The sequence below is a fragment of the Archocentrus centrarchus genome, unplaced genomic scaffold, assembly GCF_007364275.1.
Source record: "Archocentrus centrarchus isolate MPI-CPG fArcCen1 unplaced genomic scaffold, fArcCen1 scaffold_79_ctg1, whole genome shotgun sequence".
Lineage (NCBI taxonomy): Eukaryota > Metazoa > Chordata > Actinopteri > Cichliformes > Cichlidae > Archocentrus > Archocentrus centrarchus.
The window spans coordinates 317,254-389,342 of NW_022060290.1; the positions used below are offsets into that span (position 1 = coordinate 317,254).

Here is a 72,089-nt window from a genome sequence, read left to right on the forward strand (position 1 = left end):
CATTTTTCCTCAAGCTGTGTTTTTCCTCAAAAATTGTCTATAAAATATTTGTCCAAAAGAAACGCAACAATAACTTACAGGACATGTAATTGATGTACTTCACGCATCCACATTTTCAGGGCAAAATCCACAACGATATCAGATTTATTAATCTAATCAGGTCATTCACTTATTTAATCATTTGATTGTAATTTTACTCTGAAACATAATTTTGTTCATAAGGTAAAAAGAGTAAAAATAAAAGCCAACAGATGCATGATGATAAACTTGTCGTGCTGTTTTAATATTGCAGTTAAACACTCAAAAATACAAAACCCTGCATTCAGGCAGAAACAGAGCCCAGAATACAAAAACCCACATAACAAAAAGGGAAGCTCAGAGGTACACACAGCTCACAGGAAACAGACTGACACCACACCATCTTTATTTCTAAAGCACTTTAAAACAACCACAGCTGACACCAAGTGCTGTACATTAAAACACAAACAGTTTAAAACTAGATCCCACTGGAGGTGAAAGCCAAGGGAAAAAAAAAAAAAAAATAATGTTTAAAATGAACTTTAAAAGTGGACAGTGAAGGAGCCTCTGTAACCTGCAAAGGTGAGTCATTCCATAACTTAGGACCAACAATAGAGAAAGCCTGGTCCCCTCTGAGCCTCCTTCTTGATCTTGGTACCTCCAAGGGCAGCTGGACTGCTGACCTTAGAGACCAACAAGGTATGTAGGGGTGAAGAAGCTCAGAGGTAAGGTGGGGCAAGATTGTGCAAAGATTTAAAAACATACATAAGAATTTTAAAATGGCTCCTAAAATATACAGGCAACCAGTGAAGTGAGGCCAGGACATGGTCATGTGCTCTCTCATAAATTTGGCAGTCAGCATAACAATGAAATGAGATTCCATCCCTTCTGAGGACAGAGCCCAGAGGCAGTAAATACAGTGAGAACAGCAGTGGCCCAGAATTGAACCCTGTCACCAAACCACATGGCAGAGAAGCAGCAGACGATTCAGAACCAAGAATGCTCACAGAAAAGGTTCTATCTGCCAGGTAAGAACTGAACCATTTAAGTACAGTGCTACCAATGCCTACTAAGTGGTGTAATTGAGATATTAAAATGTTGTGGTCTACTGTATCAACGGCAGCAGTTCAGTCAAGTAAAACCAAAACACGGTTACCAGAATCACATTCAAGAAAACCCTTTATTATAGCAGATTCTGTGCTACGAAGGGTTTTAAAACCTCCAGGATGCTGTTCTCATCTAAAAACCATTTCAGCTGACAAAATACAATTTTCTCTAAAACCTTAGAAACAAAAGGCAGCTTGGAAATAGGCTGATAACTAGCCAGTACAGTATGATCAAGGCCAGGTTTCTTAAGCAGTGGCTGTACTACTGCATGCTTAAAAGTAGCAGGTTCAATACCAGGGGACAGACTATAATGGCAAGAACAGGCTACCCTCTACTAGATAAAATTTCTTTAAAAAAAAAAAAATTGTGGAGGGACAGGATCACGGGATGAGCCTGATGGTTTAATCTGGCCAAACTCATCCTCTAAGAGTCACAGACTCAAACTGAGTAAAAACAGCAGAGCAAGGGACTGAAACAGAGGGCTCAGAATCAGGAGCTGTGACAAGAGCCCCGGTACCAGCAACCTTTTCAATAAAAACACAGAAAATGATTGCACATGTCAGGAGAAGCTTCCAAACAGGCATTCTGTGTACTTCTTTAACTGTGCTGTGATAGTGGGGCCAGCAGTCTTTTAACATTTGAGGAGTCACCTGCAGTTTATCCTTTTTCCACCTGCGTTCAGCTCGGCGACAATCCCTCCTGACAGCACGAGTTCTGTCATTAAACCAAGGCTCAGGTTTAGTCTTTGGCTGCCTGGTTTTTAATGGAGCCACTGAGTCCAGGATGGTTTGACAGGAAAAGTAGAACCAAGGAATGAGCTCTTCTGTATCAGCACAACAGCACAAACAACAAACAGAACACCTGGGGGCTTAAATACAGACAGGATAAGAGGAGGATCAGGAACAGGTGGTGACACAGCTGGGGATAATTACAGAGACAAGAGGAAGCAAAACTAAACACAAGGTGCACAGGACTGTCAAAATAAACAAACTGAGAAGCTAAACTGTAAGAAAAACTAATAAACACAACCAGAGATATAACAAAAAACAGAACTTCACCAAAAGGAAGTCAGAACACCGACACAGGACCATGATAATACGTTTATACCCAACGTTCACACTGATGGTCAGTAACACCTTTATCAGCTTTGTCAGCTCGGGGGTGACAGAGTTTCTGATCCAAAGGAATGTGAGTTAAAGCCAAAGCCTAAACTGAGCAGCAGTTATGTGAGAGGAGACGGGGCATCGAGGAATTCTGTAGGAAAAACTCCACTAAATCCACAGTGAAACATTCCTTCCTCCTCTCATCTTTGTCCCATTAATCTGCTGGCTCAGAGCCTCGTGTTACTATTTTGTTAAACTTTATTTTATTGTGAAAAACGACACCAAACGTGATGAAGTGTGGAGGGAGTGGAAATATGGATTTAAATAAATAAATGCATAGGAGGAGTGAAAGATGATGTTCTAGTGGGTAGATATTAGTGACCTGACTTTCCTCCCCACTACACCTGCTCCTGAGGGTCCCAAGTGATGATGGTGATATTGTCTAAATTACCCAGCAACTGGAAAATCAAGGGCAGAGAGAGGAACAAAGGTGATATTATATACTATGAAATACACATAACTTATGACATATATATTATGCATATGATATAATTTAAACTGAAGTAGTAGCGATTGATACCATTATTAATTCTGACAATAGTAATAGTGATATAATAATAATAAAATATTTTAAACATGTTTGTGGAAATGCTCTCAGTCCCAGGAGTCTGTTCCAAACAGAGTTAAGCCAATTCCAGACATCATTAATTACAGATATATTACTTCTGTGGTGAGTATGTTCAAGTGAGGGAGAGGGACCCACAGACAAGTCACCATCATCCAGAAAGAGTGGACATGAAAATAATTGTCAGTGCTCCCTGAAGTGTGATCATTCAAACAGCTCTCCCACCCCCACAGAAGGACGACTTCCAAACCCCAGTCCAAGTATCACTGTGCCCAGTGTGATTTACCACGGTACCTCTGGAGCACTGTCTCCTGTTTGTAGGTTCCTGAAGTGTACAACAACTTTAAAATGTGGGATTTCTCTTTTCTTATTTTACTGCTTGTTGTTCAGCTGTCGCACATTATTTGCATTACAGTGAAACTTTTGTCACCTCTCAATTATCTGCTGTTCCTCCTGCAGATCAGAAGCAACCCCCATCTCTGCTGTGTGTAGATCTGTCTCAGTGAATGCCATCATGGTGTTTTGTCCTTTAATATAATTAAATAATGATTCTTAGATTACTGTTAAAATCCCATTTTTAAAAGTATGCAACCCAGAGTATATCAATAAAACTGCTGCTATGATAACAAACTTTGTGACATCATGATGAATTCATAATAAATTGTAACTTAAAATATTCAGCAGTCATTTGATGTAATAATCTGACAAGTTAGAAGATGTGTGTGTAGCTGTTTAGGTCAGAATATCACTCTTGTACCTTGGACAGTGAGACCATGGACGCTCAAGAGGGTTTCAGCAGTAAAGAAACAAACCAACAGAAGCTGAATATCGAGTTGGAAAACCTTAAATTTATGGAATTCACATAGTTTAGACATCATCTTATTGGTAGTCTTCTAATATCCTGTTTTCTGGAAGCCACCAGAAAACAGTGCTGCTCTCAGTCCTGTCGCAGACATAATCCCTGCCCCACAAAACTCAGATCAGAGTTACACACCACACCCACATCATCACTGGATAAATACACTTCACACAATATACTGTATGAATGCAACATTAACCCTTTATAGGGTGTCCACACACTTTATAGATGACGCTTGTCTCACTGTTTTTTATGTATATGCTTCTTCTTCTTCTTTTTTTTTTAACCACTTACAGGAAAAGAACCAAATTTGGTGTCTGCGTTCATAATTTCATCAAACTGACAGGATCCCCAACATAGAGCCCCAAACCCCCACAGAGCTTCCACTGTTGCACTTAATGACGTCCTCCATACGTACTGATGACACGTTGAATTTGGATTCATCACTGCATAAAACCCATTGTTTGTTTTTTTCAGTGATTCATAGATCTGTGTTAAAGCTGCCAGTCTATCCAAGAGTAGAATAAAGGACTTTGCTAATAGTTAATCATTCATGAAATATAATTGTATATAATTGTAATCAAGTATAAATCTAACCAGTATAAAGATTAGGATAATATTAAGAATGTGGGCTTATCTGTCTGTGTGTGAGATGAAAGGAGGAAGTGCAATAATCTTTTCAGAGAGTGTGTGTGAGATACAGGAAGTGCACTAAATGTGCCAAGAACATGAAAAGTGTATCTGTGTGTGCATCTGTGCATATGTCATCAGCTGATCCAAAATGCTGCAGCTAGAGTACTGGCAGGGACTAGAAAGAGAGAGCAGATTTCTCCCATATTGGCTTCTCTTCATTGTCTTCACAGCGTATGAAGGGACGCAGTACGAGCGCTGTATGTACACAAAATACAGTGACAGCGGAGTTTTCAGGTTTCCGGTGTTCTGTCAAAAAAAAGAAATTACCTTTTTTTAAAAATGTTTTTTCTTTGCTTATATTGATAAATATACTGGTACACAGGATTTATGAAGGGCTTATATATAAAATGAAGAAATGACTTGCTCTTACCCTCATTATAAAGAATATATTGTAGCGTCTGTTAAGATGTTGAAGAAGATGGCAACAGATTGCCAGCAAAAGTTGCTCTTTTATTAACAATTAAATGGTTGCTGTGTGCTGCAACTAAAACAAAACAGTAACAATGAGACTGACTCTGATAATGATGAGAGGGAACCCGGCATGCTTGATGCTGAAATCTCCCAACTGTTCAACTCAGACACTGAACATGAGGAATTTGATGGATTTGTGGAAGATGAATGATTTAAAATGTGAGGGTATTTTCTGTATTTGTTACAACTGAACAATATTCTGAGTTATTGTGAATGAGTTGAATAAAGTTTGGCTTACCTGACGCTTTTGTTTCGCTCTACATATGTTTTATCATGCGGCTTATGTATGAAAATAGACCCGTTCATTGATATTGAGCCTTATGGTCTGCAAAATACGGTAGTTAAAATCTATTCTATTGTCAAATAACGGTCTTGTCTTTCCAACAGGCCAAAACCAGAACATGTTCACCAAAAACAAACAAACAACCATCAAAACCTGACATAAAGATAGAAACATTTAAAGTTTGCAGTTGTTGATTAATAAAATGTATTTAGTTATGCAGATACAGTTTCCTCTTGCTTATAAGTAGTCAGTTTACTGTTGCAGGTCTAATTGAAACACCATTTCTCCTCTCCTAGGTCTCAGCACTAGCTAAGAAGCCAGCATGTGTGCCTGGGTTTGAGTCAGATCTGCTGATTTTCAGAGTGTCCAGGCAACACCTGAGGCCGGGCATGAGGCTGGGCAGAGGTAAGAACAGCACAGGAATCTAAAGTCCAGTATCATGTCACAGGAAGTATTTGCTTTGTTTTGGCCCAGATGGCCTTCGGCAGATCTCTCCAGTACAGGGTGAATCAAAGAGAATCATCAGATTTCTTTTTTATTCACCTTCTACCAGGGCTGGACTGGTAATCGGGCGTACCGGGCATTTGCCCGGTGGGCCCACAGTCCTCAGGGGATGATGCTGTTGGATTTTTTTTCTTCCCGTTTTTTTCTAAGAGACCGGCCCACAATTTAGAGGGGGCGGCCCACTGGCCCATCTTCAATATAGACAGTAGTCTGAACCAATCAGGATATACGATGAAAGTGGTCCCACCCTTTCTCTGCGTGGTGCCCCCTGAGTCCGGTAGTTTCAGTGTTGAGCGCATATGTTAACAGAGAGGCAACATGGAGAAACCAAAGCGGCAGAAAGAGGGTGCGGAGAAATCACGTGGGAAGAAATAGAAGAGTGTCACTGTAGATGCTACAAAATGCGTAAAGATCACAGACATGTTCGCTGCTGTAAACTCCACGTCCTCCGTTAACAGTAGGCAGAGCCGGTCCGAGGCTGCATAGGGTCCCCTGACCACCAGGGGGCCCCCAAGCTCACCCACATTTGTCATGAAACTTTTTGGTTTGTTTTAATTTTTTACAAATGCCAATTTCCTAAAATAAAGAAGAGACTATTCTAACTGTCCAGATTTGTACACTTGTAACAACACTAATTTAATGAGTAGGCTACACTCTAATATTTCTGTCTCAGAGTGATGCTGAAAAGCTAATTCGTGCATTTATTACTTCTAGGTTGGACTACTGTAATTTGTTATTATCAGGCTGTCCTAAAAGCTCCCTGAAAAGCCTTCAGCTGCAGCTGCATTGGCTCCCTGTTAAATCTAGAATAGAATTGAAAATGTATTTAAAACTTTCCTTTATGATCAGTGATGTCAGTAATGCGTTACTTAGTAACATGTTACTCTAATCTGATTACTTTTTTCAGTAAGGAGTAATCTAATGCATTACTATTTGCAATCCAATAATCAGATTAAAGTTACTTATGCGTTAATATTTTTGTCATTTTCCTGTAGCTCAGGAGGTAGAGCAGGTCACCGACTGATCTGAAGGTCAGCGGTTCAATTCCTGGCTATTCTATTTACCATTCTTGCCTCTCAGGGAATGACATCTGGCCGATGCGACAGTTAACTCCCATTTTCAGCATGACAAATGTAAACAGTGGAGGGAGGAGAAAGATGTGCGTTTTCTAGCTGAAATACAGGAACTATTGTGAACTACTGTGAGTGTGTGTCAGCTAAAGATGACAACATCAAGGTTAGTTGTGCACTCTGTGCTGGTGACAAAGTGCTACAGTATCTAGCTTCAAAAACACTACATCAGATTTGAAGAAACACCTGGAGTCACAGCACAGTCACACTTACAGAGAGTCCCACCAGGTGGTGAAGCAGAGCTGCAGCTAATGCAGGAGCCCCCCAGCACCCAAACAACAAAAGCTGGACTTCAGTACAAACCAGTAAGTGGGGGAGAGCTGAAGAAGCTGGTCGGACAGTATGTAGTAGAGGAAATGCTGCCCTTAAACACGGGCTGACTCGCCCTCGTTTCATGGTTGTCATTTTTATGTTCAGGCAGCAGGGGGGGTACTTGCCAGAATGTGATTGCCTGTATTTAAATGGCTGTAAATGACTGGTTGACCTATAATCTGTTAAACATGTGTCAAACATACCTCTCACGAATGAGATTTTGAGAGAGAAACAGCATTTCTATCACAAGGTAGAAGCTTGTGATAAAAATTCGTTTTTTCTGTCAAGTAAAAACTGTTGGACATTAAAAATGTCTTTTTAAACAGAAATCTGGCTCAGAAAGCTGCAGAAATCACAACAAATATAACATCGCAGATCTATAAAGATATTTGAAGTGGCCAAAAAGCTCTAGATTGATTATAATGTAGGAACAATAACACAGACTCCTAAAGATTGTTGAAAACAGGTTATTTCTGCATTTTATATATAAGCCCTTCATAAATCATGTTGACTGCACTCTATTTACGAATATAAGCAAAGACATTACACATAAAAACACACAGAAACATCAGAAATCACTTTATGACAGACGATCACTTTTTGCACAACACCGGCCGCTGTTAAAAGTAACTAATAAAGTAACTTGTAATCTAACTTAGTTACTTCTACAATTAAGTAATCATTAAAGGAACTAAGTTACTTTTTAAAGGAGTAGTCAGTAATCAGTAATCAGATTACTTTTTCAGGGTAACTATACCATCCCTGCCTATGGTCACGAGCTTTGGGTAGTGACCGAAAGAATAAGATCGCGAATACAAGCGGCAGAAATGAGTTTCCTTCGAAGGGTGGCTGGTCTCTCCCTTAGAGATAAGGTGAGGAGTGCGGCCATCCGGGAGGGGCTCAGAGTAGAGCCGCTGCTCCTCCACATCGAAAGGAGCCAGTTGAGGTGGCTCGGGCATCTGATTAGGATGCCTCCTGGCCGCCTCTTGGGTGAGGTGTTCCAGGCATGTCCCACTGGGCGGAGGCCCCGTGGTAGACCCAGGACTCACTGGAGAGATTATATCTCTCGGCTGGCCTGGGAATGCCTTGGGGTCCCTCCACATGAGCTGGAGGAGGTGGCTGGGGAGAGGGAAGCCTGGGCTTCTCTGCTTAGGCTCCTGCCCCCGCGACCCGGCCCCGGATAAGCAGAAGAGAATGGATGGATGGATGGATGGATGGATGGAGGCAGGGACAAGTTAGGAAAACAACCAATCAGATGCACAGTTGCACAAATTTGATCTAAACACGGGAAGGCCATGCTAGCCTGTGAATTTTTCAAGCAGAGCAGGCCTACTCATCAATTTTTTATTGTTATGCTCCATAAACAAGGCCAGGTAAACAAAGATGTTGTTTGTTCAATTTGTTTGTGTGTGTGTTGGTCTTTCAAGCATTAATAATATTCCATAACTCTGAAATGCTCCAGTGTGAGGCCCAGCTCGCTCCAGTTCCATCTACAGTAACTGTTTGTTCCTGGCAGTGTGAGCTAACATGTTGAAAGTAAAACTTACTGAGGAAGATATACATTGCTCTTTTCAACAATACGCATTAATAAAATCTATACAGATGCTGCAAGGCCCCAACTCTAAAGAAAGTGAGGAAAACAAATTCTTAACTTCATATTCACTGCTAACAGTTGATTTAACAAGGAGCTGTTTCTAGTTTAGCTCATAAGTTCATGAACATGTATGAAATTTAAAGGTCAGTGACATATTTTAAAAATGAAGACTTGATCTGACAAAGTAAAGTTATCTGATGAAAGGAACATTTTACAGATATGTCCTGAGACAACTGCAATGTCACTGAAGGGCCCAAACCTTTAGATGTTTTTACCATTTCATCAGTTAACTCTCCACCCCAGAAGAATTCAATGTTTCAGATTCTAAGAATTCTGAAAAAAATCTGACAAACATTCTAAACTCCTGAATACAGCTGAAAAACTGCTGCAAAGGCTCAGTTATAAACTACTTTTAATTAATGAGATCACAAGTAGCTCTTTTAAACTTAATAGAGTATCTATGATCATTTAAGAGTTTTACATTCACATCATCTGTTACTCGTTATCTCTGTCTTATTATTTTTTCCTCCTTCCTCATCTCCACCACATCCTCTTCCTCCTCACCTCAAGTCTCATCTCTTCAACAGTAGTCAGGATTCTAACACATGCAAACATACATTAAGATAACAACATAACAACTGCTGATTATAAGCTAACATTGTGCCAGGTAATATTAGGATCAAATGTCCTAAAAATCCCACTTTGCCTCTGATAAACATTTTGATTACATTCTCTCTCCGTGAGACTTAATGTTAGATCCACCTTGAAGAAAGTTTCAGTGATGCTGGTATTGTGCCAAAAAGGGATTGGCTGTATTTAAATGCCTGTAAATGACCTTTTGACCTGGAATCTGTGTCTCAAACATTTCTTTGGAGAGAAACAATATTAGTGTCACAAGGCAGAAGCTGCGATCACTTTTATATATTCTTTATTTCCATCCATCCATTTTCTTCTGCTTATCCGGGGCCGGGTCGCGGGGGCAGAAGCCTAAGCAGAGAAGCCCAGGCTTCCCTCTCCCCAGCCACCTCCTCCAGCTCATCCGGAGTGATCCCAAGGCGTTCCCAGGCCAGCCGAGATACATAATCTCTCCAGCGTGTCCTGGGTCTACCACGGGGCCTCTTCCCGGTGGGACAACCCAGGAGGCGGCCAGGAGGCATCCTAATCAGATGCCCGAGCCACCTCAACTGGCTCCTTTCGATGTGGAGGAGCAGCGGCTCTACTCTGAGCCCCTCCTGGATGGCCGCACTCCTCACCTTATCTCTAAGGGAGAGGCCAGCCACCCTTCGAAGGAAACTCATTTCTGCCGCTTGTATTCGCGATCTTATTCTTTCGGTCACTACCCAAAGCTCGTGACCATAGGTGAGGGTAGGAACGTAGATCGACCGGTAAATCGAGAGCTTCACTTTTACGCTAAGCTCCCTCTTCACCAGGACGGACCGGTGCAGCGTCCGCATCACTGCAGAAGCAGCCCCGATCCGCCTGTCGACCTCCCGTTCCCTTCTCCCATCACTCGTGAACAAGACCCCGAGATACTTGAACTCCTCCACTTGAGGCAAGAACTCGTTCCTGAGCCGGAGATGGCACTCCACCCTTTTCCGGCTGAGGACCATGGCCTCAGACTTAGAGGTGCTGATTCTCATGCCAGCCGCTTCACACTCGGCTGCGAACCGTTCCACTGCGAGCTGGAGGCCACCCCCTGATGAAGCCAACACAACCGCATCATCTGCAAAAAGCAGAGATGAGACTCTGAGGCCACCAAGGAAGAAGCCTTCCGCCACCTGGCTACGCCTAGAAATTCTGTCCATAAAAATTATGAACAGAATCGGTGACAAAGGGCAGCCCTAACGGAGTCCGACACCCACAGGAAACGAATCCGACTTATTACCGGCTATACGGACCAAGCTCTCACTGTGGTTGTACAAGGACTGAATGGCCCGCAACAATGGGCCAGACACCCCATACTCCCACAGAACCTCCCAAAGGACACCCTGAGGGACACGGTCGAATGCCTTCTCCAAGTCTACAAAGCACATGTAGACTGGTTGGGCAAACTCCCACGCACACTCGAATATCCTTGAGAGGATAAAGAGCTGGTCCAGCGTTCCACGACCAGGACGAAAACCGCATTGTTCCTTCTGAATCCGAGGTTCGACTAACTCCTTTCCAGCACCCTGGCATAGACCTTACCGGGGAGGCTGAGTAGTGTGATCCCCCGAAAGTTGGAGCACACCCTCCGGTCTCCCTTCTTAAAGATGGGGACCAACACCCCGGTCTGCCAATCCAATGGCACTGCCCCAGATCTCCACGCGATGTTGCAGAGGCGTGTCAACCAAGACAGCCCTACAACATCCAGAGCCTTCAGGAACTCAGGGCGAATCTCATCCACCCCAGGGGCTCTGCCACCAAGGAGTTGTTTAACTACCTCAGTGACCTCACCCCCAGTGATGGTCAAGTCATCCCCCTCATCCCCAGACTCTGCTTCCACTACAGAAGGCATGTCAATGGGATTCAGGAGGTCCTCGAAGTATTCCTTCCACCGTCCGACTATAGCCTCAGTTGAAGTCAGCAGCACCCCCCCCCCGCACTATAAACAGTGTGAGTGAAGCACTGCTTTCCCCTCCTGAGTCGCCTGACAGTTTGCCAGAATCGCTTCGATGCCGTCCGAAAGTCTTTTTCCATAGCCTCACCGAACTCCTCCCACACCCGAGTTTTTGCTTTGCCCACTACCCGAGCTGCATTCCACTTGGCCTGTCGAAACCTGTCAGCTGCCTCCGGAGTCCCACAGGCTAACCAAGCCCGATAGGACTCTTTCTTCAACTTGATGGCTCCCTTCACCTCCGATGACCATCATCTGGTTCGGGGGTTACCACCACGACAGGCACCAACCACCTTGCAGCCACAGCTCTGAGCAGCAGCCTCAACAATGGAGGTGCGGAACATGGTCCATTCGGACTCAATGTCCTCAGCCTCCCTCGGAATGCTGTCGAAGTTCTGCCGGAGGTGGGAGTTGAAGATCTCCCGGACTGGGGCTTCTGCCAGGCGTTCCCAGCGCACCCTCACAATACGTTTAGGTGTGCCAGGTCTGTCCAGCATTTTACCACACCACCTGGTCCAACTCACCACCAGGTGGTGGTCAGTTGACAGCTCAGCTCCTCTCTTCACCCGAGTGTCCAGAACATACGGCCGCAGATCTGATGATACGATTACAAAATCGATCATCGACCTGCGACCTAGGGTGTCCTGGTGCCATGTGCACTTATGGACATCCTTGTGTTCGAACACGGTATTTGTTATGGACAAACTGTGGTTTGCACAGAAGTCCAATAACAAAACACCATTCGGGTTCAGATCGGGCAGGCCGTTCCTCCCAATCACGCCCCTCCAGGTCTCACTGTCATTGCCCACGTGAGCGTTGAAGTCTCCCAGCAAGACTATGGAGTCCCCAGATGGAGCACTCTCCAGCACCCCGCCCAGCAACTCCAAAAAGGGTGGGTACCCTGCACTGTCATTCGGCGCATATGCGCAAACAACAGTCAGGACCCGTTCCCCAGCCCGAAGGCGCAGGGAAACTACCCTCTCGTCCACTGGTGAAAACTCCGACGTACAGTCAGCAAGCCGGGGGGATACAAGAATACCCAACCCAGCTCGCCGCCTCTAACCAAGGGCAACTCCAGACTGGAACAGAGTCCAGCCCTTCTCCAGGAGACTGGTTCCAGAGCCCAGGCCATGCGTTGAGGTGAGCCCAACTATATCTAGCTGGTATCTCTCAACCTCACGCACTAGCTCAGGCTCCTTCCCCACCAGAGAGGTGACATTCCATGTCCCAATAGCCAGTTTCGATAGCCGGGGATCAGTCCGCCAGGGCCTCTGCCCTCGGCCACCGCCCGACACACACTGCACCCGACCCCTACGACACCTCCTGCGGGTGGTGGGCCTGCAGGAGGGCGGGCCCATGTAACCTCTTCGGGCTGCGCCCGGCCAAGCACCACGGGCTAATGCCTGGCCACCAGACGCTCTCCCTCGAGCTCCCTCCCCAGGCCTGGCTCCAGGGTGGGGCCCCGGTAACCCTATCCCGGGCAGGGTAAACTGTTCCCTTGTTTTTTCACTCATAAGGGTCTTCTGAACCGCTCTTTGTCTGGACCCTCACCCAGGACCAGTTTGCCATGGGAGACCCTACCACTGGGACACACAAACCCCTCCACCACGATAAGGTGGCGATTCACGGAGGATGGCGATTCTTTATTTATCAGGATAAAACACTGACATTAAAATATCTTTTTAAAGAGACAGCTGGCAAAGAGGGCAGCAGAAAATGCAAAAATATAACATTATAGTTCTATAAAGATATTTTAAAAGGACCGGATTGATCATAATGTAGATACATTAATGCAGAGTCAGAAAGATCTTTGCAAAACTGGTGATTTCCTGTTGACTGCAGTCTATTTACCAACATAAGCAAATACATTACACATGAACACAGAATCATTGGCACACAAGTCATTGATTGATCACTTACTGTTTTCATGAAGGTGCTGCAGGTTTAATAAGTGTCCTTATTTTTCTGGAAGAGGCAGTAATGACTGACACACAGCAAAGCAACAAAGACTTGCCAGTTCTTTCTCTATATGCACCACATTTGTAATCTGTTTTTCTATCCTTTCCCAGTGCGCTTCACCGACTGCACAGACCACTCAGTATTTCCTTTCAGCAGTGATGACAGTCACTTTGGCTTAAAGGCAGACGGTGTGTTAATGGTGAGTAGTGTTAACAGACTGGACTGCAAAACTGGAGTTAGTTTAAAAAGTGCAGTAAAGTTTGTGAAGAGTTGCTCTGATGAAGGATGCAGTGCCTGCATGTTGTGTTCCTACTGAGGGTTGTTTTAATCTTCCAGGTAAAGCGACAGGTTGTTCTTCATAAAGGACACCGGACCTTCTTCATCCACTCCTGGGACTCTGAAGGTCACAAAGTAACAGTTCCAGTCAGTGTGGTTCACCCTGAGCATCACCATGGGCACCATCACCATGAAGACCACATAAACTACGACCATGAGCATCACAGTACTGAAGTGGACTCTGCTAACAGCAAAGAGGCAGGTTTAGAGACACTGTTGAATGAAACATGAAGGAAAAGTAGAAATACATTAAATCCCCCCCCCCCCATAGAATAGAATAGAATGTCTTTATTGTCATTATACAGGATGTACAATGAGATTGGAGGGCCATTCCTGTTCAGTGCCATGCAGTAGAAAGTCACATTTCCTGAAATATAAAATGGAATGTCTAAAAATATACAGAAAATAAAACAATGTATAAAAATATATACATTGTAAAAAGTATTTACATTTAATAATAAAGTATTACACTAGTGCTGTGGTTCTCAAATCCAGGCCTCATGGCCCGGTGTCCTGCAGGTTTTAGATGTGTCTCTGCTTCAACACACCTGAGTCAAATATAGAAGTCATTAGCAGGTTTCTGGAGAACCTGACTGCATACTGAGGAGGTAATTCAGCCATTTGATTCAGGTGTGTTGATCAGGGACACATCTAAAACCTGCAGGACACCGGCCCTCGAGGCCTGGATTTGAGAACCACTGCACTAGTGAATGAATATTGGTTATTACACATTATAGGGGCGATATATATTGATCAGTATGAATAATATAATATTGCACACAGATGTGGGTGTTGCACAGTTACAGTGGGTGAGTGTGTGAGTTCAGGGTGGTGATTGCTCTGGTGAAGAAACTGTTCCTGAGTTTGTTCTGGCTTTGATGCTCTTGTAGCGCCTGAAAGAGGGCAGCAGGACAAACAGGTCAAAGCCAGGGTGTGAGCTGTCCTTCATGATGTTCCTGGCTCTGCTGATGCAGTGGGAGGTGTAGATGTCCATCAGGGAGGGGAGAGGGCAGCCACTGATTCTTTGTGCTGTCTTGACTACCCTCTGAAGCCTCACCCTGTCTGCCTCAGTGCAGCTGCCGTTCCATACTGTGATACAGTACGTCAGCAGGCTCTCAATAGATGAGCGGTAGAAGGTCAGCAGCAGGTTTGAGTCCAAGTTGTTCTTCCTGAGGACCCTCAGTAAGTGAAGTCGCTGCTGAGCCTACTTGATAACAGCTGTTATGTTATCTGACCAAGAGAGATCAGCAGAGATGAGGACACCAAGAAACCTGAAGGTGTGGACCCTCTCCACACGCTCGCCGTTGAAAAGGCTCCTCATGCAAAATATCAGTTTCCCTTTAAAACAAGCTCTCTGTGGCTGTGCGTAAATGGGAAGCTGTCTCCAGGTTTAGTTATTTTCATAGCTGTGTTGTCCACGTTGCTTGTTTGGAGTATTTGTGGCTCAGGAGGTAGAGCAGATCATCTACTAATCGGAAGGTTGGTGGTTTGATTCTTGGCTGCTCCAGTCTGTGTGCAAAGGATTTTTGGGCAAGCTATTGAACACCCCCCCCCCCCCCCCCCCCCCCCCCCCAATTGCTCTTGATGTTAGTTAGAAAGCAGTTAAATGTAGAATAAAGTGCTCGTGTGAATGAGGTGAATGCAAACGTGTGACATAAAGTGCTTGAGTGGAAAAGCTCTATGTAAGAACTCGTCCATTTAAGCCATCTGGTGTTTTTTGTCAGCTGTTTAATTTCACAATTTAAATGCATAAAAGCAAAAATTACTGCCAGCCTTTGAAGCCTATGTGACATGATCTCTATAAAGTTCTTATAAGTATCATGAGTCAGAAGTTCAGTTGATTTGATGAAGCTCTGAAGTGAAGAGAGAAACAGATGTAATCTGAAGTTTCCACTGAAAATGTATTTGTGGTCCCACATAAATGGATCCTGCTGCTTTCAGTTTGATATCCATTGTGAGTGGGTTTAATATTCCACAAACTGTTCAACGTAGGAAACTGTTCATTTGAACTTGATTGCTAAAAGTGGTTCCTGTCATCAGGTGATCCATCCTGAACAGCTGTCATAGGTTCAAAGGTGGAGCAAACTGTGGACAGTCACAGAGCCGAGAAGCATTTAGAATTAATCAATCAATATACTTTATCCCTGCGGGGCAATTTGATTTACAGCCAACAGCAAAAAAAGAAAAAAATCAACAATCAAACATACAACCAGGGACACAGAATCTTCAAAAAGTTAATGGTGGGAATAAATGAGAAATTGAATCTGTTTGTTCTGCATTGCAGCAGAGTGTACCTCCTTCCCGAAGGCAATAGCTGATACTTTGAAGAGTGCTATCACTCTGAATCCTCTCTGCCTTCTGGGTGGCTTAAAGGCATCAATGAAGCCAGATGACACTTATCAATTAGTTAAACTGCAGGAATGTCTTAAAGACATTAAGGCCTGGATGACCTCTAATTTCCTGCTTCTAAATTCAGATAAAACTGAAGTTCTTGTACTCGGCCCCACAAATCTTACACTGATAAAAATGATTCTGGGGTGAAGTAAATTTATCATAACTGAATCTGTGAAATGAACAATAAAAAATCAAGTTAGTATCTTTACACAAATATACATAGTATTGAGGTCAAAAACATTTGTTCAAGATACAAGACATTGTACGTTTTGTCAGAAACTAAATTGTTTAAGTACTGAGAGCCAATCTTTTTAAGTTCATCCACACAACAAAAAATAATCTTGTTATCTTTGTTGCGTTTCATCTGCGTTGTTCATTTGGGATAGACCCTTTTCACATGACGTCACACAACTTCTGTTCAGCCTCGATGCTGGGGATCTTTACTTCTGGAAGATGGAGTTTACACAGTCTAATACATTTGCCACAAATACGGTATCAGGATATACTATGACATACAGACAAGTTTTCACTGACAACATGTTCAAAACTGGACAAAGGCTACAAATTCTTCATTGAACATTATGGAGGTACGTGTTTTTGTCTTTGTCTTCTAGCTGTTAATTAATAGGATAGCATTAGTCAGTTTGTTAGCTAGCTAACATTACATGACCTTTCTGCTTTGCAAATAGAACGTCTTTAGGCTCTAATTTTGATCAGGTCCTTATAGTATATCCAGGGTTGCAACCTGTCACCATAAATAAGCAATCGTTTGTTATTTGGCAGTTAAATGTGGTTTCCCGGTGCTGCCTGAGCATCCTGAAGTTTCGGTTGCCTACAGACACCAGTTATGCTAATACATTAACAGTAAATAAATAAATATTCTCAAAAAACTATATATATATATATATATATATATATATATATTAGGGGTGGGACTTTAACGCGTTAATTTCGATTAATTAATTATGGGAAAATTAATGCGTTAAAAATTTTAACGCGTTTTAATCGCACTTTGCACCGTGGAACGTTTCTCAGTGCGCGAGTTCCCGGCATACAGATTATATCGACGCACAATGTCCAAATTAGGGGCCGCATCCTGCGAAGGACCCGGCCCACGTCTTTCGCAGCCCACGAACACCACAAAGGCCGGAAGTGAGCAGCTAGCCTTCATATCAGCTGCCGTCACCTCTGCGTAGCTCATGTCGCCTAGCAACCGTGAGTGCGAAGCACAGCTGTGTAAAAACAGCTGGTTAAACGGAGAACGAACTTTTTCTCCTTTTTGTGGTTTAATTTTAAGTCTTTAATTAAAAATAAGCGGTTAAAACAAGCATAACACATTTCAACATCAAGGAATACAGCTGAGCGAATGATTAATTTCCAACTATAACAAGTGAGACATTAATGTTGAATAAAACTATCCAGTTATGATGCTTAACTTTAATTTCAGGAGTTTGCTTATCACATGAGCACTTCCACCTTTTATTGGTCTGTGTAGTAGACTGGTGGGAAAATAAACAAAATTTTGAAGTTTAAGCTTATGTATATTGATTCATTCATCAACTAAACTTAAATTAATATTTCTCATGTCAAATATTGAAATGCGATTAAAATGCGATTAATTTCGATTAATTAATTACAAAGCTTGTAATTAATTCGATTAATTTTTTTAATCGAGTCCCACCCCTAATATATATATATATATATATATATATATATATATATATATATATATATATATATATATATATATATATATATATATATATATATTATATTTTTTTTGCCATCAGGCAATGCCATCATTGCCTGCGCTCTCCTCACCCTCACCCACAACAGAGCCAGCCCCATCAACCACCCAAACCCAGCCTCACATCCACCTCACAGCTGATCAGGTGAGAAGTCAGCTCAGGAAGACGAAGATCAGGAAGGCAGCGGGTCCAGATGGAATCAGCCCCAGACTGCTCAGGGATTGTGCAGACCAGCTCTGTCAGGTGGTCCTGCACATCTTCAACCTGAGCCTGAATCTGGAGAGGGTTCCTGAACTGTGGAAGACTTCCTGCATAGTTCCAGTGCCAAAGATCGCACATCCCAGGGAGTCCAACCACTACAGACCTGTGGCCTTGACTTCTTACCTGATGAAGACCATGGAGAGGCTCATCCTGCACCACCTCCGCCCACTGGTGAGCTCAGCGCTGGACCCCCTGCAGTTCGCCTACCAGCCTGGCATCGGGGTGGACGATGCCGTCATCTACCTGCTGCACAGATCCCTCTCTCACCTAGAGCAGGCAGGAAACACTGTGAGGGTCATGTTCTTTGACTTCTCCAGTGCTTTCAACACCATCCAGCCTGCACTGTTGAGAGGGAAGATGGAGGGAGCCGGAGTGGACAAGCAGCTGACGGCATGGATCATCAACTACCTCACCAACAGACCACAGTATGTGAGGTGCCATGACTGTGTGTCTGATGTAGTAGTCTGCAGCACGGGGGCGCCACAGGGCACTGTCCTCTCACCCTTCCTGTTCAGTCTGTACACCTCAGATTTCAGGTACAATTCAGACCATTGCCACCTACAGAAGTTCTCAGATGATACGGCCATCATCGGATGCGTATCAGATGGGAACGACCAGGAATACAGGGGGGTCATCAGTGACTTTGTCGGCTGGTGTGAGAGCAACGCACTCCAAATCAACGCCAGCAAGACGAAGGAGATGATCATAGACTTCAGGAGGAAGCCACCCCCTACAGCACTGGTGAACATCCAGGGAAAGGACATTGAGACAGTGGTCTCCTACAAGTACCTGGGTGTTCATCTCAATAACAAGCTGGACTGGAGTACAAACACAGACGTCCTGTATAAGAAGGGCCAGAGTCGACTCCACCTGCTGAGGAGACTGAGGTCCTTTGGTGTCTGCAGGACTCTGTTAAAGACTTTTTATGACTCAGTGGTAGCATCTGCCCTTTTCTATGCAGTGGCCTGCTGGGGGGGTGGATGCACCGAAAGGGACAGGAGCAGGATCGACAAACTGGTGCGGAGGTCTAGCTCTGTGTTGGGATGTCCTCTGGAGTCTGTGATGGTGGTGGGTGAGAGGAGGATGTTAGCAAAGCTGACATCCATCATGGACAACCCCCATCACCCTCTTCATGAGACCGTGGGTGAACTGAGCAGCTCCTTCAGTCAGAGACTGAAACATCCTCGCTGCAGGAAGGAGCGCTTTCGCAGCTCATTCATCCCAACAGTAGTTAGACTGTATAACACATCATAATGTCTTGAGTCACTTGGACACTTTACCTACACTGCCATCACTTTATCCATACAGTCAGATACATTTTATTTATTACACTCACCCATATAATGCATACCGTGTATGCTGTGTACCTTACCGGCTACAAATGTATATAATATTTTGATATCTTTATATAGTGTTTGACGTGTGTGTATTTGTGTGTATATGTAAATGTGGGTATTGACACTGATATATATATTTATGTATATAGTGCTTATGTATATGTGTATAGTTTTTTGCTATTTTATTTTATTCTATTGAATTTTAGTTTTAGTTTTTAGTTTAGTTATTTGTTCTTACTCATCCTTTTCATTTTTTCTCTGTATTGAGCTGCTGTAATGCACAAATTTCCCCGTCGTGGGATCATTAAAGTTTTATCTTATCTTATCTTATCTTATCTTATCTTATCTTATCTTATATATATATATATATATAGCCCCCAGCTATTTAAAGATGGTAATACATTTCTAAGACAAACATAAGAGTGAATAGTATGCATTGCTTTTCATATATGCCCTGTATATTATCTTTGCCAATTTATAATAAAATTTTACTATTAAAATTTGCAGCAGCTTAAACTAACTATTAAAAGAGTTACAAACATGTACAGAGAGGTGATTAGTGTGACTGTCATAGTTTGAAAGGTCACATGACATAATGAAATCTATGTTAAAATTGACATATCTCACTTTGCAGGTCCTCTGCCAGATCCTCACATCATGGCCAGCAGGGAGAAGCTGAAAGACACACATCCACAAGCAGGGATATACAAGCTGCTGCGTGGACTTGAGGGGGATGAGGAGCTGATCCTCTCAATGAGACAGAGACTTGATCATTTCTATCATGACATCTGCATGGATGTCTTCTTAAGTTGTAAACCCTGAGGAATTTAGTTTAATGTTGTAATGCAATTGATATGCCTTTTGTAAATACATTTTCTCTACCAATGCAAAATGGACTTAAATTGTGTATGTACTTCACACACATACACACACATATATATTTTTTTTCAACAATCATTGCTCCATGTACAGTGTTTAATAGAATTATTAAATGTTTGCAAGAAACTGCCAGAAATTTTGTTGTATTTTATGTTTCCTCTGTTCTACCCGTGGAAACCAATTTAATCTCAGTGCTTGTATTTAGCTTGTATTTTGTATAATATCTTGAGCTAGCTGTTTGATTCATGGAGCTCATGTTGAAGCCAGGGAGCAGAACTGAACACATGAGTCAACAGTTCTTTACTCTGTTGCCTGTTTTACTTGTCAGATGTTTCTAGAAGATTCAAATGATTCGTTCTCCTTTGATAGGAGAAAGTTTGGGAAAAAGCATATTTTTTTTATACGTGCTGTTTTGATTTGCTGTAGTATGTGTTTCTAATCTGATATGGAAAAAGGATCCTGATGGCTTCAAAATAAATCAAGTGGCACAAAAAAGTGATGATTTCTGACATGAGAAATGCTTTTCCCCCCAATATCACTCCTTTGCTTATGAAGTTTTTGTCATTATCAGGCTAGCAATTCAGATAAGATTGAATACATGTTCAATATGAAATGCTACTTTAAATTAACAACTCTCATTTTATGTTAGAAATAATAAAATAATGAAAAGAATTGGTATTTGTGCGCAATCTGTTATAAATTCAGTAAATTTAACTTTCAGAAATAATTGTAGATATCTAAAAAAAAAAAAAAAAAAAAAAAAATATATATATATATATATATATATATATATATATATATATATAAATGCAAATGGGGTGGCTGTAGCTCAGGTGGTAGCGCAGGTCACCTACTGATCAGAAGGTCAGCGGTTCGATTCCCGGCTCCTCCAGGCTACATGTCAAAGAATCCACTGGAAAGATATTGAACCCCAAGTTGCTCTCTGACAAAAGCATTAGAGTATGAATGTGTTTGAATGTTAAACAATAAAAGCACTTAGCTTAGTTACTCGTGGAAGTGAATGGGTGAACGTGTTTTATGAGTGCTCACACAGAGTAGAAAAGCACTATATAAGAACTCTCAGACTGCTGGCTTACTTGTGGTTCCTCGGATACTTAAGAGTAGAATGGGAGGCAGAGCCTTCAGCTTTCAGGCCCCTCTTCTGTGGAACCAGCTCCCAGCTTGGATTCAGGAGACAGACACCCTCTCTATTTTTAAGATTAGTCTTAAAACTTTCCTTTATGATAAAGCTTATAGTTAGGGCTGGATCAGGTGACCCTGAACCCTCCCTTAGTTATGCTGCTATAGGCCTAGTCTGCTGGGGGGTTCCCATAATGCACTGTTTCTTTTCATTCATCTGATTTACTTTGTTTATACTCTACTCAGCATTTAATCATTGTTATTAATCTCTGGCTCTCTTCCACAGCATGTCTTTTGTCCTGTCTCTCTCCCCCCTCTCAGCAGATGACCCCCCCTCCTTGAGCCTGGTTCTGATGGAGGTTTCTTCCTGTTAAAGGGAGTTTTTCCTTCCCACTGTCACCAAGTGCTGATCATAGGGGGTCGTTTTTGATTGTTGGGTTTTCTCTGTATTATTGTAGGGTCTTTACCCATAATACAAAGTGCCTTGAGGCGACTGTTTGTTGTGATTTGGCGCTATATAAATAAAATTGAATTGAATTGAATTGGCTCTAACCCTGTACAGGAGGGCAGACTCATTAACCTCATACCTGCCACTGTGCTACAGTTTCACAATGTTCTCTAACTTCAGAAATCTGAACCAACAGATTAAAGAAAGTTAAAACAGGCTCACTAAAACATTTTCATAAAGTTTCTGATACAAATACATACACTGATGAGCCTTTGGCCAAATGGCATCTGTATTTGCATTAAAGTTCTGAGATGTACTGAGACGTCAGTTTCTGAGTGATCTCCACTCCAAGCTTTGGCTGATGAAATGTCTGCATGTTTTCCCAGACTGCAACTGATCCACAAGTGCCTGTTCTGCACTTCCCCAAGTCTGCTGAAGGGCTGAGGAGGAGGAAGAGAGACTGGGTTATTCCTCCACTCAGTGTTTCTGAGAATCACAGAGGACCCTATCCCCTAAAAGTAGCTCAGGTAAGAACTGAATTACCGTGTGATGAATTTGACACTGAATGATATTTAAAATTTTTTTTTTTTTTGCACAGGATGTGTCTGTTGTTTCTTCAGTGGTGGTCATTGTGCCCCCCCCCCCCCCCAGTCCTCCCATACAGTATAAAGTGGGAGGATATTCTCTGTCTGTGAGGTTTTACTTCCAGTCCATAGACTCCAAAACCAAACGGAGTCGAGTCATGAAATTTCCCATATGCATTCTTTACCCTTCAAAGATATGAAACAGGATATTCATATTCCTGGATGTTTAGTACCCTTTGTACACTTGGGCTCCATTTATCTCTAGTGGAGAGTAAACAGTGTCGAGGATTTCAGGCTGTTAATGCTATGATAATATATGCTAATTATATGCAGCCTCTTTCACATGCCTGATTGGCTAAGCCTAATCATGTGATCATATTGTGCTGTTATGGACTGAAATGGAGAAAGTGGAGATTCCCCAAATCTAGCAGCTGACCCCAGTCACTGAACAGCTGGTAGTTGGTACATGGTGAGAAACTGGGGAATCCCAAATATGTGAATACATTAGAAGTATGTTATATCAAGCTTATTGTTATATAAATAGACATTATGTAGTATACACCCTTGTACAAGAGTGCAGTAGGAATTTTCTGATTTACCATGGAAATACTTTGTTTTAGGATGCGGTTACCAAAACATATTTATAGAAATGTTAAAGATTATCACAGAATATCAATCTCTTACAGTATGCTTAAAATTGTTTTGATGTAATGGGAATTGTTAATATTGAAAAAATATTTTTGCTAGAGTATGGCTAATGTTTCTCACTGTCTATTTAATCTATATATAGATGTATAATTTAAGCTTTAAATAATAAAGGGGTGAGAATATAATCAAACTGTTTATCAGAGGAGGGTCACATGTCTGATCTGCTAAAAATCAGTAAATGGGAAAATATTGGGAATAAAGATGTTTTTGTGTGTTAGAGCTCTGACTACAGTTCAGAAGAGAAGGTCTGAGGTGAGAAGAACAGGATGATGTGGAGTTGAGGGAGGAGAGAGAGCAATGGTGGAGGAGGAGGATGCAGAAGAGGCAGCTACAGAAATGAGGAGGAAGGGATAGTGAGAAATAATATGTACAATTGTCAAATAGTTTAAAGAGCTACTTGTGATTTTTTTTTAAATGTAAAACTAATTAGTGACACTAAAGCTTATTTAAATATTTTCTATATTTAGGTGTTTATAATGTTTCTCAGGTTTCCCCTTTCTTTAGAACTCTGAGTTTTGCTACACTGTAGACAGTAAGAGTGGTTTAACTCAGTGCTGCTGTTTTTTGTTTTCTTTCTTCCCAGATCCGTTCCAATGAAGATAAAACCAAGAAGATCTATTACAGCATCACTGGACCAGGAGCTAATCTGCCTCCTGTTAATCGTTTCACCATGGACAGAAACACTGGCAATCTGTATGTCACACAGCCACTCGACAGAGAGGAAACAGCCAAGTACACAGTAAGTTTCCCTCTTTGTCCAGATGTTTTCTAAAGTTTATGTTATGTATGTAGAAAATGAACAGATGATGAAAGTTCCTCTGGTCATTATTCTTGGATGCTGAGATGTTTTTATTTTTGTGAGTTTTAAAAAAGAACACAATCATCTCACAGCATCTAAATGAACAAATATGCTGATAAGAAGTCTCTTCACTCTTGTTTCTACAGTTTTACAAGACACTCAACTTTTGCTTTGATTGAATTGTGTGTAGATTGAATCATTTACAGGTGAATCTGAAACTTTCTGTATTAAAACCTTCTGTGCAGTTTGAAGCACATGCTGTGGGAGACGGAGAAGGAGTCGCTGAGGAGCCCATGGAGATTATAGTCAATGTGATTGACCAAAACGACAACAAACCTCAGTTTAAGACTCAGTACAAAGGAGAGGTTCCTGAGGCCTCTGCCGTCGGTATGTATAGAGGATTTAGTTACATTTGTTGACATATTTAACATGCAAACTCATTTTGTTTTATTTTTGTTCCTGTTCTTAATTCTTATCCATATTGGAATTTTCCCCAAGTCCACTATATGTAATGAATTTTAAGATATTAAACTTACAGAAAGACAAAGTGACACCAAACTGCACCAGAGATTGTTAGGCTGCAAAGATATTAGCAGACCTTTTGCACTGAGTCCATTTTAATTTGGTAAATCTCTTAAATGAAACATTGTGAAGACCGTTAGAAACTTATGCTCCCATTTCTGAATCCCTCCTCCTCCAGGGTTTGAGCTGCTCACGGTTGAGGCCATAGATTTGGATGAGCCAAATACTGACAACTCAGATATCCGCTACCGTATTCTGAACCAGGATCCACAACTGCCCAGTGCCCACATGTTTGAAATCAACTCAATCAGTGGAACCATCAGAGTTGCTGCTGCTGGACTCGACAGAGAGGTGAGCCTTGTTAAACATATTTAACACACGAGTTTCCTTTTACACCCAAGTGCTGAAATGATTTCATAATGACTCAGAGCCAGTAGTAACATTTGTGGCTACAGAGATGGAAGGCAATACATTTGTGGTTTTTCAAGGAATAATCCCATCAGTAATAGTTTTATGCCAACCAACCTGAAACCATGAGCTGAGATTTTTTCTTCAGGGTGATGTTACTGTCAGGCCTCTGGAGAGACTAATTCAGTAGACTGTAAGTTTTTAGGTGTGAGCCACAGACCGGTTTAGTGTTTCCATGTAGTTTCCATGGACCAGCCTTCAAGATGTGGTGGACAAAAGTCAAAATAAAAGATACGACCATAATCAAGTGATATTTTCTAAGTATAATAATAAACATGAACGTATATTAGTATGCAACTCTATCAGCAGCGTCCTTGTAACATCGCGCCACAGCATGAACAACATCCCCTCTGCCCACAGTGCTCTCTGGTTGCCATGGTAACATTTAAACATGCCTTCAAAATAAGAGGCACAAATACAGTAGAAATCGCCTCAGTCAGATTCAAGCCGCCTGTGGAATTTCATCCGACTTGTAAAAAAATCCATCTGAATTGGAAGTCCGATTAAAATCAGATTCTTCCCACTATCCAACAGTTTGGGGTCTAATACCGAATTTCGCTGCAATTACTTCTGCTTCATCTCTGGATTTGCTTCCGCAAATTTTATAATCTCATACTTTTGCTCGTAAGTGCGAGTTTGTAGCTTAGCTTGCCTCCTGCGCTTGCAATGACTGTCTCCAGTGACTGATACTGATATAGACATTAAAGCGAACTCCAGGAGTTGTTGCGCATGAACGAGCCGATGCATGGAAGTGGGTGGACTGGAGCAGAGCAGGGCTGCTAAACTCATTCTGCTTATGGGTCACATTTAGTTGGGAATCATTTACAATGGGATCAGATTTTTCATCCAAGGTATGACGCTGAATCAGTGTGAGCCCTGAGCTTTTTTTCTGACTCATTTTTGCTAGCCTGTGGGTTAGCTGGGTTCGGCACATACATAAATACAAGCTTTGATTTCACATAGTGGCTGCAGAGCCGTGGTGTCGAGCACCTGAGAGTGTCAGCTTGGCTATGTCCGCCTCACTGCTATCCCCGGTGTTGCTAAATATAAATCGTGTGGACTAGTTCTTATATGGCGCTTTTCTACTCTAGGTGAGCACTCAAATATTTAAACAAGTGTTATGTAGGTCAACCAACTGATTTCATTATCCAGGCATGGGAACCAGTGAAGCTTGTGGAGTTTAACTTTAGTGGTGACATATCACATGACCGAGACAAGAGTCTTGACACATCAACAGGGAGTCGTAGACGGATTTAAGAGAGTATCCGCCCATTTTTCAAAATAAAACATATTTCAGACTCAGATAATAAATAAAATGGAAATAATTTAAGTTATTTTTTTTTAAGTGCGACCTGGTACCAAATGACCCACGGACCGGTACCGGTCCGCGGACCAGGAGTTGGGGACCTCTGCCATACAGTAAAGGTTCTCCGCACCCCTGACCACAAAGAGGGTGCTGCAACAAAAACAACCTTGTGATTTAATAGTTAAATTTAAAAAGGTGTGACACAAACTGGAAATAAATTACATTCTCTTTCAAAGTAAAACTTGTGCTTTTAATGCAGAAACCAAGATGTTTCATGAGGCTAAACTTTTACTTTAGAGATTGATATTCTTCTTTTCTGGTTTGCATCACATTTTTCACATTTTGCAGTTTCACTGCTGGTTGGTGAGTGTTTTCTAGACAAGTCAGCAACTTGCAGCTGGTATATTTTAAGTTTGGCCAAGGCTAATATCTGTTAATGCCATCAACTTTGTAGGTATTGGTCTTAAGAAAAAAAAGCTGTGTTAGAGGTGTGTAAATTGTTGTCAATGTTTCTTCCTTCCTGTTGATGAGTTGAACTCCCCTAACAGTCCCTGTCTCTTAACAGAAATACCCACAATACACTCTGACAGTAGAAGCAGCAGATATGAAGGGAGAAGGCTTAAGTGGACAAACAAAAGTAATCCTCACGGTGACGGACAGCAATGACAACGCTCCGGTCTTCACTCAGCTGTCTGTAAGTTTGAAGAACTTGTAACTGGAAACTTCCTGTTTAACTGCTGCCTTTACACTCTGTTAAAGCAGAACACATTCAGTCTGCATCTAACTGGCTTATTGATGCTGCACTCACATGTTGGCTCAGCAAAGACCCACAATAGAACAAATTAAGTCCACATGTGCGCACTCTAACACCTGTACAACATGTGCTGCATTTTATAAATGACTGCACAGCATTCAATAGCTGACATTAAGTAAAATTTATGTACTAATTATTATAAACTGTAACTGCTCATGTAGTTGACAGCTAGTTGTCACAGGTGAAAGTTTACTTAGCTGTATATTTTGGGGTTCATCAGGGTGCCCGGGTTTGAGTGCTAGGGCTGAAATAGAATGTGAGCACTGTGGTACTTTGGAGAAATATGAAACTGTGATCATGAAAATATTAATTTTATGTGCATACTAAATTAGCTGGAAATTCATGACACTGGCAAAAGTTTGAATGATTCTGAATGTGTCAAAACAACCAGCAAAGAAACTGTAATGAGCAGCGATGCTGAGTAACTAATGGTAGGCTGCTGATACGTTTCATGATGTGGTGTGTTTGAAGTCGCTGAATGATGGGTGGCTGTTTCACATTCTTGGGGTTTTCTTTCACACTCATGAAATGTGAGATTTCCTGTCTGACATAAAATTGTTATTCAGATTCTTATGTGCAGTTTACACTGCTGCCCCCTCTGGCTGATTGTTGCCATGACTTGTGAGTTGTGGCTTTGTTTCCTGTAATAAAAAAATATGTAGATCCACTACGGGAGTCCCCAATAGACAACTAAGCTTTCATTGTGTGTGTCTAAATGTGTCTCAAAAAAGTAAAGAACTTTGTGTTTGGGAAATTATTTGTTTCTTAGGAAAGTCCATTTGTTTATCCCTAATTGCAGGGGCCATTCTGGGATCAAACCTTTAGGGGGGCCCAGCCCCCGGTCATGTCATGCATACACTTCACAGTAACTGATATTAATGGAATGTGCTACTTCCAGATTTTCACATTTGCAAACCTCAATTCAATTGCCTACACATCGGCGGCCGGCACTGTTACCAACTATTGTGCGACTTTTGCTTATATCGGTAAATATACTGTTGCACAGGATTTATGAAGGCGTATATATAAAATGAAGAAATGACTTGTTCTTACATCGTTAATAAAGAATGTATTGTAGCGTCTGTTAAGACGTTGAAGAAGATGGCGAGAGATTGCCAGCAAAAGTTGCTCTGTTATTAACAATTAAATGGTTGCTGTTTGCCGCAACCAAAACAAAAACAACAAAACGGGACTCCCTCTGACTCTCTCTCCCTTCGTGCGCACACATATGTTCAAGGACCACCAACACGGTTGGAAATCACAAAACATCTGCACAGAACCATCAAACTTTAACAGAATCGCTACAATATGAAAGTCACTTTGCCAAAAACTGACTGCAGCTTCTACCATGTGACAGAAATTTTCCTTATGACTCAAAATGAATTGATATCATTCATAAGAGATGATGTTTGAGATATGTTTGACAGATTATAGGCCCGCAAGTCATTTACAACAATATAAATACCAGCAATAATTTTTTGGGCAAATACTGGAAATCACTTTTTGGCACAAGACCGGCTATTCAGATGACAAATCGCTCTGCTGCCACTCTTTACAGTGTGGCGGCGTGTACATTTTGCGTGTATGCAGTGCAGCACACAGATTCACATTAAAATTCAAATCAGTTTATTGCATTCTATAAATTCTAATATTTAGGTATATCTGTTAATTACAGGGTGTACCCTGCATCTCGCCCTATGACAGTGCGTCTCACATAGTGGGGCGCGCCCCCTTTTTGGGGGGGTAAAGACCCTACAATAATACAAGTAATTACAATACCAAAGAACCAGGTGAAATTAAATGTCATGAGTAAATATCAACATTTTCTTTGTACGCTTTTTTGGGGTGTCTGAAAAAGAGTACGCTTTGTACGCTCTGGAAAATGTGTATTTGTGAGTCATCCCTAAAATAATAAAGTACATGAGCTCCTTGGCTGGCAAATTCCAGCAGACTAATGGATTTGAAAGCTAAAATTAGCTATTTAGAAAGCAAATATACGTAAGCAGACACTTTAAATCCCAGCAATGCCTTCACATTTTCAACAGTTTGCACTTTTTCTATATTTTAGGTGTGAATTAAATCAGCACCACTAAAAAAGTGTCTAAACACCAAATGGTTCCACATTTGTTTGGAAAATGGAAAATTTTATGTGAAGCAACAGAGGATGCTGGTTGCGCCCACATAAACAACCTTGTTTGGTATTGTTTATTAGATTGGATGACTGAAGTCTGAAGAAGACACATTGGCAATTTAACAAGTTATTCATTTAACAAACAGGGGGCCAGGCACCACCACCTCATGCTGGTCACCAGCTTGGTGTCACACTGGGATGGCTTCCCATTCTTCAGTCAGCAATCATCCAATAAGAATCAATAGCAGAGTAAGATGTTTGGTATTGACGTAGAAGATTTGGCAAGTTTTTCATGGATGCAGCCCACATACTCTGCTGCTCAACCCACCAATGCATTTCCCTTACCCATGTGGCTCCATTTAAGGGGAAATAAACGGGCTTTATAAGACTTATTGCCAATAAGTATTGTTACACCAAAGAAATAACTGAACACAAATTTCCTTACTTTTTGTGTGAAGTTTGTTGTACAGGGAATACTGAGTCTATTCTATCTGAATAGAGTACAGCACATGTAAAATGTTCTGATGCATTTAAAAAGCAAATTTGAAGCATGTTGAATTCATTTTATTCAAAGCAATTCCAGAACTGAGCAGTAATTAATGAACATAATATGATAGAACCGACGACAAAACAAAGCCATTATGCTCTTCATTCCCACTAAGGAGGTTTTTTTTATTTCCATGCTTTAACCCATCTCTTATTTTCTCACAGTATAATGCACTGGTGGAAGAAAACAAAAAGGATGTTGAGGTTGTTAAGATGTCAGTAACAGATGGTGATGAACCCCAGTCTGCAGCCTGGAATGCTGTGTTCAAGATCATCAGTGGTGATCCTGAAGGACTTTTCACAGTCAAAACAGGACCTAACAAACAGGAAGGAATCATTTCTACTGCCAAGGTGGGAAGAAAAACAGGAATTCATTGATGCTGAACATCTCCCAATATTATCAGTGGATATTTGCTGTTTTTGATGGAGGCATTTTCTGTGATTAGTTACAATTTAAGAAAAATCTGTCATCACTCTCATGGTCACCCCCACAGGAGCTGGACTTTGAGAGGAGCAGAATCAGAATCAGAATCAGAATCAGAATCTTTATTGTCATTGTACACAGAAGTTGCACAACGAAATTCAAAATGCATTCCTTTTAGGTGCCTCAGACAATAAATAATAAAATAATAAAAATATGAGTGATAAAAATGATTACTAAAATACAGTGCACAATAGTAAATTAAGATGAATCTAGCCCCAATACACACACCAACGCACGCACACAGTCAGCACTACCACCCCACATCACTGTCCAAACCACACAGAGTTCAGTTCAATGATAGCCCTGGCATAAAAGCTGTTCCTCAGTCTGTTTGTTCTGGCCTTCATTGTCCTGAAACGTCTGCCTGATGGCAGTAGCTGAAACAAGGAGTGTCCAGGGTGTGAGGGGTCCTGGAGGATGTTCTGTGCCCTCCTCTGGCAGCGGGCATTGAACAGTTCCTGGAGGGAGGGCAGGGGACAGCCTATGATCTTTTGAGCCGTGTTGATGATTCGCTGGAGCAAGCACAGTCTGTTGGTTACAGTGGAGAATGAGGTTCCTTTTGCTGTTCCAGTCACCACTTCCACGGCCACAGTGGTGGTGAGCGTGAAGGACGTGAATGAAGCTCCAGTCTTTGATCCAAAGGAGAAGCTTGTGGTGAAACCAGAGGACCTTGCTGAGAACCAAGATGTGGTGCAGTACACCGCTTCAGACCCTGATACTGCACGCAAGCAGACAGTCTCGTAAGTCACACTGGGAGAAAATGCCTCGTTACTTTGAACAACATTCTCACTGCTGGAGAAAATGTACAACTGACCTCAAAAGTGCTGCAAATATTCAGTTTCTCTCTAAAAATTATCAGTCAAAATGTATTAATAAGCTGATTGAAAGTCTTGAAAATTCTAAGACAAATAAAGTGATAACTATCATACCACAATGCTGCCCAGAAACTGCCATGCAAGCAGAAACCCTAAATAATTAATAATCACAGATTAAAGTTAAAGTAGTAATACCCTTGTGGCAATCATGATTTATGAGAGGTGGGGTCAAAAGGTCAATGCGCATACATGAGCGTCCTCGTGCGCGTGCGATCATTGATTTATGATTATTGGGGTGCAGATGTGTGAGTAGGGGGCTTACCCTAACAATTGATCCCACAGTCTCTCCCCCTAGCTATCATTACAAGAGACTTCATCAATGGGAGTCAATAACCCACCACACAGTTTGGTGCTGGTGAATCTTGCACCACATTGCTTAAATAAAAACTCATTGTTAAAAAAAAAAGTGAATGTCCAAGTTCATCAAAGGGTCATTCTCCACAGTACAGAAATACAAATGCTGAATAAAAGGTAATATCAGACTCCAGCTGTCTGTCATAAAAAACAGGCACTGGCTGTTGAAATCCTCTTTTTTCCCACAGAACACCATATCATCAGCACGCCGGGTGACCCATGGGGCTTCCACATCAAAGGATAAAAATATCTATTAGCAGATTCATCCAGAACCCTAGCTTTTTATCTTCACACACCAACGGTTTTACTAAAATTCGATGCACTGGTTAAATAAATAAATAATATACCGATATCCACTACAATACCCATCAGCCATACAGCAACGTGTCGCTTTTACAACGTCACAACCCAGCGACAGCGAGGTGTCTTTTGTTTATACAGCTGACTGCGGTGTTTTGTGTTTTTCACATTTCAGCGCTAGTTTCTTAAATCGTATTGTGGTTATTTTTAACTTGATTTAACAATCAGGATATAATGATAATACACATGGCCGGACGCTGCACTTTTTCCAGAGTCGTAAAAAGAAAAAAAGGACTGGCGGGGTGGGTTTCAAAACAAATGGCGCATACAGCCATTAAAAAGGGTCGTGGTTTTATAAAAGAGGCATGGCAAAGACCGTCCCATTCACTAGCACTCGTTGTGGAGACAATCGCTGCGTCTTTCCTCGTTTTCCAGACTCCGGCGCAACGCTACTCTCTCTGTCTTTTAAATGGATTCAGGTAAACATATTCTTTTTTACACAAAATTATGCGATCCAAGCTGTATTCTGTATACCATCTCATTTCTTTTTAAAAATACACAGTTTGATTTTAGACAATCGCGGTCAGAATCGTCCCATCAGGAGAAGCGTGCGTGATGAAAGAGGTGAGTGGTTTCAATGCCATAATATATATATGTGTGTATATATATATATATATATATATATATATATATATATATATATATATATATATATATATATATATATATATATATATATTTTTTTTTTTTTTTAAGATAGTGTTTATTTGTCACATGCACAGTTATACACAGTACAATGCACAGTGAAATGTATTTTGTACCTGCAACCATATATACACGCACATATAAATAAGAAGAATAAAAATAAAAATAGGTAATTCACACCATACACTATACTCTATATACTATACACTATACACACTTTTATAAATTATAATATTTACATTGTGCAATAATGGTCCAGTTAGGGCTCAGAGTTGAGCAGACGGATGGCTTGTGGGTAAAAACTCTTCTTCAACCTTTCAGTCTTAGCCCTCAGGCAGCGGTAACGCCGGCCTGATGGGAGCAGGGAGAAGAGAGAGTGTCCGGGTGGCTGGGCTGTTTTAGGATCTTCATGGCCCTCAGCCTGCACTGCTTGGTGTAAATGTCCTGCAGGTTGGGGAGGGTGGTTCTGATGGTCCGTTCAGCTGAACGAACCACCCTTTTTAGGGCCATGAAGTCCTGCTTGGTGCAGTTTCCCATCCAGGTGGTGATGCTCCCACGCACGATGCTCTCGATGGTGCAGGTATAAAGGTTCCTGAGCACCTTGAGTGGGAGCTTGAAGTCTCTCAGCCGCCTGAGGAGGTAGAGACGCTGTCTGGCCTTCTTCACAGTGATGTTTATGTGATGAGTCCAGGACAGGTCCTGTGAGATGGTCACTCCCAGGTATTTGAAAGTGTCCACTCTTTCCACCTCAGCACCACTGATGACAAGTGGATGGTAGTCCCTCTGCTGCTTCCTGCTGAAGTCCACAATCAGTTCCTTCGTTTTGCTGACGTTGAGCAGGAGGTGGTTCTCCTGGCACCAGTTCTCCAGGCGGGAGACCTCTCTCCTGTAGGCTGTCTCCTCATTGTGAGAGATTAGTCCCACAACAGCAGTGTCGTCAGCAAACTTGATGATGACGTTGGACTCTGACGTGGCCTCGCAGTCATGGGTGTACAGTGAGTACAGCAGAGGGCTGAGCACACAGCCTTGGGGGGATCCAGTGTTGAGGGTGAGGGAGGATGAGGTGAGGTGACCCACTCGTACCACCTGTGGTCTGCTGGTCAGGAAGCTGTGAACCCACCTGCACAGGGAGGGGCCCAGGCCCAGGTCCAGCAGCTTAGAGACCAGCCTGGAGGGAACTATGGTGTTGAATGCTGAGCTGTAATCTACAAACAGCACTCTCACATAGTTCCCCTTACCAGTGTCTATGTGCGAAAGGGTCTTGTGGAGGAGGAAGGATATGGCGTCATCTGTGGATCTGTCTGGCCGGTATGCGAACTGTAGTGGGTCGAGGGTGGTGGGCAGTGAGGAGGTGATGAATGTCTTGATGAGTCTCTCAAAGCATTTCATCACCACAGAGGTGAGCGCTATGGGCCTGAAGTCATTGGGGCTGCTGGGGTGTGGTTTCTTTGGGACAGGGACTATGATGGACTTTTTGAAGCAGGTGGGAATCACACACAGTTCAGTGAGAGGTTGAATATCAGTGTAAACACAGGTGCCAGCTGGTCAGCGCAGGTCTTAAGGACACGTCCACTAATACCGTCTGGTCCAGCCGCTTTCCTGGTGTTTACACGTCTAAACGCCCTCCTCACGTCGCGCTCCGTCACAGTGAGTGTCTCCGCCCCTCCGGCCGGGAGCGCAGCGGGCTGTCGGCTTCCCGACTCAAAGCGCACAAAGAAGATGTTGAGTTCATCAGCCAGAGAAGCGTCGGCACTCACCGGGTGTGTGTGGTGCTTTGTAGTCCGTGATGGTGCGTGGTCCCTGCCACAGTCCCCTGGAGTCAGACTGTTGTAGTTGCTGTTCCAGTCTGCGGCCGTAGCGATGTTTAGCCTCTTTCACCGCTCTGCGGACGTTGTATGATGCAACCTTGTAGTCCTCCATGTTCCCAGAGGCGAGGCCGGAGTTGTAGGCAACGGTGCGGGACCTCAGAGCGTCGCGGACAGATTTATCCTCCCACGGCTTCTGGTTGGGAAAGGTCCTGATGGTCCTCCTAAGTGAAGTGTCATCAACAACTTTCCCAATAAATCCCACAACAGTTTCCGTATACTCCTCGATGTCTCCACCCGCGCTGCTGTGAAAGGTGTCCCAGTCGGTTGAATCCAACGCACCCTGCAGAGCGGTTCGATCAGCCCACCGTGTCACTTCTCTCACAGCAGGGGGTTCCTGCCTGAGCCGTTGTTTGTATTTCGGCATGAGAAGGACAGAGGTGTGGTCAGACTTCCCAAAAGGCGGAAGAGGCTTTGCTTTGTAGCCCTCTTTGAATGGAGAGTAGCAGTGGTCTAGGGTCCTCTCTCCTCTGGTGGGGCAGTCGATGTGTTGAATAAACTCCGGTATTACCTTTTTTAAGTTTTATACATATATATATATATATATATATATATATATATATATATATATATATATATATATATATATATATATATATATATATATATATTAGGGGTGGGACTCGATTAAAAAAATTAATCGAATTAATTACAGGCTTTGTAATTTGAAATTAATCGCATTTTAATGGCATTTCAATACTTGACATGAGAAATATTAATTTAAGTTTAGTTGATGAATAAATCAATATACATAAGCTTAAACTTCAAAATTTTGTTTATTTTCCCACCAGTCTACTACACAGACCAATGAAGGGTGGAAGTGCTCCTGTGATAAGCAAACTCCTGAAATTAAAGTTAAGCATCATAACTGGATAGTTTTATTCAACATTAATGTCTCACTTGTTATAGTTGGAAATTAATCATTCTCTCAGCTGTATTCCTTGATGTTGAAATGTGTTATGCTTGTTTTAACAACTTATTTTGAATTAAAGACTTAAAATTAAACCACAAAAAGGAGAAAAAGTTCGTTCTCCGTTTAACCAGCTGTTTTTACACAGCTGTGCTTCACACTCACGGTTGCTAGGCGACATGAGCTACGCAGAGGTGACGGCAGCTGATATGAAGGCTAGCCGCTCACTTCCGGCCTTAGTGGTGTTCGTGGGCTGCGAAAGACGTGGGCCGGGTCCTTCGCAGGATGCGGCCCCTAATTTGGACATTGTGCGTCGATATAATCTGTATGCCGGGAACTCGTGCACTGAGAAACGTTCCACGGTGCAAAGTGCGATTAAAATGCGTTAAAATTTTTAACGCATTTTTTTTCCCATAATTAATTAATCGAAATTAACGCGTTAAAGTCCCACCCCTAATATATATATATATATATATATATATATATTCTGACCGCGATTGTCTAAAATCAAACTGTGTATTTTTTAAAAAAGAAATGAGATGGTATACAGAATACAGCTTGGATCGCATAATTTTGTGTAAAAAAGAATATGTTTACCTGAATCCATTTAAAAGACAGAGAGAGTAGCGTTGCGCCGGAGTCTGGAAAACGAGGAAAGACGCAGCGATTGTCTCCACAACGAGTGCTAGTGAATGGGACGGTCTTTGCCATGCCTCTTTTATAAAACCACGACCCTTTTTAATGGCTGTATGCGCCATTTGTTTTGAAACCCACCCCGCCAGTCTTTTTTTTCTTTTTACGACTCTGGAAAAAGTGCAGCGTCCGGTCATGTGTATTATCATTATATCCTGATTGTTAAATCAAGTTAAAAATAACCACAATACGATTTAAGAAACTAGCGCTGAAATGTGAAAAACACAAAACACCGCAGTCAGCTGTATAAACAAAAGACACCTCGCTGTCGCTGGGTTGTGACGTTGTAAAAGCGACACGTTGCTGTATGGCTGATGGGTATTGTAGTGGATATCGGTATATTATTTATTTATTTAACCAGTGCATCGAATTTTAGTAAAACCGTTGGTGTGTGAAGATAAAAAGCTAGGGTTCCGGATGAATCTGCTAATAGATATTTTTATCCTTTGATGTGGAAGCCCCATGGGTCACCCGGCGCGCTGATGATATGGTGTTCTGTGGGAAAAAAGAGGATTTCAACAGCCAGTGCCTGTTTTTTATGACAGACAGCTGGAGTCTGATATTACCTTTTATTCAGCATTTGTATTTCTGTACTGTGGAGAATGACCCTTTGATGAACTTGGACATTCACTTTTTTTTTTAACAATGAGTTTTTATTTAAGCAATGTGGTGCAAGATTCACCAGCACCAAACTGTGTGGTGGGTTATTGACTCACATTGATGAAGTCTCTTGTAATGATAGCTAGGGGGAGAGACTGTGGGATCAATTGTTAGGGTAAGCCCCCTACTCACACATCTGCACCCCAATAATCATAAATCAATGATCGCACGCGCACGAGGACGCTCATGTATGCGCATTGACCTTTTGACCCCACCTGTCATAAATCATGATTGCCACAAGGGTAATACTACTAGTCAAGTCTTGTTTCTATCTGACCAACATTGCAAAAATAGAGATTTATTGTTCACATGTGTGGCAAACCCCTCCGTGAATCGCCACCTCATCGTGGTGGAGGGGTTTGTGCGTCCCAGTGACCTCAGGAGCTATGGAAGGAGCTACAGTTGTTAGATGTGCGAGTGTACCTGCAGGAAATAGTGAAGTGGAAGCCGTGGTTCGCCACAGTTCCAGGGCACTTGTCTCGCCCTGGGAGGTCCTGGCTGGGGAAAGGGACCTCAGTGTCATCGCTTGCCATGCTCTCCTCCTCTGCAGCCGCTGCTTCGCTCGCCAGTCTCGCCACAGCAGCCGTGCCGTACAACAGCCGCACAGCCGCCACCCGAACCTCTGGGGATTAGGCTCGGAGGCTTCATGCTATCACCGGACTCTCCATCTCCTGCTGTGTCACTTGCCTGCTCCACTCCCCTTTCACAACCTGCTGTGGGGCGGGGAGGCAGAGCTCTCGGCGCTGTAAAAACAAAACAGAGCCGGCAAGCCACGACCTAACACTAGCGTCAGCCACGGACAATAAAACAATGGACTCTCCTCTTCTGCAGCTTCCTGCTATGTCCTGCTCCACTGACACTCCGCCTGATGTGAGTAAAACTGTTGCCATGGCCATCCACTCCAAGACTGAGATGTCAAAGACTGTAGCCAATAAAACAGCCGTTTATGCTAGGACTGTGCTTTCTGTGACCATTAATTCCTCAGAGCAGTGCTTCTCAAATAGTGGGCGCTGTGCGCTATGGGGGGGGGCACATCTGACCATGCTTTTTTTTTTTCTAGAAGTGTAATTGCACATCCACTACAGTAGGTGGCAGTGGCACTCTCATTGTCAGAGTGTGTGCAGTAATAGCTCTATGGTGTACTTTTTTTTGCCTACACACAGCGCAGAGCAGGCGCCGCTGTGACTATTTATAGTCTCGGCAGAGAGTGGGGAAGGGGCGCAAAAGGTTTTCTTCTTCCTAGGGGGGCATAAAAAATAACTGAGAAGCACTGCCTCAGAGGAAGTCAAGCATGACATCAACAAGTATGTGATGGAGCTTTGTCTCCAGTGGTTTTGGCAACCCTGTGAGAAGCAGGGGGATGCCACAGCACACAGGCTTCATGAACTGTTGCTTATATACCCCTGGCTTATGGCCCACCTTAACCAAGAACAATGTCAAGGAAATAACTTGTTCGGCTGCACTCAGTTTTCCTTCCGAGATCATAAAATGACTGTCTGATACACTGGCCACAGAAAAGACTGTGTTTTATAACTGTGGACACTTTTTACTAACTGTGTGCCTTGTCCCTGGTTTACCCGCTTATGCACCCGTTCTGTTCCGTCGGGTGGGGGCGGCCAAAGACCAACTTGCTCCTTCACCTATTTCTGTTCCTCGAGTTGGAGCACCTAAGCCACAGCCTTCTGCACCTCAACACGCTCGCCAGTTGCCGCAGCACCCCAGCCACCTTCATCAGCTACAGCACCTTCTGAGCAGCCACTGTCACCCTCATTAGCTGTAGCAGTCTCCAAGCCTCGGTTAGCTGTAGCAGCTTTCCCACAGTCTCAGCCTCCGTCAGCTGCAGCAGCTTCCCAGCCACTGTCACCGTCTTCCTCACCACCACCAGACACATCCAGGCAGCTCCCAAAGCAGCCCCAGCTGTCCAGGAAGCCAGTTGTGTGCCCTGCACCGGATCCCCTGCCTGCATATCCGGGCCCTTGCCCAGAAGGGCCTGTTCAGCCCGAGGGTCCCGCTCAGTCCAAGTGTCCGGCTCAGTCCAAGCCACGTCTAGAGCCCAAGGGTCCGGCTCAGAACGAGCCTCCTGTCTGAACTCGCAGCTGGGATCGTGGTTGGCGTCCTGTCCTGTCTCGCCACTGCCGCTGGGAGTGTGGTCAGCCTCTCTGTGCAATCTGGTTCGCTGCTGCCACTGGCACTGCAGTTGGCCCCCCGATCAGCCTCGCTCCCCTGAGGCTACCCGGTCCTTGGGTCTGGCCCCTTGGCTTGGATGCTCCCCCGACTCGCTTCTACTCTGCTGTCTGGCCCCTTGGCCTGGGTGGCCCCCCGTCTTGTTTGTACTCTGCTGTCTGGCCCCTTGGCCTGGGTGGCCCCCCAACTCGTTTGTACTCTGCTGTCTGGCCCGTTGGCCTGGGTGGTGTCCTGAACCTTTGGACTGCTTTGGCCTCTGCCTAGGCAGCAGTTTTGTTGGATGGCGTTTTTTGTTTTGTTCCTGTCCTGGCCCCTGAACTGTTTTGCCTAATTCTGACACCCAGTTTTGGGCTGTTTTCTGGCCTTGTGCCATTGCCTTTTGTTTTGTCTGTGTTTTTGTTCTGTTCCTGGGCTTGTTTCCTATGTTGCTCCTTCCTTGGTTTTGTCTTAGTTTCTGGTTTTGTCTTGTCAAGCCTGACTGTACCTTGTTAGATGTTTTATTTTGACGGTCTTGTGATCCCTGTACTTTGTGTTTAGTTTTACTTTCCCTGTGTTGTTAGTTTCATTTGATCCACGTCTATGATCCCGCTGTTGTGTGTCACTTTGCTGGTTTGTTTTCTTGTATTTACAGTGGCTTGCAAAAGTATTCATACCCCTTGAACTCCTCCGTGAATTGCCACCTTATTGTGGTGGAGGGGTTTGTGTGCCCCAGTGATCCCAGGAGCTATGTTGTCCGGGGGCTTGTCCCCCTGGTAGGGTCTCCTATGGCAAACTGGTCCTGGGTGAGGGTCCAGACAAAGAGCGGTTCAGAAGACCCCTATGATTGAAACAGCAAGGGAACAGTTTACCCTGCCCGGAATACGGTTACCGGGGCCCCACCCTGGAGCCAGGACTGGGGAGGGAGCTCGAGGGAGAGCGTCTGGTGGCCGGGCATTAGCCCGTGGTGCTCGGTCGGGCGCAGCCCTTACAGGTTACATGGGCCCGCCCTCCTGTAGGCCCACCACCCGCAGGAGGCGTTGTAGGGGTCGGTGCAGTGTGTGTCGGGCGGTGGCCGAGGGCGGAGGCCCTTGCGGACCGATCCCCGGCTATCGAAACTGGCTATTGGGACATGGAATGTCACCTCTCTGGTGGGGAAGGAGCCTGAGCTAGTGCGGGAGGTTGAGAGATACCAGCTAGATATAGTTGGGCTCACCTCAATGCATGGCCTGGGCTCTGGAACCAGTCTTCTGGAGAAGGGCTGGACTCTGTTCCAGTTTGGAGTTGCCCTTGGTGAGAGGCGGCGAGCTGGGGTGGGTATTCTTTTATCCCCCGGCTTGCTGCCTGTACGTTGGAATTTACACCGGTGGATGAGAGGGTAGTTTTCCTGCACCTTCAGGCTGGGGAATGGGTCCTGACTGGTGTTTGCGCTTATGCGCCGAATGACAGTCCAGAGTACCCACCGTTTTTGGAGTTGCTGGGCGGGGTGCTGGAGAGTGCTCCATCTGGGGACTCCATAGTCTTGCTGGGAGACTTCAACGCTCACATGGGCAATGACAGTGAGACCTGGAGGGGCGTGATTGGGAGGAACGGCCTGCCTGATCTGAATCCGAATGGTGTTTTGTTATTGGACTTCTGTGCAAACCACAGTTTGTCCATAACAAATACCATGTTCGAACATAAGGATGTCCATAAGTGCACATGGCACCAGGACACCCTAGGTCGCAGGTTGATGATCGATTTTGTAATTGTATCATCAGATCTGCGGCCGTATGTTCTGGACACTCAGGTGAAGAGAGGAGCTGAGCTGTCAACTGATCACCACCTGGTGGTGAGTTGGATCAGGTGGCGGGGGAAGATGCTGGACAGACTTGGCACACCTTAACGTATTGTGAGGGTGTGCTGGCAACGCCTGGCAGAAGCCCCAGTCCAGGAGATCTTCAACTCCCACCTCCGGCAGAACTTCGACAGCATTCCAAGGGAGGCTGAGGACATTGAGTCCGAATGGACCATGTTCCACACCTCCATTGTTGAGGCTGCTGCTCAGAGCTGTGGCTGCAAGGTGGTTGGTGCCTGTCGTGGTCGTAACCCCCGAACCAGATGGTGGTCACCGGAGGTGAAGGGAGCCATCAAGTTGAAGAAAGAGTCCTATCGGGCTTGGTTAGCCTGTGGGACTCCGGAGGCAGCTGATGGGTATCGGCAGGCCAAGCGGAATGCAGCTCGGGCAGTGGCCGAAGCAAAAACTCGGGTGTGGGAGGAGTTCGGTGAGGCTATGGAAAAAGACTGTTGGACGCTATCGAACTAATTCTGGCAAACTGTCAGGCGACTCAGGAGGGGGAAGCGGTGCTCCACTCACACTGTTTATAGTGCGGGTGGGGTGCTGCCGACTTCAACTGAGGCTATAGTGGGACGGTGGAAGGAATACTTCGAGGACCTCCTGAATCCCACTGACACGCCTTCTGTAGTGGAAGCAGAGTCTGGGGACGAGGGAGATGACTTGACCATCACTGGGGGTGAGGTCACTGAGGCAGTTAAACAACTCCTTGGTGGCAGGGCCCCTGGGGTGGACGAGATTCGCCCTGAGTTCCTGAAGGCTCTGGATGTTGTAGGGCTGTCTTGGTTGACACACCTCTGCAACATCGCGTGGAGATCTGGGGCAGTACCATTGGATTGGCAGACCGGGGTGTTGGTCCCCATCTTTAAGAAGGGAGACCGGAGGGTGTGCTCCAACTTTTGGGGGATCACACTCCTCAGCCTCCCCGGTAAGGTCTATGCCAGGGTGCTGGAAAGGAGGGTCCGTCTGTTAGTTGAACCTCGGATCCAGGAGGAACAATGCGGTTTTTGTCCTGGTCGCGGAAAGCTGGACCAGCTCTTTATCCTCTCAAGGATATTCGAGTGTGCGTGGGAGTTTGCCCAACCAGACTACATGTGCTTTGTGGACTTGGAGAAGGCATTCGACCGTGTCCCTCGGGGTATCCTTTGGGAGGTCCTACGGTAGTAGGGTTGTCTGGCCCGTTGTTGCGGGTTATTCAGTGAGAGCTTGGTCCGTATAGCCAGTAATAAGTCGGATTCGTTTCCTGTGGGTGTTGGACTCCTTCAGGGCTGCCTTTTGTCACCGATTCTGTTCATAATTTTTACGGACAGAATTTCTAGGCATAGCCAGGTGGCGGAAGGCTTCTTCCTTGGTGGCCTCAGAGTCTCATCTCTGATTTTTGCAGATGATGCGGTCCTGTTGGCTTCATCAGGGGGTGGCCTCCAGCTCGCAGTGGAACGGTTCGCAGCCGAGTGTGAAGCGGCCGGCATGAGAATCAGCACCTCTAAGTTTTCTTTCCACTTCACAATTGTAACCACTTTGTGTTGGTCTTTCACATTAAATTCCAGTGAAATATATTTATGTTTGTGGTTGTAATGTGACAAAGTATGGAAAGGTTCAAGGGGTATGAATACTTTTGCAAGCCAGTGTATAATCCAGAAGAGTTACACTTATATATCATGCCATTTCCTTCCAGCAATGGGTTTGCAGAAAGCACATAAAGAGCGTACACAACAAAAACATAATCCAGATGTTTTATCGAGCAGCTGCTAAAAGAATTTCTTCCGTTCGAATATCAGCCACCATGTTGTGAGCATAAATTATTATGTTTTTAATGCAACAGGAAGTGACATCACCTTGCTGGGACTGTAGTTTTTTTCTTGAAGGCCTTTCATAGCTCCACTGGTGCTGTATAGTAATGTTTGACTATGGATTTCTGAATAGAAGTGGGGCTGCAACTTGAGTAATTGAGTATTCTATCGATTACTCCATCAGTTAATCAGATAAGAAATAATTTTTCATATTGACAATTCTGCATATTTTAACTTCCGTACTGCAGATGTTTCTCTGTGTGAAACAAACAGGGTGGATGGAGCAGCTACAAAGTTCTCTGTTCTTCATGTTGCTGATCAGGTGGTTCATGAAGGACCTCAGCTGGGTCCCAGTAAAGGTTTTAAGGTTGTTACAGGAACAAGCGCTGCTGCTTTGGAAGCTAGAAAAATGTCTTCTTTCCCTCCACCTGTGCTCACCATCTCAGTACAGCTCCACCTCTTTGCGCTTGCTGCGTATGTGCCGACAGACTGTAAAACAGCTGCTGCTTTTTTTGTTGAAAATTTGGGGGCTGCATGAGCTTAATGCTGTAATGCTTTTAATTCACAAGCATCCTTCAAATTACGTTTCTACTGCAGCTCTATTTTTAGTCACTAATCAGGAATTAAAGCATAAAAAATATTTTGTTGGAGCCCCTCTGTACTGAAGGGGGGTGGAGAGGGGGGGCCTTCCGCCACTGAACAATCGTTAGTGCTAATGGCAAGCCCCCGCTAGCAAACTGTGGTTATAGGGATGGTTCTGGTGGCTACAGCTGACATAAAGAAAATAAAATAACAGCTGACATTCTCTGCACAGCCAGTACAGCACACACGCGCACACGCATGCACGCACTTTCACAGCACAGAGCAGTGGAGGTGTGGAAAGACTTGTCAATGATGACCTGCCCGTGCTAAAGGCTCGTTTTTTTCCAAATGATGGAAATCCCTGCAGCAACAGAGGATGAAATGCTCCACTTGCACAGAGACAAATTTGTTGCTTTGATGCTTCGTTTTAACTCTGTAGCTTCGGTGCTGCAGAGTTAAAACGAAGCATCAAAGCAACAAATTTGTGTCGAGGATTTTTAATAATCGAATTATTTGAGTTACTCGTGGAATCGTTGTGGCCCTAAACTTTGCATTCAATTTTCTAGTTAGAACACTGACATCTTTTAAAAAAATAACATGTTTATTAAACTGGCCCTCTGGTAGCAATTTACATTCATGCGTCAGTAGTGCACCGACTTTAGAGCTGAAATTTGTCTGGCGTGTTGTCAGTCAACATTGGCGCCAAATGACCCAGTGGCAGTTCGTTGCCAGCAAATATTCTGGTGCCGCAGTGTTTAAAAATGGTACAGTCCACAACAGGTGGTGTTTGAAATCGCTCTGCATTAAAATATTCTTACATAAATGATGGCAGATTACTTTTATTGGAATATTTTTTTTTCAACATCAGAAAAATTATCACCCCCGGAAAAAAGAAAAAAAAAACTAATATGTCTCTTTTGGAGTACTCCCGTAATCCAAACTATGACAAGCACCAAATGCTTGAAATGGCGATTTGCAATCTATCTTTGAAATCTGATACAATACAGGTGAAACAGACAGAAGAAATGTACTTACTGACACTGTTGCCAACTCCTCAGCAAGGGTTGTTTTTTTTGGATACTGTAACATAAGCTTTGTCCACAGCAGGACTCAAACCTGCACTCAGACAATAACCTAAATAATGAGGCAATTTTCCATTGGACAAAAATCTGCTATTTGATTGGCTGTTGCTGCGTTACATCTATACGCCCCCGCGAGGAAAGTGGCTATTGGCTGTCCTAAAAGTTGCAATATGACATCATCACATAATTTGCATAATTGGTTACTAACATGTATTTGCAATCGAGGCTGTAGGAGAGAGAAATAACCAGAGGTGGCAAAAGTACTGACATTCTGTACTTAAGTAGAAGTACAAGTACTTGTGTTCAAAAATACTTTGGTAAAAGTCGAAGTACTGGTTCAACTTCTTTACTTAAGTAAAAGTAAAAAAGTACAGGCTCTGAAATGTACTCAAAGTAAGAAAGTAAAAGTAGTTCTTTGGCAGACATTTCTACCTGCTATTTTTGTGTAAAGCTAAACAAACCTCATTATTATATATTATTGTAATTATATAAAATAAACATGAGAACACAAATGTTATTCTAGTCTAAATTTTAATCCTAATGAATGCACTCAGCTTGAATCTGTTCTGTAGGACACAAACTGTTAAAGGGAATTTAAACACAGCTCTGTTCTCTGTGTCCTCCATAGTAGAGGGTGACTGTGCCTCCACCTAAACACCAACATGAGGATACTCAGGGGTTACAGTGGGATTCAGAAGGTGGAGGAACCCTAAGATCAGCTGTAGTGGCTCTGCATGGGGAGAAGAATCACAGCTTTCTATTGTAGCTGCAGTAAATGATGTTGGTGTGCAGGCTGTGATCAGCTGACCTGCTGCTGCTGCTCTGAGGTTTTTTTTTTTTTTTTATACTCTTTATTTAACATTTTTCATTACAATAAAACATACAACACACACTGAACTTGGGGCACTGATTCTTAGTTAAGTATATATATACATTACAAGATATTACACCTAGTTATGCTTCCTTGCTCTTGTATGTTAACCATTTAGACCAACGTTTATTGTAAGAATGTCCTCTCATACGTAAAAGAAATGTCAGTTTTTCCATAGAATGAATCTCCTCCACGACGTCCCTCCAGTGGTCCAGCTGGGGGGGGAGTGTCTTTAGCCAAGATCGTGTAATTGCTTTTTTGCTAGCAATTGATAGAATTTTAAAAAGGTACTCATCCTCTTTTTGAAACAATTCTCCAGATATCAGCCCCAACAGAAAAATTCTAGGATCTTTGGGGATGACATACCCCAAAATTATCCCAGTAGTCTGACAGATTCCATCCCAGTAAGCTGCCAACTTTGGGCAGGACCAAAATACATGAGAATGATTGGCGTTCCGATATCCACATTGTCTCCAACATTGCTGTTCTTCCCCTCTATATCTACTAGTAATTTGCGGTGTAATAAAGTATCTAATTAAACACTTCCATCCAAATTCCCTCCATCTTTTAGAACTGGTAGACGTCTGTTGTGCCACACACATAGAAAGCCAAGCATCCTCTGTAATTTTTACTCCCAATTCCCTTTCCCATTTAGACTTAATATTCAAGGTGTTATTTCCATTATGTTTCTGCAACCCCTTATATAGTTTGGAAACAGTTTTGCATGGGAGGTGCGTATAAGCATTTGCAAAAATGTTCACAATAGTATTACCTTCTGGAGGAACACCTTTTTTAATTTTTGAATTGTAAAAGTGCCTGACCTGGAAATATTTAAATAAATCTCTATTCTCAAGGTTGTAATCCCTTTTCAGTTGCTCAAATGTTTTAAAAGTGTTACCTTCTACAAACTGGCACAAAGCCACAAGCCCTCTATCTTTCCAATCTAAAAAAGAAGAATCTAATTCTCCTGGTCGGAAATTTGAGTTACAGGAGGGCCACATCAGAAGTCCAGTGACATCTGCCAATCTGTACCTATCAACCACTTCTTTCCAGATTAACAACGTATCTTCAACTATACCATTCCCATTTTTGTCTGTAACTATTTTACCTCCCAGACGTGTCTGAGGTTGGGCCCCACCCTGGCTAAGTTCAATCTGTTTCCATCTAGTCTCCATTTCCAAGGAGCACCAGCAGACCATGAATCTCATCTGAGATGCGTAATAGTATTCTCTCAAATTTGGAAGAGCCAGACCCCCCTGGTCCCTATTAATTTGGAGTGTTTTAAATTTTACTCTTGGTCTGGTCCCGGACCAAATAAATCTGGAGATCAATCTGTCCCAGGCATGAAACTGTGCGCTAGATATTCTAGTAGGCAATGACATGAAAAGATATAAAAATCGAGGAAGTAGATTCATCCTCACTATTTCCATTCTAGCTGTGAAGTCCAACAATAACCTTGCCCAGGCTGTCAAATCTTTTTGTATGTTTTCAGTAAGATTATCAAAGTTCAAACTAAATAACTCATCCAAGTCTCGAGAAATGAATACTCCTAAATATTTTAGCTTTTTGGCATCCCACCTAAGTCCATATGTCTTTCTTATAAATTTACTAGGTGAGTAGTTAATTGTCAGAACCTGTGTTTTTGTGATGTTTAGACTGTAGCCCGACAGTTGACCAAACTCAGTTAATGCTGACATAACTCTGGGGAGCGTTGTATCTGGATTTTGGAGGTATGTGATTACATCATCTGCAAAGAGGGCAATCTTGTGTTCTATATTTGCAAAACTAACTCCCTTTATCCCATCATCCTCTCTAATGGCCTGTGCCAAGGGTTCAATGAATATTGCAAAAAGCGATGGGCTTAGACAACATCCCTGACGGGTTCCTCTGTGTAGTTGGAAGCTGTTTGTTAGGTGCCCATTGATTTTTACCCTGGCCCGTGGTTCATCATAAAGTGATCGCAAGCACCTAATAAACTGGTTATTAAAGCCCAGGCGCTCTAGTACCTTATATAAAAAAGTCCAGTTGACCCTATCAAAGGCTTTTTCTGCATCTAAACTAATTAATGCGGCACTGAGGCCCTGCTTTTTAGCTTGGTCTAATATATGCAATGTTCGTCTTATGCTGTCATGGGTTTGTCGGCCTTTGATGAATCCCGTCTGGTCTTCATGTATTAGGTCTAACAAATAATACTCCATTCTCCGAGAAATTATTGATGTAAAAATTTTATAGTCGACATTCAGAATTGAGATTGGGCGATATGATTCGCAGTATTCAACATTTTTCCCTTCTTTAGGGAGGACCGATATTACAGCCTCTCTCCAAGATGGTGGGATCTCAGCTCTGCTCAATGTCCAGTTCAAAGATTCAAGCAGGACAGGAGATAGCTCCTTCCTGAACGTCTTGTACCATTCATTTGGGAACCCATCGCTACCTGGGCACTTATTACTTTTCAAATGTCCAATAACTGTATCTAATTCTTCCTGTGTGATGGGGGCAGTTAGAGTTTTGTTTTGGGTTAGACCTAGTGAAGGTAGATCCAAAGATGCCAAATAATTATCAATATCAGTTATGTTAACTGATCTTGGGGCAGAATATAGTGTTTTAAAATAATTTTCAAAGGTCTTATGTATTTTATCCATGTCATAGGTTAAATTACCATCAGAGGGTTCTCTAATTTTGGTAATCGAATGCTTCAAATGGTGTTTACGAAGTTGTCTGGCTAAGATCCGGGTAGCTTTTGGGCCTGATTCGTAGAATGTTTGTTTGCAGAATCTTAATTTTTCCTCAAGTTCCTCGAATATCATATCGTTTATTTTGTTTTTAGTTTTTGTTATTTGTTCTAAAAATTCTCCATTGTTAGTCATTTGCTGTTTTAGTTCTAAGTTCCTCAGAGTTTTTTCCAGTTCATCGTATTTTAACCTCTTTATTTTTTTGAGGTAAGCAGTTCTAGAAATTAGTCTCCCTCTCATTACTGCCTTGACCGTGTCCCAAACTAAGGTGGGATTTACCTGCCCATTATTATTGTCTTTTACACATTCCGTTATTTCTTTTCTAATCTCCTTTGTTGTGGATTCATTATTAAGAATACCTATATTTAAGCGCCATAATGTTGTTTTAGGCCTACTAGTCAGACAGATGGACAAATAGATAATATTGTGGTCTGAAATATCAGATGTTCCAATTAAGCATTCCTTCACTTTAGATCTATCAATGGTGTTCATCAGAAACAGGTCAATCCTGGAGTGGACTTTGTGGGTAGAAGAGAAATGGGTAAATTCTCTTTCTTTAATATGGAGACCCCTCCAGACATCAAACAGGCCCATCTCCCTGATCAGGATATTTAGGTCTTTTGACCTACCAGTTTTTGTTTCTTATGGCTTGTCGTATCTAGAGCAAAATTAGGGATTGTGTTCCAGTCTCCAGCACAAATAAGAACTCCTTCGCTAAGTGAGATAATGATGTCAAAGAACGTTTTTAAGAAAGTCCTGTCGCTCTCTGGCGGTACATATACATTAACTATCGTGACCACAACATTATCAATTCTCCCCTTTATAATAACAAATCTGCCCTCTTTATCTCCCTTCTCAGATATCAATTCAAAGTTCAGTGAATTAGAAATCAGGGTGATTACCCCCCTCTTTCTACTGTTTCTACAAGAGCTATAAAACGTGTTTAAGTAACCAAGTGACTTAAATTTGTCATGTTCTTGTTTAGACATATGTGTCTCTTGTAAAAGAGCAATTTGTATCCCATCTTTCTTCAATTTGGCTAAGACCCTTTTTCTTTTCACTGGACTATTCAAACCGTTTACATTCAAGGAAGCAATTTTTAAATTATATGACAGTATTGTACATAAATACCTTGACTGATTTGGCCCCTGAATCCAAAACACGAACAGTAACAAAACAAAACAGTAACAAACTGACTTCCAAGGTGAGGAGAAGCTCCTTCTTCTCGCTCTTGACCCCGTTGGCAAGTCGAGGGTTAAACCTCTCAAACTGAGAGGGCCCAAAAAGGACGGTAGAAGCGCCTTTGGGAAAAAACACGTCCATCCTATTAGTCCAACGTAGAAAAAAGATAAACAGTGACCTCTCCCACGAAGTAGTAAATCAGAGCCTAGTCAAAATAATACTGCATTATGTCATGTTGTTCTGCCTATTTTCATTCGATCATGCTCCGCTGGAAATCCTGTAGTTTGTTCTTGGCTCTCAGCGCCACCGCAGCGCCGCTGTTATCCACCGGCTGCCAGCCCAGCAGCTCCCGAAGCTTCCACTCCGCTCTGGAAACACCGTCAGCTATCGCCGGTTCCTCCGCCTGGATTCCGCGTCTCTTCAGCTCGTTGTAGGCTTCCCGGGCGCTGGAATATGTGCGAGTTCCTGATTCCCAGTGGATCCTTATGTTGGTAAACGGTGTTTGAAAGCGGATGCCTTTCACTTTGAGCGCTTTCTTGATAGCGTTAGATTCTCTGCGCTTCTTCACTATCTCGGGTGCATAATCGTGGTCGAAGTGAATAATTGAAGAGCCCACCTGGATCTTGCCTTTTTTCCACACTTCTCTTAAGATCTTTTCCTTTGTGGAAAATTCCAGAAAGTTGACAATAATAGCCCTCGGTGGTGATTCGGGTGGGGGTTTACTTGTCAGAGTGCGATGTGCGCGCTGTATTTTCAAGTCCAGGTCCTCCGGTAGTTGTAGCTGGCTTCTCAAAAGCGTTTCGATATACTGTGTAGTGGAGTTCCCCTCCTGACCTTCTGGCACCCCAAATACACGAACGTTGCTTCTTCTGGAACGGGACTCTAAATCAAGCACTTTAAGCTGTGTTTTCCTCTGTTGTTCGATGCAGAAGCACAGCGCCTCCGTTGCCTCCTTTGCCCAGGTCTCTACTTGATGAACGCGGGCCTCCGCCTCATCAACACGCTCTGCCAGGCCCTGTACTTCAGTGGCGATATTGTCCAGCTTACCGTTGATCTCATGTCCCAGATGGTCGATATTTTGTTGTAGCTTTGCATTATCCCCCTTTAAGGCAGTCTTCAAATCGTCGATAGCCTTAAGAATTCCTTCCGAGTCCATGTTCGTTCCAGTGCTTTCAGCGTCTGAGCTAGCCACGTTGTCGTTAGCTTGTTTCAGGCACATGGTAGCCTTAGCTACTAGGGCACTTTTATCCTGAGCTTTAGGCATTTTTGTCGATTTTTTATGGCTCGACATGTTTCCCCTCCCGTTCATAAATTATTTTATCGAAACCGTGAGCGGATTAACGAGTTTTGAACGGAATATTTTGAAGTTAAGGTGGGAGAGAGGCTCTAACGCACCCGTCTACTCCATTTGCTCCGGAAGTTCCCCTGCTCTGAGGTTTACTGCTCTGTGTGGATGAACTGAATTCACAAAGATGTAGCCCAGAATTTCACAGCTATCTGAGCTGATCTCCATTCCTATTAATGTTGGATTCAGTGAATGAATCTCAGCATCAGCAGCTTTGATTCAAACTCATCTCTGCTACACTGATGTAACCTGTAACTCTGACCACGAACACAGCCTCTGTGCACCAACACAGAGCTTTACCGTAAATACAGTACAACAAGCTAACCTGTTTATCACACACTAAACTGCAGTATTTTCGTACAATATTTGAATTACACAAAGTCAGCATACCTCAGTTTGTTTTGCACTCCTTACCTTTAATTCTAACCTCTCTTCTTCCTCTCCTGTCCTCTTTCTCCATCTCTGAGTGAACTTCTCTCTCTTTGCTCTCCCTGTAAATACAGCGGCTCTTCTTTTAGCTAGCAGACACACTGTGTGACAAACTGCACACACTTTGTGTGTTTGCTGATATTTGTTGAGCATTTAGAAACGTTGCATTTACCTGCCACACGTTACTCCCTTCATGCTCGCTCCTCTTCAGTAGCGCTAGCTAAGCTGTTTATGTGCCGCAGCGCAACTTACGGACTCGGTCCGGCCCGCTGTGACCCCTGATTATAGCGCTATAAATGAGACATTAATTATATGGGTTTGTGTATTTAATCCCTTTGTACCCGATAAGCCCCGGGGATGGAGGATACGCCAGTACGATTGTCTCTTATCTGTTATTATTCCTCCGTTTAGCCTCAGATCGTTTGACTGCGCACTGACCGGAAATGCAAACTTCTCTCTGACGTGTTAAAAAGTAACGAGTCTGTTTGAAAATGTAAGAAGTAGAAAGTACAGATACTTGTGTAAAAATGTAGGGAGTAAAAGTAAAAAGTACTGAGAAAAATAAATACTCAAGTAAAGTACAGATACCTAAAAAATCTACTTAAGTACAGTAACGAAGTATTTGTACTTCGTTACTTCCCACCTCTGGAAATAACGTGTTTGGAGAGACAAAAAGTGAAGAAGAAAACACCCTAAATATATTTTTTACCTGAATGGCAATATACAAAAAAATATCTTGATATTTTTTTTCTTCCCAAAGGTATAAACAAAAAAGCACCTCTGATTCAAAGCTACAGGTCCCAAATGTCACACAGACACTTTTATTAACATTCAGCTGTAGATGTACACGAGAAATTGCTCAAAAATAAACCGCTGGCAAATTTAAGTAATAATGCTCCTCAAATAAATTAATGCTTTTTTCTTCCATAACAAAAGACTCGCAGGCCTGCTATTAAAATGTAAACAGAAAAGATACAGAGCAAAAATAGCAAAAGGCTGACTGATTCTGTAAAAGCCAGTCTGCAGTGAAGCTTCACCAAAGTGCTTCCTCCTGTGGAAGATAACAAACATGTAAACAGACTGAATGAACAAACTTCCATTCTTCAGCCAGCTCAGTAAATCCATATCACAGCAACGGGCCCACCCGCTCAATGCGGCGTCTTATCCACCGGCTGTATCACGAGGAGGATAGGAACAGACCCGCTTCCGCTATTAAGGTCCCGTGACTCACGGTACATACCAAAAGCCAGGTACTCTTGGGGGTCCGGGCGATGCTGAAGCATATGAACGGACGCAGTACGAAGGCTGTATGAAAACAAAACACGGCGATAGCGGAGGATTTCAGGTTAACAAAAAGCTCTTCAAAAGTCGCTGACGTCCCCCGGAAAACTCACTAAATTTGTCGCTAGTCGCTTTTTGGAAAAAGACGAGCAGAGACGAGCAGGATACTGTGATAGCCACACAGCTTCCAGACCAGCAGTTCATGATAAGATGGTACAGTCAGCCTTGGTTGCCAGGATACCAGTTCATACAGGTCACAACACGGGGTGGGGGGGAAGAGCATCTGTTTACAGACATCTCCAGGAGACGATTTAGACAGACAGCATCCAAGGCCGTCTGGGAGCCAAAGTCCAAATACTGCAACTGTTTAGGTTCAGGCCGTCATAACTATTTGCTGACAGACCTTACAGTTTTCTGGTTACCTCTCAGAAGTCCAATAATCCAAAGTATACAGTATACTGTTTTTATTTTTTAAGAGATAAAATTCATTATGACATCAACAGAAATGTTGTATTTCAATATTGACTTGGAAAATAATGTTACATTTAGAGATATTATCACATAAAGACTTGGATGAAAAAACAGGTAGAATATGTGCTCCAAAAAAATTAAAGTATATTTGACTCATGTCCTCATAATTATAAATATAGCTGTTTTTTTCAAATAATCATGAATAAGAAGTTGTTGAATGGTGTGATTTTGTTTCTAAACAGTTTTGTAGTAATGTTCACTTTGGTCTGATTTAATTGATTCAGTTCACTAATCTTACAGTGGGGCCAAAAAGTAATTAGTCAGCCACTTCTGTAATTGCCATCATAGGTACACTTCAACTATGAGAGGCAAAATGAGAAAAAAAAATCCAGGAAACTACAGTGTAGGATTTTTAAAGAATCTATTTGTAAATCATGGTGGAAAATAAATATTTGGTCAATAACAAAACTTCAACTCAATACTTTGTAACATGATCTTTGTTGGCAATGACAGAGGTCAAAGGTTCCCTGTAAGGCTTCACCAGGTTTGCACACACTGTAGCTAGTATTCTGGCCCATTCCTCCATGCAGATCTCCTCTAGAGCATTGATGTTTTGGGGCTGTTGCTGGGCAACACGGACTTTCAACTCCCTCCACAAATTTTCTATGGGGTTGACGTCTGGAGACTGGCTAGGTCCCTCCAGGACATTGAAATGCTTCTTACGGAGCCACTCCTTCGTAGCTCGAGCGGTGTGTTTGGGATCATTGTCATGCTGGAAGACCCAGCCACATCCCATCTTCAATGCTTTCACTGGAAGGAGGTTTTGGCTTAAAATTTCACGATACATGACCCTGTTCATTCTTTCCTTAACACGGATCAGTCGTCCTGTCCCCTTTGCAGAAAAACAGCCCCAAAGCATGATGTTTCCACCCCCATGCTTCACAGTAGGTATGGTGTTCTTGGGCTGCAACTCAGCATTCTTCTTTTTCCAAACACGGCGAGTTGGGGTGCTGAGTATGAAATTTCTTCATGTCCATAATCAAATAACACAATGGGCCACATTGTGAAACATGCTAATTGGGATCATCCTGCCTGCACAGTATTACCATCTTTCTGTGACTGTCTCATCAATGTACAGGTACAAGATGATCAGTGACCCTGCAGGCTGGCTGAATGTGGACAAGGACACAGGCCTAATTAAAGTGAGAAGATCCATGGACAGAGAGTCCCCCTTTGTCATAGACAACAGATACATCGCAAGAATTGGTGCATATGATAATGGTAGGTGGGAGGCGAGACTGACGCAGACTATCATTTTACTGAGACACTGATATCATTTAGTTGATCACTTATGATTGTGCTGGAATTTATGTTGAGAAAAAATGAATTCCACACTAACGACCTTTCCTGGGACGGTCATAGCTAATAACATTGTAGCACTTAATTGTCTTTTTTTTGTTGTTTTTTAAGTTTGTCATTTATATAAGAATGAGAAGTCCAGAGGATCTGTGGGCATTAATATGGACTTGATCTCACTTTGTTGATGGAACCTTCCTCTTAATAAATGTTGTTCTCCTGATGTCTGTTCTGTGACCAGATGCAGTCCCAGCTACAGGAACTGGTACTCTGATCATTGAGCTGGAAGATGTCAATGACAATGCTCCCACCATTGATCAGCGTGAAATCCAGGTGTTGTAATTCCCACTAGCTCAGCAGCTGTTTTGTGTCTAATTGTGGTGCAGAATGGGTGTGTTTGTAAATCCCATCCTGATCCCGTCCTGTACCGACTTCAGGATGGGATCAGATAAAAAGTGGAACCAAGTGTGCAGTCATGTGATACAGCACATCAGCATAAAGAAAAGCTTCACTGTGACCTTGTGTTTCCTCAGGTGTGTAACAAGGACACAGTTCCTCAGCTGCTCTCAGTAACAGATAAAGATGGACCAGAATTTGCGGCTCCATACTCAGTGTCTCTGCAGGGCTCGTCGAAGGCCAACTGGATCGCTAGGATGAATGGAACCAGTATGTACACTGTGGACATGAGACGAGCATAAACTGATGCTATCCAACCAGATTTTTTAAATTCATCACTTGTGTTCTGTTGACATAACAAAAATATTTCCTGTTGGACATTTGATTTGTAAATATCAGGATTTCTTCCTCCTAATGCAGCATACTTACAAGGAAAAAAAAATGCTTTAATGAGGTGTTAAACTTTGGTGAAAACTAGACAAAATGACAAAAATGAATCAACACAGGACTGTAAAGTAAATTTTCTGCTGTCTTGTTTCAGGAACAGGCATCATCCTGACTTTATCCACTGAGCTGCCCAGTGGAAATTACAGTGTGTTACTGAGAGTGCGAGATAAACATGGCCTGGAGCAGGACAACACCGTCAAAGCCGAAGTGTGTGACTGTAAGGGAGCAGAAGTGACGTGCACTGATCGTGCTATAGGGGGCACCAACGTGCCCCTTATCCGGGGAATACTTGGAGGCATCCTGCTGCTTGGTGAGTTGTGAATAGATTGAAGGATGATTCTCACAGTTTTAAGGATGGGATAAATATTTGTGGCCTCAGAGCAGTGCATCTCTGTACTTTCATGCTGAGTAGGATTTGTTTGGCTGCTGTGTTCTAAACTTTGTGCTCTGTGTTCAGTGCTGGTGCTGATAGTGCTGCTGTTTGAAAGGAAGAGGAAAGGAGAGCAGGAACCAACATCTACAGACAGCACCTATTACTACGATCGAGAGAGAGGAGGAGAGGATGAAGAGGTAAATGATGGGCACCAGTTCTGATTATACATTGGTGGAACTCCAACTGATCATGGCAGTTGGAGTCTTCTGGATGGATGGGTTACAGTATGTCATGTCTGTGCTTTAATAACTTCATTATCATTTTCTGTTATTTGTTATTCCAGAATGTGTAAGGTAGCTGAAACACGTCATGTAAAATTTCTATTAAATGAGAACATGTGTTCTCTGCTCCTCCCTCAGAACCTGGAGGCAGCAGAAAACGACCCAGCAGCTCCCCAACAAGCCTCTGCTCTGTGAAGAAAGCGACTTTCAGCTACACATTAGTGGAACGCTTGTTTCTGTTTGTGTGTATTGTGGTTTGCCTTTTCACTGCAGTCCCATTAGCAGGTATCAGCCACTGCTCAGAAGCCAAAGGATGAGTTTTTGTTTTTTAAATCCATGAATTGTGTTTTGAACGGTTCGTCTCTGAATGCCTTTTTTACATCCCTGTTTGACCTGTAGGCTAAAGGCTAAAATGCTTTGTTACTTTTTTGCACATATTTTAATCTGCTGGAGCTTTCTGGGTGATGACAGAGACTCAGAGGTTTGTCAGTCACACTGAAATATTTGCTTATACTAGCAAACATGTTTCTGTTTGTTCTGTAGGGTTTGTGCTGTTTTCCATTTGTTTATAAAGTAGAAATGATCAAATCCAGGAAGCTTTGCAGTGCCACAGCACCCTTTGACCTTGTGCTCAATGAGTTATGAATAAATGCTTTTTAAAATTGTTTCTCAGGCATCTGTTCAGTAAATGTCTTTATTAAAACTTGGAGGTACTTTATTATAAATGCTTTGTGAAATTAGGTTTTTCTTCATAAAATTGCCTTAATACAACAGTAGATTTGTGTGTGTCTCTAATTTCACTGTTTACTAACTGCATTAGAGTGCAGCAAACAGCAGTGACAAAGAGAAATGTGAGAGAAGTTCTTTAATCTAAGTCTGCAGGCGACTGCAGAGAAAGCAGACTGACTGACCCACACGAGACTTTCCTCTGATTCTTTGCTGATCTAAAGTCTGTTCATATATACATATATGTATGTGTGTGTGTGTGTGTATGTGTGTGTGTGTGTGTGTGTGTGAGCTTAAAGTGCAAACTCCCAACTATAATGTGAGGTGTTGAACACTTTTATAAACGCTGTCTTATTTTGGGGCTACATTGTTAAAATCCTTTATGAAAACTCCTTTTAGAGCTGGGACATAAAGGGTTTTCTTTATTGCACTGAGGTCAGCTGTTTGCCTTCTGTCACATCATGAACAGACACACTAATGAGTCAGTGCTAGTGGAAGGCATCACACTGCCTCTGTCATGTTAACCTGGTAATGTTGTATTCCTGGTGAGAAAAAACAGCACCTTCAATTTTCACTCTCTCGGGCAGGTCAGGTCCAGCCCCGGGCGCTTATGTTTGACAGTCCTGCTTTTAACTGTTTGAGATTGTTTCGATTGCAGCCTCCTCCTCCAGCTCATCCGGAGGGACCCCAAGGCATTCCTAGGCCAGCCGAGAGATATAATCTCTGCAGCGTGTCCTGGGTCTACCATGGGGACTCCTCCCGGTGGGACATGCTCGGAACACCTCACCCAAGAGGCAGCCAGGAGGCATCCTAATCAGATGCCCGAGCCACCTCAACTGGCTCCATTTGATGTGGAGGAGCAGCGGCTCTACTCTGAGCCCCTCCCGGATGGCCGCACTCCTCGCCTTATCTCTAAGGGAGAGGCCAGCCACCCTTCGAAGGAAACTCATTTCTGCCGCTTGTATTCGTGATCTTATTCTTTCGGTCACTACCCAAAGCTCGTGACCATAGGTGAGGGTAGGAATGTAGATCGATCAGCAAATCGAGAGCTTCGCATTTACACTAAGCTCCCTCTTCACCACGACAGACCGGTGCAGCGTCCGCATCACTGCAGAAGCAGCCCCGATCCGTCTGTCGATCTCCCGCTCCCGCTCCCTTCTCGTGAATAAGACCCCGAGATACTTGAACTCCTCCACTTGGGGGAAGAACTCGTTCCTGAGTTGGAGAAGGCACTCCACCCTTTTCCGGCTGAGGACCATGGCCTCAGACTTAGAGGTGCTAATTCTCATACCGGCCGCTTCACACTCGGCTGTGAACCATTGCACTGCGAGCTGGAGGCCACCCCCTGATGAAGCCAGCAGGACCGCATCATCTGCAAAGAGCAGAGATGAGACTCTGAGGCCACCAAGGAAGAAGCCTGCCGGCACCTGGCTACACCTAGAAATTCTGTCCATAAAAATTATGAACAGAATCGGTGACAAAGGGCAGCCCTGACAGAGTCCAACACCCACAGGAAACGAATCCAACTTATTACCGGTTATACGGACCAAGCTCTCACTGCAGTTGTACAGAAACTGAATGGCCCGCAAAAATGGGCCAGACACCCCATACTCCTTGCCTTCTCCAAGTCCACAAAGCACATGTAGACTGGTTGGGCAAACTCCCACGCACACTCGAATATCCTTGAGAGGGTAAAGAGCTGGTCCAGCGTTCCACGACCAGGATAAAAACCGCATTGTTCCTCCTGAATCCGAGGTTCGACTAATGGGCAGACCCTCCTTTCCAGCACCCTGGCATAGACCTTACCGGGGAGGCTGAGGAGTGTGATCCCCCGAAAGTTGGAGCACACCCTCCGGTCTCCCTTCTTAAAGATGGGGCCCACCAACCCGGTCTGCCAATACAATGGCACTGCCCCAGATCTCCACGTGATGTTGCAGAGGTGTGTCAACCAAGACAGCCCTACAACATCCAGAGCCTTCAGGAACTCAGGGGGAATCTCATCCACCCCAGGGGCCCTGCCACCAAGGAGTTGTTTAACTGCCTCAGTGACCTCACCCCCAGTGATGGTCAAGTCATCTCCCTCGTCCCCAGACTCTGCTTCCACTACAGAAGGCGTGTCAGTGGGATTCAGGAGGTCCTCGAAGTATTCCTTCCACCGTCCGACTATAGCCTCAGTTGAAGTCAGCAGCACCCCACCCGCACTACAAACCGTGTGAGTGGAGCACCTCTTTCCTCTCCTGAGTCGCCTGACGGTTTGCCAGAATTGCTTCGATGCCGTCCGAAAATCTTTTTCCATAGCCTCACCGAACTCCTCCCACACCCAAGTTTTTGCTTTTAATTATAGATTTTATTTATTTCAGTTAATGAAAATGTTTTTTTCAGTTTCAGTTTTCATTATTTAGTTCATTTTCGTTAACTATAATAACCCAGTTTGTTACAAAGTTTACCAGCCGGCAGGAACCAGCTTGGTAGTATCACGTGGTATAGCCAAACTCGCATGCAATTGGTCAGTGGGTTTCCTTGGACGCTTCACTACTACCATAACAACTGTAAAAGCTGCGCTGGTAAACCAGAAAGCACTCAACAAGATTTTAATTAAGTGGTTATTTCTGTTTTGGTATTAGGTTCGGGTCCGCTTGAGACATCATTTCGGTCCGGATCGAGGTCCGCCTGTTGGTGATGGCTGCTCTAGGTTATTTATATCCTTTTCATGCCATGACAGGAAATTCATTATTTTCTATAAGTTAAGGCTTTTAAATAAATCATCTTGCTTGATACAGGAGCTAATGAAAGGTATATCGGAGATTTTTACTTTTCCACAGAGTGCTTGCTCTAGGTCCAACCATGGGCTGTCTAGTAAACTTGGTTTCACTGTAAAAATGAATTTGTTGACTCAACTTGACTCAAGTAAACTTGTTGCTTTGACTCAGTTAAGTTTTGAAAATGTAAAGCTTGAAGTGAACTACACTTAAATAAATTAGTTGATCCAGGCTCCCGAGGCCAACTCCAGGCTCTCGAGGCCTGGAGTTGGCCACCTCTGCTCTACATCCTGGTCACTCCCAATGTAGAGCTGAACATTTTCAACTCTGCCTCCAGTCTTTTTGTCAGAACCACCATCTCCAAACCATACATCACAGCAGGTCTCACTACCATCTTGTAAACCTCCCCCTTCACTCTTCTACTGGCTTTCTACTGTTGTGCTCAATTTCTGCATGAAACCATCCTGCTGCTCACTGACCTTCACCTCTCTTCAAAAACTCTTTCCCATATCTTCATGGTATGGCTCATCAGCTTTATCTGTAGCTGCTACAGCTCTGCATAAGACAACCCCAGCTGATGCTGTATAGAATTCTCATTCCTGCTGATCTACATGTTTGATTTGGCAAAGATTTTACACCAGATATTCTTCCTGATGCAATCCTCCCCATTTATCTGGGCTTGTGAGAAGCACTGAGTATACTGACAAGTCTCTAGTCTCAAGTCTCTATTGCATTGAAACAATTTCAAAGTAAAGAAATGTACTCACATCCTTGTTAAGACGTTCCAGTATGGGTGTAATTTCTTTAACCCCCTCATTTGTCCTGAACCACTGAATAGACAGCTGTCCAGATGCTCATAGCATGAACTGAGGTCCATCCAGGTCCATCAGCCTCATGAATTACTTGAGGACCTATATGAAGAGGTGACATTACATAATTTCAGTGCAGTGATATTTTCATTTTAGTCCATGTTACGTGACATTACAGCAAGCTGTCTCACAACCATTCAGAAAATGCATAATTAACAAATAGTCCTCACCCAGTCAAAGTACTCTAAATACAACACTTGCATGATCACCTCATTGCAGAGCCTGCATTAAAGTGTAAAATCATTTTTACTAAGAAGAAAAAAATAACTTTTCCAGCTTTTAATGTATTTAGATATGGAGACACTTCAGTTTATTAGAAACTACACTGAATGACAACTGATAACACTGCAAAAACACAAGCAAAAATAATAATTTTCAGTGAACTGAATTTAATGATGATTTTACTGTAGCAAAATCAATATGAATGAATAGAAAAATCAAACACATTAAAATTTAACAGTACCTTTTGCTTGTGTGTGTTGACTGCAGCTTGGCTTCTAAAAAATTGCAACTGCACAAAGAAAGAGATGATCAAACAATCTGTAACACTGTAACACTTTGATAACATGATACACAAACTTTAACTAATGTATTTTTTTTTACATTGAAACAATTAAATAATTAGCACCTTTTTGAACCAGTAATTAGTGCTGCTATAATTTGATTTTTATACATTATACTGTCAGAGCTGATTGTCATGCCATATGAAATATGATACAATGATGTGTGTATTTTATTATATGTACTATATAATGTATACTTTGTGCCACAAAATGACTTAATGAGAAACAAAGTAATTACATTACTGATATTAGTACCCCTAATTAATATCAATAATAATATCATTGTTTATGAAAACTGAAACTATCAATTCACCAATTATTAACCGTGGTTATATACAGTGTCGCCCAATTTCTGTATCTCACAGAACTGAATTTAAGTTTCAAAGCCATGATGGAGAAAACCAAACTCCTATAGCAGGGTGTTTTAACATAAAATCCGTTTGTCTGACATTTCAGATATCTAAAACTGCATTTTGACTAGACAAAACTACATTTTGACTATCCAGAATGGTAATTTAAAATATCTGCAATTACATTCTGACTAGTAAGAATAATAATTCTATATAATAATAATAATAATATCTTCAATTACATTTTGACGAGTAAAAAATTCCTTTCAAGATATCTCAAATGACGTCACCGGATTCGTCATTTGACGGCTCACACATCCCTAATTACAATTTAAGATATCTCAAACTTAATTATTACTAGTCAAAACTGCATTTTAGATTTCTGAATTTATCGATTGCATGTAAGCCCCCTTGTGCTGTACTGAGCTATCCAAACAACTGCCTGTGTAGAATTTCAGGTGGCTGCAATGGCGCTGGCCGTTGTGGACAAAATTGTAATAAAATGCAACAATATAGGAAGAGCTCCTCAGTATGGGATATGTGGAGAGCGCGAGAATCGTGTACTTAAAGGCTGCTCAAGAAATCTGCACAGAATCTCTGATTTTATGGCCGTTTTAACAAACTGCCTTATAAACATTCCACCAAAATGCTCCATAATTCAAGATATCTCAAATGTCATTCTGACTAGTCAGAATGTTAATTTAAGATATCTTAAATAGAAAAACGTCTAATTCAAGATATCTGTAATTCATTTGGAGATATCTTAAAAGGCATTTTGACTAGTCAAAATTACAGTTCTAGATATCTCTAATTTAGTTTTGCCTAGTCATTATTTGCTTTCAAGATATCTAGAATTTAATTTGCACTGGTCAAAACTATTTGTCGTCTATCTAAAAATACATTTAAGATATCTTTAATTAGAATTATGACTAGTCAGAATAAAAAACAAGATATCTCGGATTCACTTTATGACTAGTCATAATTCATTGAAGATATCTTGAATTGAAGCCGCCATACAAATGAATGGTAAATCTAACGTCATTTCGAGTAGTCAGAATGTAATTAGAGATATCTCAAATAGGTATTTTGTCTAGTCAAAATATATTTGGAGATATCTTAAACTAATCAAGAGATCTATAATATGAAGACACTGAATAATAGATCTTTCAAACATACACCTCTGCTGTTAATTATGTCTCTTGGCAAATCGTAGTGTGTAGATTTTGAGTTGGTAGTCTTTGAGTCAGGGTGTTATATTAATGGGTAAAATTAATTAATAAAATCATGTTGAATAGTTAGACCTGATCAGACCACAAAGACCCCAAAGGCCTGCAGCTCAGATTCAATTTTCAAACTAAAGACAGCAGGAAAAATCAGTACAATACAACTGGACTAGTTTTCATAGATACCAGTAACTGCTCCCCACTGATAAGGAAATGTGCCTTTTACAGGGAATGTTTTGCCTTGGACTAGAACATCTGTCCGTCACACTGTGGATGGGAACATCTCAGTGTGATGGCCTGTTATCTGAGGATAAATGGCATTAAAAGTCCACAGTTTGCCAAACAGAGGATTGATGTGTGAAGGATGGGAGTCTTGGGAAAATGGAGTGGTGTCTGAATTAGTCCAGGTTTTAATAAAACAATCAGCCTGAAAGGCTTCTTTATGCCCAAGAGTTACTGGTGAGGTTCTTAACAACTTTAAAGTACAGCAGCAGAGTTTGTGTCACTGCCCCAAACCACTGATTGTAATGACCCATCCCTTTTTTCACATCTTGGTGCATGTAATTATGCACATGAACAATAGTGGCTCACAACCAGCTCCAGGGGACACCCCCACTGGGGTTTAAATACCTGGGTCTCTCCACCTTTTGGTTTGAGAATTTCAGCTTGGCGAACATTCTCTCTGCTGTCATCTGCTGGGCTGTCTCCATTTTAACCCCAGCTACAGAACCAGCCTTCTCGATCAGTTTGCCTACTCTGTTTCTGTCCTCTGTGCAGCAGGCAAAAAACATAGCACTGGCCACCACTAAGTGGCAGGCATTGCACAGCAGAGGTTGGCAGATGTTGTATGTTGTATAAGCACTGGAGTGCTCAGATTGAGTAGAAAAGCACTATAAAAGAACTAGTCTGTGTTGGGGATTATTTTTTACTCAATGAATAAAATGACAAATGTTTAAAAGTAAACTGCAGGAAATTAATTAATAAACAGTGGCTGAAGCAAACAACAGACAATTTAATAAATAAAAATAGATACATTAAACATTAGAAAGTGCCAGACTAACTTCTCAGTCTCAGTGCATCTTATCTTGGAGGTTTGGCCACAGTACGTACATTAAAACATCACCAACATCACCATGTTCTGTTATTAATCTGGACAAGATTGCTCTGTATTGATTAGATTGAAACATCAGGGGAGAAGATGTGCTTTATGACTTTATCGCTGATGAGAGGAATATGGGTCATGAAAAACCAGCTTGGACAAGACCAAATGACGAAGGCCAACAGCCTGTTAATGTAGATAGCGGCAGAATAAAAATGTTATAGTTAGTGGGGAAAACGGGCTCAGAAGGGAGAGCGACAGAGCACACACAGGCCTGTCTCTTCCTCTGAGTCTCACATGTGTTATATCTCCTGATTCTTTAATATATTAAATGTCTTACAAGTGTTTCAGGTGTCTTCTTTCACAAACAAATCACACAACCTGCCATCCATTTATGATTTACCATTTAAATGACCTTAGGCTCCTGAAGAAACAGTCGGCTCTGACCCTTGCTGTGTGCCATGTGGCTTCTCCAATTGCTGCCCCCGCAACCTGGCCCTGGATAAACAGAGGAAAATGGATGGATGGATGGATCGATGAATGGATGGTATCAGGTGTGCACAGACCCTCTGTAGCATGTACATAAGGGCATAATCAACACTGATCTTGGGTTGATAAACAAACTGCAAGGAGTCCATATGAGTGGACACAATAGCCCTGATGTGGGTGAGTTCTAGTTTTTCTCACCTTGCATGTCTTCATGATACATGGGGTGAGCACCATAGGCCTGCAGTCATTATAGCCGGTGGGATTACACAAATATCTGTACTTTCAACTCTTTACATTTTCAAAACAGGTTTGTTACTTTAGGTTTAGGACATTTGAGGGAAGTTTTTATTTCCCATCACTGCGCCTTCAGACATCAAACTGATTTCACCCTAAATGGAGGAACAATAACACATAAGGGACAGTTGTGTTGGTTTATCCATCCCTGGGTAAATTGGCATTTTCAGTAACAAAGACTAAATAAACAGTAAAAAAAAAAAAAAAAACTGTAACAAGTGAGAACTACTATGGGTTCCCAACATGACATATGGGCAAAATGATGCAGTGTTTGCTGTGCTTTCATTTGTCTGTGCTCTGCCCAGTTATCCAGCCCATCGTTTCACCAGCTGCCACCTCTTCTTCACTCCTCAGCTCCTGGTGCCAATGTGCATACTGTTAACTCTTCAGTCAACTGCTTTCAGACAGAGAGAGGGAAGAAATGCATGGATGGATAATCGGTTAATTATTGATGTTTATCAGCACAGAGAATGAATTCAGTGAGTGACTGTATTACAGCTTATTAACAAAGCACTGATGGGATGTTGAAACTTAGATGACAGTAAAGACTGAAGTACAGAAAGCTCCAACGTCATTTACAGTCATCAAATATATCAACTCTGTATCTGTTTGAGAATATTGCCAATTGTTAGTTTTCAACACCCTGAATTCTTTCAGTTGCATGAAAATAGAAACTAAATTTTCCACTGGTTTTCTGACAGGCTCATTTTACACTTTTGGTTGGTTTGAGAAATGAAAAATGGTTCACTGTCAGCAGTTTTATGTGCTTTTATTCTTAGTAATCAACTGTGGTTGAATTTCAAAAAACAAATATTGAATGAGAGACTGACTACCAGAGGAACAAGAGGAAGTACAAGAGGAAGTAAGACTGAAATCTGCAGATGTGGCTGGCTGAGCTCAGACTCAGATCATTGCTGATAATAACGCTGTCAGCTTCTACTATCTGCTGTGCTACTATTCATTATTCATAAACAGAAACTACCTGTTTCTGTCTCCTGTACTGACCCCCCATTATTTAATTTGACCATATAGCTGTGAGGAATACTAAAAGAATATTTAGACAGATGGGGACCACTTGGTTCACAGTTTTTGGTGCTGCGATCATCGTTTTTCAGGTGAGAATTCCTCCTTTGGTTGTAATTCTGCAGTTGGTGTTCATTTCTCATTATTTATTTCTCTTATTGTTCATTCTATTTAAAGTTATATAAAATAAATGTGGTTCATGTTGTTACTTACTGGGTTGAATCTGGCAATATTTGTTTTAAAAGATGGCTTTTCCTTTTTCTTCTGAATAATTTTGTACCTTATTTATGCATCAAGTAACCTTTCATTTCAATGAACAAAAAGTAGCTCTGGCACTTGCTTAAATTTATTTAAAATCAGTGACTGCTTCATATACATAGAGGGCTGGAATTGGAAGAAGTTTTACTACACAACCTGTAAGGGTTATACTGGTTAGGTGGTGTATACAGTCAGGCCTAAGTCTTCGGTAAGAAAGACTGCAGCAACCCAGGAGTGCAATGGAACAGTCTTTAATAACATCTCACAAGTGAATCACAGGGAAGGCACCGCATTGGTAACAGGTAGGTGACTGGTTAATTAAAGATGTGTGGTTTCTGAAAAAGCATGAACAACAATTCACTAATTAACAGTATAAACAAGCAGGATAATAACAATCACCTCAATTTCCGCTGAGTGTAACACACGCACTATTATATAACATCCACAAGAGGTCGCCATAGACCACAAATAGACATACAGAAACTCAAACTTATCAGGATGTTAATAACAACAAAGTGAGACAAATAAAATACGGTTCTGATATAAACAGTCTCGCAGTACAGTTTAACATAACTGGGTGCCGTCAGTATCGAACAATCCGGCTGCAGGAGCAACATACAGGCTAACCGGATGTAGCTTAACCTGCTACCAAGCTACGACGGACATTCGGGTAATGAAATATATGTGCAAGATACACACCCAGTTGTCCAGCTGTCATATTGCGTAACCCGACAAGCAATGACACTTACGGCTTCATGAACGCACACCCAGTCCTCCGAAACTGTCCCTTTACCGTGATGCTCGTTCGCCGCTTTATTAGGTACGCCGATCTGCCGTGCAGGGTGTAAACAGTGAGCACCGTGATCTCGCAGTTGCGATGTTCACTCTCGCGCTAACCTCCGAAGCAGGGAGATTTGGCACAGCCGCCCCCAAATTCAAGTAATGAATTTGTAAAGCCCTCAAATATCCCCGAAGAATCCAATGACCCATCAGTTCCCAGGCATCTTAGGTAGTGGGATCAACTTAGCCACTGGGCGTAGATACTTAGATCCCTTAATGTCTACCTCGGCGGTATGTATCTTGCCGTCATCACTGGGGATCACCTTTGTGACACGGCCGACCGGCCAGGATGCCCTCGGGAGCTGTGGATCGATAATCAGAACCACTTGGTCAAGCGTGAGATTGGGAGCACTGTTGTACCATTTCCTGCGAGGCTGGAGATTAGGTAGGTAGTGGCGAATAAATCAAACCCAGAAGTGGTCAGCCAGCACCTGGCTATTTTTCCACTGCCGTCGCCCTAACAAGTCACCATCACCGTACACCACTTGTGGTAAGGATGCATCACGCCGCCCCATCAACAACAGATTCGGAGTTATGGGGTCAGGGGCTGCGATGTCCGAGGTTGCATAGCCGAGAGGTTTGGAGTTGAGAATACCCTCCACCTCTACGAGCATAGTCAGCAGGACCTCTCCTGAGACAATTTGGTCCCTAAGGACCACTTGCAGGGCAGATTTGACACATTTAATCTCCCTCTCCCACGTACCCCCAAAGTGGGGAGCTAGTGGTGGGTTGAATTTAAAATCGATGCTCTGGGCGGCAAGTTGTCTTTGCAGCTCTGGCTCCATCGCCGCAAAGGCCTGCTGGAGCTCCTTGTCTCCCCCTCTGAAGTTTGTGCCCCTGTCACACAGGATCTCGAAGGGTTTCCCTCTTCTGGCGACAAAACGTCGCAAGGCAAGCAAGAACGAATCAGTGTCCATGCCACACAAAAGGTCTAAGTGTACGCACTTAGTGGTGAGACACTTAAATATGATTCCCCATCTCTTCTCGTGTCTGCGGCCGACCTTTATGGTGTATGGGCCGAAACAGTCAACCCCTGTAGACCAGTAGGGCGGTTGGTTGATACGCAACCGTGCCATAGGCAAGTCTGCCATCGGAGGAACAATCGGCTTGCTGCGCCACTTCCGGCACTCCACGCAGCTCTGCTGGTGTTTTTTGACAGCCTGTCGTCCTCGTAGTATCCAATATGTCCTTCTTATTTCAGCAAATATGCGGTCAGGACCGGCATGTAGCAAACGATTATCATAATCCTGCACTAACAGCTTCGTGACAGGATGGTCTGGTGCTAGGACAATGGGGTGGATTGCATCCCCCTCCAGATTAGCTGCCTTACGCAGTCTACCTCCTACCCTGATCAACCCGACAGCATTATCCAACATCGGTGACAGCTGCAGCAATCGGCTGTTCGAGTGAACCGGTTTCCCTGCCTGCAATGCTGTCACCTCTGTCGGAAAGCTCTCTCTTTGGGACTGCTTCAAGAGGGCCAGCTCTGCTTCGATTCGCTCTGAAGCAGTTGGAAGGGTGTCGGCCGCCCCGTGCAGATCCTGGCAGATAGCCTGCACCAATTCAGACCACGAGCTGAACTGAGTCAGATCTAGCTCAGGGGTGTCATCTGCAGAAAGGTTACCACAGAAGACCGTGCTGCGAGTCTCCTCTGTTCGAGTAGAGTGCAAAAGAGGACAGACAGGCCAACTAGCTGGAGGCTGGTGAAGGAACACTGGGCCGTTGGACCAGCGGTCTGAGCTGGTCAACTCCCCCAGGGACCTCCCCCGGGTGATATCATCGGCTGGATTCTCTTCAGAAGGGACATACCTCCAGCTATTAGCTCCAACAAGCTCTTGGATCTCTGCAATTTGTGTCCCTACGAACACCTTGTATTGCTGAGATTCTGACTGAATCCAATGCAAGACGGCAGTCGAATCAGTCCATAGAATTATTTCCCGCAGCGGCAGAGTCAGCTCTGTACGCAGGACGTTAGCCAACTGTGCTCCAGCTAATGCAGCACATAACTCTAAACGAGGAATGGAGAGCTGTCGCTTCGGTGCCACGCGAGAGCGGGCCATCACAAAGGCCACAAGAACCTCATCATCATCAGTTAGCATTCTCAAATAGGCCACAGCGCCGTAGGCCCTCTCCGAGGCATCGGAGAAGATGTGCAGATCAACAGATGTTGCTGTTGAGACCGGGGGTGCATAACACCTAGGCAAGCTGATGGTGGGTAAAAGTGGCAAATCCCTTTCCCAAGCTAACCAAGCTGGACGGAGCTCATCTGGGATTGGCTCGTCCCATCCCTGATTCCTTTGCCAGAGTGCCTGGACAAGGATTTTGGCTCGTGTGGTGAAGGGGATGATGTAACCTAGCGGGTCATACTGACTCGCCAGTACCCTGTACACATATCTCAGCGTGGGCTCGCCAGCTGGGATAGCGTGGTACCTGTAGCCCAGTATGTCTGGGCCGCAGCGCCACAGGAGGCCAAGGGAGGACTCCTGGGGTTCAGTCTTGCTAGCAGTTAGCCATAACTCACAACCTGCCGATCTGGCTTCAGTGGGCAGGTGAGCAATGACCGCTGGTACATTGCTCGCCCACTGCCTCATGTCAAAGCCTCTGCGGGCCAGGAGGTCCCGCATCTTGTCTATCAGCTGTCGCGCCTGGTCTTGAGACTGCAGAGACTGTAAACAGTTATCCACATAGAACGCGTGCAGCACAGAGTATAGTACTTCTTCATTACCCACGCTGTGGTCCTTCACATGACGCTGTAAGGCGTAAGTGGCACAGCATGGGCTGCACGTGGTTCCAAATGGCAGTACCCGCCACTCATACACATCTGGGCGGCGCTCCCGTTCCCCGTCACGCCACAGGAAACGCAGCAAGGGGCAATCTTCCGGGAGGAGCCGCACCTGGTGGAACATGCCGCGTATATCCCCACTGATAGCGACAGCATGTTCTCGGAATCGCAACAACACTCCGAGCAGGGTGGAGCCGAGGACAGGCCCAGGCAGCAAACCATGGTTCAGGGATATCTGCCTGTAGTTGAAAGAGCAGTTGAAAACAACTCTGGCCTTATTGTTGTGGTACACCATATGGTGAGGGATGAACCACGATTCACCTGAACGGCTCACTTCCTCTTCACTGACCTTCATGGCGTAGCCTGCTCTCTCTAATTTGTGAATCTCCTCATTGTACACAACCAATTGCTCTGGGTTACTGCATAGGCGACGCTCCGTAGCTCGGAGGAGCGGCATCACAGCAGTGAGGGGTGCACGAAGAGAGGGAGCATTCTTCCTCCGTAAGAGTGGAGTGGCATAACGGGACACCCCATCAACGGTGACGCGAACAGTTTTCTGTTCCAGTAACTCTAGGGCAGCTTTATCCTCTCCTGATCGGGTCACCTCCTTACTGTTACGGAAGGGTAGGATGTCGAGCTGCCAGAGTCTCTGAACGTTTTGCTGCAGTTCTTCCAAAGGCGAGAGCGGCGCCAAGTGTAGGCAGATATTCTCACCAGAGGGTGGTGGCAGGAGGTTGACTGGTCCCTGTAAGGTCCAGCCCAAGGCCGTACGAACCGCTACCGGGCCCCCGCTGGGACCAACTAGTATGGGCCGAGTGGGTATTATCAGGTGAGCATTGTCAGACCCGATAAGTACCGTGGGCCTGACGTTATGAAAGGATCTCAGTGGGATGCCTCTTAAGTGTCTATATCGCTTGACTAGGGGTTCGGCTGCACATGACTGCTCTGCCAGGGTTAGTTCCTCGGCAGTAAAAGCCTGCTGTATATTATACTTCGCTCCTCCCCTCATCAAGGCGGACACCCTGAAGGATACAGAGGCTCCTCGCAGGTGCACTATTTCTTGCCTAATGGTTCTAAGTGACAGAACCTCCTCAGTTCCTACAAGGCCGAGATGACGAGCAGCAGTGGGGAGGATGATTGTTCGTTCTGAGCCGTCATCCAAGACTGCGTATGTGTCTAAAGTTTTCTCCCCATTTTGGAGTCGAACCGGGACCACCTTAAGCATCACCCTCGCTGAGTGACTAGCTTGGCCCAGGAATACCCTGCTGGCAGTTGTAGTGACGGCTTGACTACTCTCGGGTGGGACTACGTCGTGCAGTACGAGTAGATGTTGCCCTCCACATGTAGCACAGGGCTTTCTCAAAGTGCAGTTGTCAGGCGAATGTCCTCTCCCACATTTCCAACATCGTTTCTTGTCCTTTATCCCACTGGCGCGGGCAGTACTGTTGAGCTTTGCGAAGTCCACACAGGTGTTGAGGTAGTGCTCCTGAGTATTACAATAAGGGCAGAAAGGTTTGAACCGGTCTCGCTTCTTAGTCTGGGGTGTCGGATCAGGACCGGCCGCAGGCTTAGGGAACTTAGCTCCCTGCTGACTACCAAGCAGAATAGTGGCAGGTTTAGCTCTTGACTGCTTTATGGCCCGCTGTTCCTTGCTGTCAATATGGGCCGGTACGGATGGAAGTGCTGCTGTTATCTGACGGGACACTTGCATAGTCTGCACCTTTCTCTCGAGCCAATCAGCAAGGTCTGGGAGAGTGTATGTACGACCGCTGCCACTCTGGATAATCCCCCGGCTGAAACAATGTTCCGCGAAGGCATCTCGATAGGGCAAGGGCAACTTGGTGAGTAGGGTGTCCACATGAGACCCACACCTCAGCTCCGCAGATGACGGGCCGTCCATTGTACTCAACATTCCCACCAATGTTCCTACCGCAGTAGCAAAGTCCTCAACTCCTTGATAATCACCAGGCCTAACCGCTGGGGAGTTCAGGATAGTCTTGAGTTCTCCCTGCACAAGCTGTCTGGGCTGGCCGTATCTCTGTGTGAGGGCTTGCATGGCGCTGGTATATGGAGTCGGACTATTGACGTACCGCTTCACCACTTGCAGTGCAGAAGGGAAGGCGAGATGGTCAAGGAGAATCTGATACTTGTAATCCTCACTTAAATGCCTGTGGGGATCAAGTAAGCTGTCCAAACCTTTTCGGAGCATGAGAAAATCACTTTCTTTCCCGGAGCTGAACACAGCCAGTTTGGGCTTAGGGATGCCGAACGAGGAGGCTATTGCCATCTCCAGCATACTGGGGAGATGGGCGCCCTCTGTCTGGCGATGGTCTGCAAAGAAGTTGCTTGGAGGAGAAGGTGGTCGTGGCGGAGGCAGAGGGTACTGAGCAGGAAAAGAAGGTGGAGCGGGCTGCCAGTACGAGGGGGGTACACTGTACTGTTGGTGTTGCTGGGCAGACACAGGCTGTGATGGCATATCACGAGGCTCCAGAGCCCCAGGCAACCTAGGTAGCTGTGTAGCAGGAGAGCCCGGTGGAGAGGTCACTGCAGAAGGGGGGGATGCCTGTGACGCGGGAGGCGAGTCCACGGGCGGAGGCGAGAGATCCAATGGAGTAGAAGCTACAGCAGTCTGCCGCAGCCCCACTGCAGGGGTCAGTGATGTAGCTGAAACAGGGGCATCAGCCGGCCCCCGTGGTGCATCTAGGGGCAATGCTGCAGGCGAGGTCTGATGATGAGGAGAAGATGGATTCCTTGTGGCCGCTCTCAGACAGGGAGGCTGTGCAGGGTACCCCCGTTCCAAGTGAGGAAGACTGCTATAATGAGGTTGGAGTGTAGCAGGCTGGTACTGAGGATAGTAGGGGGGAGCACTCTATGCCTGTGAAGACAATTTCACCTGATCCATTTCCACTTCCAGTTCTTTCATCTGCTGCTGCATCATCTGCCAACGGGCTTCCAACTGCTGCCATCTGTCCTCAGGACTCCTAATAGCATACTGACTTGCCACAGGATCATTCAGGATTCGGTGGTGGCTGGATGGAACTACGTAAGTTGGTATTGGTGGAGATGCCGCACCTACTGCTGGATTAGGAAGCGGATGATGTGGGTAGCTGAGTTTGTAGTCCTCCAGATGTCCCGGAATGCGTCGCACCCGGCTGGGACGGAGACTACGTGCTTGCTGTCCATCATCAAATTCTCTGGGTGTAGCCATAGCGCCGCCTGTATACATCCGGCTCGAAGGACCACTTGTAAGGGTTATACTGGTTAGGTGGTGTATACAGTCAGGCCTAAGTCTTCGGTAAGAAAGACTGCAGCAACCCAGGAGTGCAATGGAACAGTCTTTAATAACATCTCACAAGTGAATCACAGGGAAGGCACCGCATTGGTAACAGGTAGGTGACTGGTTAATTAAAGATGTGTGGTTTCTGAAAAAGCATGAACAACAATTCACTAATTAACAGTATAAACAAGCAGGATAATAACAATCACCTCAATTTCCGCTGAGTGTAACACACGCACTATTATATAACATCCACAAGAGGTCGCCATAGACCACAAATAGACATACAGAAACTCAAACTTATCAGGATGTTAATAACAACAAAGTGAGACAAATAAATTACGGTTCTGATATAAACAGTCTCGCGGTACAGTTTAACATAACTGGGTGCCGTCAGTATCGAA

At 43.6% G+C, this 72,089-nt stretch overlaps 1 protein-coding gene and 1 pseudogene across 1 annotated transcript; both read left to right on the forward strand.

The window, feature by feature from the left end:
- Positions 1–2,214: 2,214 nt before the first annotated feature.
- LOC115777820 (cadherin-1-like) lies at positions 2,215–55,328 on the forward strand. The gene is made up of 19 exons (XM_030725819.1): positions 2,215–2,313; positions 5,456–5,564; positions 13,365–13,453; positions 13,591–13,686; positions 21,169–21,177; positions 22,184–22,324; positions 23,673–23,828; positions 24,134–24,275; positions 24,589–24,761; positions 26,750–26,878; positions 29,841–30,026; positions 30,170–30,190; positions 30,676–30,899; positions 53,419–53,561; positions 53,878–53,969; positions 54,170–54,302; positions 54,574–54,789; positions 54,937–55,049; positions 55,272–55,328. Exons 1-19 carry the CDS (start codon positions 2,215–2,217, stop codon positions 55,326–55,328), a joined length of 2,328 nt encoding a protein of 775 aa, XP_030581679.1.
- Positions 55,329–64,569: 9,241 nt separating this feature from the next.
- Positions 64,570–72,089, forward strand: part of LOC115777825 (cadherin-1-like) — a 22,933-nt pseudogene continuing 15,413 nt past the window's right edge.

What these genes read in the sequence shown, in the direction of transcription:
- LOC115777820 (XM_030725819.1), top strand. Translation starts at nt 2,215, where the DNA reads ATGATAATACGTTTATACCCAACGTTCACACTGATGGTCAGTAACACC. An exon ending in GAATCATTTCTACTGCCAAG is followed by an intron (nt 30,027 to 30,169) that starts GTGGGAAGAAAA and finishes TCACCCCCACAG; the next exon opens with GAGCTGGACTTTGAGAGGAG. An exon ending in AGCTGGACTTTGAGAGGAGC is followed by an intron (nt 30,191 to 30,675) that starts AGAATCAGAATC and finishes ATGATTCGCTGG; the next exon opens with AGCAAGCACAGTCTGTTGGT.